Source organism: Podarcis muralis, chromosome 12, assembly GCF_964188315.1.
Source record: "Podarcis muralis chromosome 12, rPodMur119.hap1.1, whole genome shotgun sequence".
Classification (NCBI taxonomy): Eukaryota; Metazoa; Chordata; class Lepidosauria; order Squamata; family Lacertidae; genus Podarcis; species Podarcis muralis.
Window position 1 is genome coordinate 3461375 of NC_135666.1, and position 53232 is coordinate 3514606.

Sequence of the window (53232 nt, forward strand, 5' to 3'; positions counted from 1 at the left end):
GTTGTTCCGAAGCGGGGAGGGGGGGCGGGAAGACCTTCTGAAGGCGGGCAGGGGGCGAAAGTCTTTGTCCCCCCTGCCTGCCTTCCCAGGGGCTTTTAAATCACCCCGGACAACGGAGAAGTCCTCTGCTGTCCCGGGGCGATTTTAAAATGCCTCCCGCCAGCATTTTAAGATCGCCCCGGACAGCGGAGAAGCCCTCCGCTGTCCCGGGGTTTTTTAAAATGCTGGGGGTGGGAAGAAAAGCCCTTGTCCCCCCCCCCAGCCTTCAGAAGAGGTCCGGGGACAGACTGTCCCCGGACCTGGTCTGAAGGCGGTTTCCCTAGGAACGCATTAATTGATTTTCAATGCATTCCTATGGGAAACCGTGCATCGCAAGACGAAAAAACCGCAAGACGAAGAGACTTGCGGAACGAATTAATTTCGTCTTGCGAGGCACCACTGTATTCAAGCTGCAACGTACGTCCAGAATGAACAGACACACTGCAAAGGAGTAGTAGAGAGCAAAATCTACTGCCCCGTGGTGGTTCTTCACTTTCTCTTTTTATTACTGCCGCTTCTGTTTTCAATTCTGCAGCAGCTTCTGAGTGTTAGTGTTGTACCGGAGCAGGAAGAGGCATAGTTCCTGCTGGGCGTGAACTGTGATGCAGTACAGGCAGGGCAGCAAGGCTCATGTGCCTTCCCAATGCTGAGCATCACTTTCAGTGATTGAGAAGCCCAGGAAGCTCTGGGTGGGGTGGGTGGGGTGGTGGCGGCGCAGGCCAATCTGATGCGCCTGCCATTGTGCCTGCACCGTGCTGAACTCTCCTCCCCACCTCTCAGGAACTTGCTGCAATGGCCATAGTTGGGAAGGTAGGTGAGTCATTTTGCCCGCTACCAGATCCTGCCCAGAGGTCTCCCTAACGGTCTTGGCATGCATTCATACAACCCATCGCTATGCATGTTTACTCAGAAATGAGTTCAAGGGAAGTTAGGGCCAAGTAAGCAGGTTTCAGGAGGGACGCAGGTGGCGCTGTGGGTAAAACCTCAGCGCCTAGGACTTGCCGATCGCATGGTCGGCGGTTTGAATCCCCGCGGCGGGGTGTGCTCCCGTCATTCGGTCCCAGCGCCTGCCAACCTAACAGTTCGAAAGCACTCTTAAGTGCAAGTAGATAAATAGGGACCGCTTACCAGCGGGAAGGTAAACGGCGTTCTGTGTGCTGCGCTGGCTCGCCAGATGCAGCTTGTCACGCTGGCCACGTGACCCGGAAGTGTCTGCGAACAGCGCTGGCCCCCGGCCTCTTGAGTGAGATGAGCACACAACCCTAGAGTCTGTCAAGACTGGCCCGTACGTGCAGAGGTACCTTTACCTTTACCTTAAGCAGGTTTCAGAGTTTGGGCAGATTCGTATGGGAGGATACAGTCCTTCAGATAGCCTGGGATGAACAAATTAGAGCTTTAGGTTGTAGACATAGTAATGGTCAACACTCTGCTGCAATTAGAATACCTCTAATGTGAGTGTTTTGTTGTGGATTTGAGTTCCGGATTATATATGTTACAATGACTTATTTAATAATAATAATAAATTTTATTTATATCCCGCCCTCCCCAGCCGAAGCCGGGCTCAGGGCGGCTAACAACAATAAAGCAGTACAAAAGTACAGCATAAACAACACTCTAAAATCATTCATTATAAAATTAATTAAATTTAATTAATTAGTTAAGCAAGACTTATTTAACTAAGAAACATATAAACTCCATTCAGTGCTAATGAACATTCTTCAGTTTTAATTTCATCAGCATTGAGTGAAGTTGGCAGGAATCTTAATTTGAAACAGGTTTTCTTATTTTAAAAAGTTACAACAACCAAACAAACTAAAATACAATCTAAAAATAACAATAATGGGAACAAAACAGTAACCATATTATATTTGCCAGCAAACAGCAGCAATATAGGAACATATTGCTTTGAGGCCTCCACCAGAAATGCCTGCCAGAATATAACTTGTAATAATATACTTAAAAGTGAGGAAAGAAGGGGCCAGATGAAGCACTCTTGGGAGCCACATTCTTATTTTTCTGCCACATTTCAGCATTTTTGAAAAGTTATGCATACTATTACAATCTAAATGAGTGCAGGCAATGTACCATGCTTATAAACTTCGTGCTGAGTATTAGTTGCTGCTTTGTTATGCATAGTTAATAAATGCTAATCGGTAGCATTTAAATTGTTTTCAGAATTTGTAGAAATGCGACTTACCTTGTATCTTAATCTTGTACCTTTCCCTTGCTGTTCCTCTCCATTCTGTCCTCACAACAACACTCCCGAGAAAGGTTAGGCTGAGACACGGTGAAGGGTCCAAGCTCATTCAGTGAGCTTCATAGCTGAGGATAGATTTGAACTCTGCTCTTCAAGGGCCTAGACTACCACACCACCCACTGTGTCACAGGAGCTCTTAGTGCTTGGAAAACCTTTAAATTTTGTAGTGTATTAAAGGCTAAGGCTGCAGTTCTAACCACTTTTTGCAGGGAGTAAGATTCACGGAATTCAACTGAACTTTCCTCCAAGTAACAGTGCTTAAGATCACATTGTAATGTTTTTATTTTTTATGAGCACGAGGTTTGTCTATTGCCCTTCATACAGATATATGCTATTGCAGTGATTCCAAAACTCTTGAGTTCAATTTGGTTAGTATAGAGGGAGCCTGACAAATGTGGTTTCGCGTGAATACAGACAAGCACTTGGCTTGAGTATGTATATGAAAAATTGTATACTATATTCTTTAACTTCTAACCTTGCTTCTTTTCCCCTCCTGGAAATATAAAAGTTGTTTCAGCTTGTCCCTGTAACCTGAGAGATGAGGATAGGGTACCTGCCATTAACCTCATTTGCTAATGTGTTGACATTAGTCTAAAGACTGAGAAAGAAAAGCCTTTGAATGCTGTGGTCAGCAGTTGGCAGCTTCTTGGGTCTGTGTAACACCTTGCCATTTAAAAAGCAGTAGAAGGTTGTCCAGGCACTGGGGCTTTTTGAAAAAGGGGTAAGATGCCCACGAGTAAAGCAAGTATTCAGTGGTAAAATTAATTTATTTTCAGGAATAACTCCCCCCATTCTACTGTGTATTCTATAAAAAGGTTAGCTTGCTTAAAGCTTGAATGTTTGGGTTGGTTTCCAGGCTTTGATATGCCTGTCCTCTTTATGCTGGGATAGTTCAGCCTGTAGCGCCTGAGACTCATTTTCCGGGTCTTGGGTTGGAGCCCTGAATTGGGCAAAAGATTTCTGCATTGCAGGCGGTTGGGTTACATTACCATAGTGGATAAAGTATGAATTCTATGATTCTAATATGTCTTGTTTGATTGGTTAAAATATTGATAAGGCCCCCCTTTGAGCTGCAGAGGTATTTTTCAGATGCATAATAGAAATTCAGGAGGAAATGCTTCTGGGGTAAGGCTCCACCTGCTGAATTCCTGCCTGTTGTGCGCATCTGGGAGGCGCTGGAGCTGCGTGTTTTGTTAAGCTGCAGTTTGAAACCAGGCGCGCCTGGAACTAGAAAACATGCTCGTGGGAATGCAGCCCAGGACGCGTAGTAACAGCATTGACGGCTCCTGCCTTGATTTGCAATTGTGGCGGCTACTGCGCAGGCGCCCGCGGGAAACGCTTGGGTTAAGGCTGGGCGCGCATGGCCCCGGTTGTGCGCATGCGTCTCCTTCGAGCTTCCCTCCCTCCCACCTCCTCCTGCCTCGGAAGAGCGAATATGGGAGGGTCGCGCGTTGGCGCATGAGCAGCAGCGACGCCCAGTGCTCACGTGGTAACAAGATGGCGAGTAGTGGTGGTGGGGGAAAAAGAGGCTGCGGTGCGCAGGCGCAGACGGCGGCGACCGCCCTCTATCGGCTGCGGCGGCCGCCGCGCTCTGTCAGCAACTCGAGGATTTCGCCGAGTGTTTGGCGCGCGCGCGCGCTCGAGAGAGAGAGGAGAGAGGCTTGCTGCGACGGCCCGCTCCTACGCGCATGCGTGCGCCGCGGCTGAGGCGCGGGCTGGGAGGGAAATATCTGGGCCGGGCGCGCGCGCGCCGTCTCGGGCGAGCTCGTATTGTCCCGGCCGGGAGTCCATGGAGAGTCCCGGACCGCCCTGAGGCGCTGAGGAGGAGGCGGCGGCTGCTGCTGTTCCTGAGGCGGAGCGGCCTGCCCCGAGGCGACGGCTCCCTTCATGGCGACGGCGACGGCGGCTGCTGCGACCGGGCCCGCCATGGCGGCGGCGGCGGCGGCTGCGCCTGAGGCGAGCGGCCCGCCGTGGCGGCCGCAGAGTCGCCGGCAGCGCCAGGCGGAAGCGCGGGCCCGGCAGGCCTCTCTGTGGGGCCGGGCGCGGAGCCTGTGCCGCCGCCTGCGGGCGCTGCAGGCCCGGCAGGTGGAGCGGCACGTCCGGCAGCAGCTGGCCGGGCTGGCGCGGAGCGTGGCCGGGCGGACGGGCTCCGAGGCGCCTCCTCCTCCTCCGCCGCCCGCGCTGGGCCCGGAGCTGCGGCAGCTGGCCGCCTCCGCCACCGCCCGCCTCCGCGCCGCCCAGCGCGCCTGCGACTCGGACGCCACCGACAGCGCCAGCGCCTGCTCGGCCTCGTCCGCTTCCTCGGGGTCGTCGTCGTCGTCCTCGGCCTCCTCCTGCTCCTCGGCCTCGGACAGCGAGAGCGCCGAGCCGCCGCCGCCGCCGACGGAGCGCCCCGCCAACGTGGGGTGAGTTGCCCGGGGAGGAGGGAGGGGAGGCGGCCGCCGCCTTGGAGGAAGCAGAAGGCGCCCGCTGCAACTTCCTCCCTCGTTTCCCGAGGGGGCTTCCGCCTCACAGCAACCCCGTGAGGTAGGCCGCCCTCGTTCCCGTTGCCCAGCTGGGGATCCCGAGCTTTGGGGCTGCGCCTGGTTTGTTCCTCGCGCCAGAAGTCTCTGGCCAAGGGCTGAGGCAACTCTTGCGCAACGCCTCCCTCTTTCCCTGCATTTCTGGCCAGTTGTGGCAGATGTCGTGGCCATATGGTGTGTCGATCGCGGGTTGAAGGCGCCATGTGCTTGGGATGCTCCCGCAGTAAGTAGTGGTTTCCACGTGGGCAGAAGGGGTAGGAGTCGAACTCAGGCCACCCCCGGAATGCTTAAAGGCGGCACAGGGCTGTATACCACTTAACATATCAGTCAAGGGTGGGGAAGGCCCTGGTTCAAATTCCCCCTCCGATGTGAAGTTAACCGGGTAACCATGGGTGAGTCATGCCTGAACTAAGACGCAGGGTTGTTGTGTGGATAAAATGGAGCAATGAAATGCCATGCCTTGAGCTACTTGGTGTAAAGGGGTGGGGTAAGAAAAAAGAAAGAAAGAATCTGTTGGCTCAGTGGCAGCTTTGACCTGCATGCAGGTAAGGAACTTAGAGCTGGTCCTTAATTACGATCACTCCTTTTGTGGCTGGGTGTCAGGTTGCTTTGGTGATGCCTGTAGGAGACTTCTTTGTAAAAAAATTTTTTTTTTTGTTATTGTCTGTACTGTGCTTTCCTTCCCAAATGCTGCTTGAGTGACTAACAAGAAAAACAGTTAGAATGCTAGAAACAAAAGCTGGTGGGGGAAAAAAACAACTGAGCAAGATGATAAGATTGAAATAGACAATTATGTGGGCCAAGCAAATGATGCAGTTATTTCCTATGCCAACAGAATCGTTTGTTTTGAGAGACAAGGCAACATTGGCATAGGAAATAGTGCAATAGTCACATGGCACTTGCTGTTGTTTCTTACGGTTGGGAAGCCTTTCCCACATGGTGAAAAGGTCTAAATCATCCTTGCAGCAAGCTTTGAACAGTACTGGTTCTGTTCATGCTTTGGAAACAATGAAACTGAAGGTGAAAGGCTATATACTGCATGTCACTACAGACTAGTTTATAGAACCAGCAGTAATATACATTATCTGAGATTATTACCCAGAATACGCAGCTCCTGCCTTCAGAAAACAAGATTTGGGGGATAGCCTAGGTTACATAGGAAACCTCTGCCTTCACAGTCAGGATGTCTGCAGTAATTTTTCCAAAGTGTAGCAGTGAGCAGGTTAGGTAAAGGTAAAGGAACCCCTGACCGTTAGGTCCAGTCGCGGATGACTCTGGGGTTGCGGATGACTCTGGGGTTGCGGCGCTCATCTCGCTTTACTGGCTGAGGGAGCCGGCATACAGCTTCCAGGTCATGTGGCCAGCATGACTAAGCCACTTCTGGTGAACCAGAGCAGCACACGGAAATGCCGTTTACCTTCTCACTGGAGCGGCATCTATTTATCTACTTGCACTTTGACGTGCTTTCAAACTGCTAGGTTGGCAGAAGAGACTGAGCAATGGGAGCTCACCCCGTCGCGGGGATTCGAACTGCCGACCTTCTGATCAGCATGCCCTAGGCTCTGTGGCTTAGACTATAGCGCCACCCACGTCTCTTAGTGAGCAGGTTAGTTTCTCACAAAAAATAACACCAATCCATGCACATTTTGCACCATATCTCAGGTTTTTTAAAAAGTGAAATATTGGCATTATGGTTCTTAATCTCCTCTTAATTTTCCTCCCCTGCCTCAATGGAAGCCCATGTTTCAGAGAACATTATTTTCTGGGTATTTCAGATAAAATTCCTTTGTTCACATTCTTGAAGGAATTGGAAAACTCTTTGCATGGAACCTTGCCTCAGTTTTTTGAAGTTTTTCAAGAAAGTTGGTCGTTCTTGTTCAGGTGCCTGGGGCCACTAACACTTGTGGCTAATAAATAAACAACAAGCACCATAAAATAAAATAATCACAGCTGCAGTTATCAATCCAGTACAAATTGTGGGCAGGAAAAAGCCAGATTTTCACTTATTGTTTGAAGCTATAGACTCTACCAGGTGGGCCTGCCTTGAGAGGACATTCCACAGTGTTGACTTAGCATCACAACTGGAAAGGCTCTTTCGCATATGAGTGTCTGGGATGCTGATGACCAGAGTTTACAGGATAGCATGTGTGAGAGAAGGTGGTCTTTTTGGTTCTTAGTCCCCAGTGTGTTGAGGATTTAAAAAGTCTTCCCATGGCAGCAGAAGTACGGACTCGCAGTAGCTCAGTGGTAGACCATCTTCTTTGCTCAGTAGGCAATGTTGAACAAGATCGGCCAGTGGTCTGACTCCGTATAAGGCAAGCTTCTGTGTTGCATAAGAACCTAAGAGGCCTGCTGGATCAGACCAAAGCCCCATCTAGCCCAACATCCTGTTCTCAGAGACTTGTGGGAAGCCACCAAGCAGTACATGAACACATAGCACTCTCCCCACTTGTGATTTCCAGCAACTGGTATTCAGAGGCATATAATTTCCGATACCAGAGTAATATACAGCCATAATGGCTGGCAGCCAATGATAGCCTGTGAATTTGTGCAAACCACTTTAAAACCCATCCAAATTGGTGGCAATTGCAACATCATGTGGTAGCGAATTCCGTAGCTTACCTGTTAAAGAGTTTTCTAGTTGCCGTATTTTTTGCACCATAACACTCACTTTTTTCCTCCTAAAAAGTAAGGGGAAATGTCTGTGCGTGTTATGGAGGGAATGCCTACGGGTGGCATGCCTACAGATTTTCCTCCTCTAAAAACTATGTGCGTGTTATGGTCGGGTGTGTGTTATAGAGCGAAAAATACGGTAATTATTGGTTTTATTACAGTGCATTGTGCATTGTGCAGAGATCTTGGTTATGGGTGATTCAGAAATAAAGAATACAAGCAATTTAAATAGATTACCTACTCTCTCTTTTTTTTTTAGTTTATTGTAAATCAAGCAGAATTTGAGTTATTGACTGACCAAGTCCAATGAGCAACTTGCTTGTAGTGTTCTGTATCAGTTGAAGCTTCAGAACATCTTTAAGGCTAGCATCATGAAGAGTGCATTATAATAATTAGGTAACTAGAGTACATAGAAAAGGTGTACCGTATTTTTCGCCCCATAGGGCGCACCTAGTTTTTTTGGGGGGGGCAAACAAAGAAAAAAAATTGATTTCCCCCACTGGCGCGGGGCTGGGGTGGGGGAAGCCTGAGCTTCCCCCGACCCCAGCCCCCAGAACTGGCTGCTATCCGCAGGGATGCAGGTAGCTCTCCACAAGCCGTGGGAGCCCAGTGCGAAGTTGTGCCAGCTCCCACGGCTTGTGCAGAGCTGCGCGAAGCCTGGGGCGTGCTGAGCTCAGTGCGCCCCAGGCTTCGGGATGCAGGCAGCTCTCTGCAAGCCGTGGGAGCCCGGCGGGGGCTCCCAAGGCTTGCAGATAGCTTCCTGAAGCCTGGAATGCGAGAGGGGTTGGTGTGCACCGACCCCTCTCGCTCTCCAGGCTTCAGCGAAAGCCTGCATTCGCCCCATAGGACGCACACACATTTCCCCTTCATTTTTGGAGGGGGAAAAGTGCATCCCATAAGGCGAAAAATACGGTAGTTAGTGAGCCCACTGGAAGATTCCAATCCTTTTCTTGCATGTTCCTTGAATTGAAACAGCGGAAATCCAATAGCACACACCTTACTAAGAGTTCTTTCCTCTTGTCATTGCAGCAGGCACTAAACTGATCAGGCACTAAACAAGTTAATGATAGTTTGCATGATCAATAACCCCTCAAGACAAAGTCAATCAGTATAATGAATAACACTCACTTGGTAGCAGTGATAGTAGTTGATTAGAATCAGGGTCTCCCAGGTATGAATTCTACTTTCTTTCCATTTGTTTATTAAGTTTGCCTAGGGTGGTGAATTTTTGGAACTTAACTGCTCTGTGTTGATGATGATCTGATTGTCCTGAAGTCTTTGCACAGGACAGAGATGGGTTATCAAATGCCACAGCTTCAGAAAGTAACCCTACTTTTTGGCATACTTCAGGGTTTCATGTGTGTAGCTGTAGTGTGGCACATTAATCTGGCAGGTTTCTGTTCCAGAGGAAAGAAAGGGCGTTTGTGGCATCCTCTCTTTGTGAGAACCTTAATCTTCTATACCTGAGCAGTGTGCACATGTGAGAGACTCAAAATCATACAACTAAGCAAAAATAAGTGTCCTTGGAAAAGGTTGATGCTCCAAAAGTGGTCGAAAAACCTTGTGTTTGGCCAAGTGATTTGAGTTTGATGTATCCTGATGGCAAGTGGTATGTGGTAGTGTACACATACTGAGTTTGAACCTGGAATACCTTGGTGGCATTGAGTACATTGTTAACTCAGAATTTAATGTCTCATAAGGCTCCTGTGTTGATTTAAAAACCCCAAGAAACTGGAACAGCCTGTGTGTGTGTGTGTGTGTGTGTGTGTGTGTGTGTGGTGTAACTATTAGCAATTATTAATCTGTTGGTGTTTTGGCTGAAGAAGATAGACAAATTTGAGGAAGTAGTTTCTGCTTTTGCAGCTTTAATTGCACAAAGCACCTTCCTGTTAAACTTCTTATTTGGGATAAGTGGCTTGGACTCATGTATAGAACCATTTGCCACTCAGGGGCACAGTAGCTCAGTATTCTGAATACAAGCCTGACCTTATTAATTTCAGCCTGAAATGGCAAGCTTTATATCTCAGTGGTACAGCACATTTTCTTTGCCACAATAGGTCCCAGATTCAGTCCCCAGCATCTCCAGGGAGGGCTGGGAAAGGTTCGTTTCTGAAAGCCTGAAGAGCCACTGTCAATCACTGTAGACAGTCCTGAGTTACATAGACCAATATGGTGTGACATGGGAGTTTCCTTTGTTCCACTGCACATTGAATGATATTAAGCTGAACTTGACTATTAGTTTCATTTTAGTAGGCTGGAAGTTAGCCTTGAAGCAAATGATGTCTGGATCTGTCTAGTTCTTAATTTATACAGCATCCAGCACAATAGTTGGTGCTTTAAAGGTCTTGAAAAAATAATCTGTATTATGTTCCAGTTTGTTGTGGTTCTCAGAGCTTGCTTCTGTACAGTAAAAGTGTGTTTCTTTGGAGTAATGGCATTAACTCTTCTACAGCAAGTTACATTTCTCGATATCTTTTCAGAGCAGCTAGAGAATATTATTGTTTCAGGTTATATATTCTGCACCCATTCACTGCTTCTAACTTAAAATCATATTCCTTTGTATGTAGCAGGATATGTTCTTAGTGGTTATGTCTGCACGTTGCGTTCATGTTTAGCTATGGTTGAGCATGAATAAGTAGTGTGCTTGTTACCTGCTTCGTTCCTCCCCCACTGCTATCATCTGAATTGGGCTTGTGGTTTGTGGGAAGCAAAGAATGAAGCTCGGATGCCGATCATGGTTTGGAGAGAAACAAACCATGAGCCTCTGTTTGGATAACAGAATAAGCAAACACTTGTGGTTCAGAGATATGAAGATGCAGGAAAAACCTTTCCATCCCCTCCCCCCAGGCCTTCACATCTCTAAGTTGGTTGCTCTTGGGTGTATCCAGGAGTGGAGGAGGTACAAAGTGGGCGCACAAAGAAGGGCCTCAGGATGATTGCAGGGTCCAAGTTGGATTAGGTGCGTAATATTTGCAAACATAAGGTGACTAACATAAGCAAACCATAGCCATTTATCCTGAGGAACAGACCCTTTACCAGCTGCAGTGGTTAGCAGTTGGCTTCCGGTGTCAATTCAAGATGCTGTTTTTGAGCTTTTAAAGTTCTAGAGATCTGAGACCAGAGGAATCACTTAAGAATGACTAATGAGCCTCCCCAGAAACTTACTTTCAAGAGTTGCTCTTCTGCGTCCCCCTATCCCCAGGAATCTGAACCAAGTGGGCACCAGACAGTGGGCTGTTTTATTTTTGGCACCCAGAAGTAAGTTAGGCTGTACTGTTGCTCAGTTTTAGGTGAGAAGTGAAACTTGCATTTCAGCAGACTCTTTCAGGATACAGCTTTTAAGGATGTATCACTGCTTCAAAACTCTTTTTGCTTTTTCTTTATTGGTAAGCCACTTTGATTGAAATTTAGAAAGGTAGAATAGAAATTCCATTATATAAAGTAAGCCACTGTGTGCAGATGTAAAAAGAAATGCAGATAAGTTAACAAGAGAGTTAGATGACAAAGGACAAATGTGTCATAAGCTCAAGGAGCCAAAAATGTAGAAAAGGCAACCCATGTATTACAGTTTCAAATTCAAAATCCTTTATTAGGCATAGCACACCACACATTATCAAACAAACATCATATACAGACTGTATAAAATACAGGCTCAGCGAACACAATTTATCTCAGACCTATTCTTAACTCCAAGAAATAAATCTATGTACATAGATAACATATATTACAGTTAAGATACAGTCCAAATCTTAAGCCGTCAGTCTAGGAAGTTGCAAAGCAGCTAGAATTCCAAATCACATTTCTGGCTTGCTCCATTTAAGGGTGTATTTATTTGCTGTTTACCAATTTAGAAGATGCTGTAATCTGAATTGAGTTTTTATAATAATAATAATAATAATTTATTATTTATACCCCGCCCATCTGGCTGAGTTTCCCCAGCCACTCTGGGCGGCTCCCAATCAGTGTTAAAAACAGTACATGTCCTGGTGGAAGTCTGTTGTATCGCTCGGAGTGAGTCATTACAGAAAGTGAAAAGGTTTGTTTGTCTTAACCTGTATTTAGTGTTACAGTTCACAGAAGACTGTTTTCTAGGGACATTTCTGGCAACTGGAAGCCTGCACAGGAAAAAAATGCATTGGGTTACAAAACAGAATAATGATTTGTGTATTGCCAGTCCCATTTTTAATTTGAGTTTAATTTTTTTCTTTTAGATCTCATTCTGGATATACTTGCTTTGTTTCATAATTTCCCTTGACTAATTTTAAGCTAAGATAGGAAGTAAAATTATGTTCAGGACAAGTTAGCAAGAGGCTGACAATACTGGAGAATGCTGTTCACTTCCAGCCATAATTACTGCTAGTCAGGTGAGTGAAATGCTGCATGATAGATAGGCTCTGATAAATGATCCCAGTCTACAGACAAATGGATGGGAAGAAAGAAGGAAAAAAGGAAATGCTGGTACCAGTTCTTAAAATTACAGTTCAACCACCCAGGATGGAAACCATTAAGGGAATCTGAACGAGGTGGCAGATGTGGGACAAGCAGAGCCAAATGGCATCTAGACACCCAGCAGAGCTAATGGAATAGCTGATGAAACTACATGGAATGCTTTCATATTTAGTAACTAGAGAGTTGAGGTTGTTGAGCAGAAGGGAAGTATACTCTGTCCTTCGCCAGAAGATGAAATGACCATTGAGAAGATCTCCACAGTCAGCCTGGTCCCATTCATTGGTCAGAGAACAAGCAACTCCAGAGAGCTGCTTCAATATTTGGGGTGGGCAGATAAATTATGTTTTGAAATAGAAGTGTGGTGAGTAAGAAGCTGGGGTGGGTGCCTTCCTCTGCTTGCTTTGGGTGGTAATATCTAGTAAGTGACCTTCAGTTGATTGAATGCATCCTTCAGCATTTTGAAGATCTTTGATGGAAGTTATGGTAGCCTTCTCTTTGCTTTCTACTGTTTACTAGCCTGGTCTGCACTCTGAAGAGAGACAGGGAGAAGAGGGACTTCTTTTATGAGCAAAAAGCAGATTACTTAAAAATGAAAGTTTGCTGCTGCTTTCTTTTTTAATATACCAGAGAAGTGGCCTCCCCCACAGATACCAGAGTTAGTGACCTTAGGCATTTGTTGCTTGGGGTTGGGTGGGAGGTTTGTGTGCAAAACTGCCTAAATTCAGCCTGTGCAATGATGATGTTAGGAAAATATATCTTCCTGTGTAAAAGAGACAGGATCCCAGGGTTTACCAGGAACAGATGAACCATTTCTCTCTCCCCCCCCCCCCCGGGATTTCTGTTTTCATTTATGCGGTTCGTTAACTTTAGTTTAATTTTCAGGCACAGTGCATTGGCTTTCATTTGCTCCTCTGAAGGTTCAGAATTCTCCTTATCTACATCTTATCTGGCTGATTAGAAGGTTTCAGTTGTGGATTAATGGTGTGGGAACGATGTCCTAGTTTGAGTTCTTTATATAATGAAATGTGGAAGAGAGTTACAGGTGAAAGGAGATGACCTTTTATTTTGTTGAGTGTGTTTGAAAAGTTTATCCATCTGACTGGAAAACTCTCTTCAGTTTACCAGAATAATAAAGACAGGCACGTAGGAGATCACTTTACTCCAGTAGTTAGGTCATTGGCCCAACGAGCTCAAAATTGTCTGCATTGGGGGTGGGGGCACCAATTCAGTCTGAGGGCTCCATTCTCTCATGGGCAACCTTCCAGAGGCTGTGCACTTGTGGAGAGCAGGGCGAGAGGTTAAAGTGAGTGGAACAATGGGTGTAGCTTTTTCCTTTGCAGAGGTAAGGCAACATTGGAGCCATGCAAAAGTCAAGAGGCTTCTGTGTGCACAGAAAATTGCTTTCTTGGGAAAGCAAGAGGTATTTTCATAATACTCAGGAAGGGTACAGAGCAGAACTAGTGAGGGGTTGTAACCTGAGAGGGTCCCAAGAGACCTGTTTGGAGACCTGTATTTGAGCCTGCGGTTTCCCACTCCTACTCTGACTGGCAGCGGCTGTCCATGTTTTCAGACTGGTTTTTCACATTCCTACTGTAGAGATGCTGCAGAATGAATGAACTAGAGACTGTCTGAATGCAAAACATTACTGAACTATGGTCCTTCCCTAATTGTTGTTGTTGTTTAGTCGTTTAGTTGTGTCCGACTCTGCGTGACCCCCTGGACCAGAGCCCGCCAGGCACTTCTGTCCTCCACTACCTCCTGCAGTTTGGTCAAACTCATGCTGGTAACCTCGAAAATACTATCCAACCATCTCGTCCTCTGTCGTCCCCTTCTCCTTGTGCCCTCCATCTTTCCCAACATCAGGGTCTTTTCCAGCGATTCTTCTCTTCTCCTGAGGTGGCCAAAGTATTGGAGCCTCAGCTTCAGGATCTGTCCTTCCAGTGAGCACTCAGGGCTGATTTCCTTCAGAATGGAGGTTTGATCTTCTTGCAGTCCATGGGGCTCTCAAGAGTCTCCTCCAGCACCAGAATTCAAAAGCATCAATTCTTCGGCGATCAGCCTTCTTTATGGTCTAGCTCTCACTTCCATACATCACTACTGGGAAAACCATGGCTTTAACTATACGGACCTTTGTTGGCAAGGTGATGTCTCTACTTTTTAAGATGCTGTCTAGGTTTGTCATTGCCCTTCCCTAATATATTTGCTTAATTCAGGTATTATACTGTTAAGAATTTTAACATTGTATGGATAAAGTTCTTGTTTGTCCTTCAAGGTTTTCATGGAGCATGCTTTCTAGTACAAAGATTTGGGGAGTGCCGGTAATTTGCCAAATTGTATTGGTTTCCATTACAGTAAACTTACAGTTTGGAAGGTGCTATCCAATGCTCTTCTGGCACAATAAACCAGTTAGTCTCTAAGGTGTTGCTAGACTATTTACCATTCAGATGTGTTCTATTTTGAGATTGAATAATAGTGATTCATATTTTGGAGTAGGACTGGGCAGAAAATAGATTGAGATCTAGTAGATCTTGGGGTGATTTGCAACATTTTAGCAACAGCAGCTGCTGAGAGGCTTAGAAAAATACAAATTAGCCTTCTTTGATAAAGCAAGCATGGAGGAAAAGCAAGCATTAATATTTGTGTGAATCTTTGTCCAAGGCTTCTGAGCCCAGTTCTGACATTTGAAGCAAATTGTTGGGCTTAGTCTGTTCCTTATTTCTGAGTTTACAGAAGCCCCCCTCCCAGGACTTGATGTTCTGGTTTCAGTTGATGAACCACAAAAGTTCTAGACAAAAAAAACAAACAAAAACAAAGTACATCCATCAAGTCTGAAGTTGGCTCGCCCCGACTTCAGGCTTGATGGATTTAGAAAAACATTTTCATACCTGGGAAATCAAAGTTGGCACAAAGAAATACAGTATATAATTTAAATAGCATAGTCCTTGTCGTTTCTACTCACAAGTAAGCACAGCTGAAATCAGTGGGACTTACTTTCTGTTGTGTGTGTAGGATTCCAGTCTAAATGTCAGTGGCGGAGAGGAAAAAGATGAAAGACCACCAGATTGCAGCCATGGGGGACGGGCACAGCAGTAGTATTAAATGTGCCTTGTCTGAGTGCCGGAGTTTCTCTCTTCAGATATCACAGTCCTGTCGCATCTCTGTATCAAATGTAGTTGGGAAAGTGATTATTGTTCCAAATTTCAGCACAAGCTCATTTGATGAGTGTGAAGTGGTTAACTCAGAAATGTCTCCTTGTGCCATTTACAGATGGATGGAATTCTGTGGATACACATTTTCTGATTTACTTGTGCCATTTTTAGCATGTGTTCTTCTGATTATTCCGTCTCAAATTCTGTTCACATTTGCTTATGTGAACATGGTTTGAATCAATAATATTGCATGCAACTTCTTGTACTGTTTGTTCCTACACAGTTATCTAAGACTTTGATAGGTGAAATCATATATATGAATACGATAGTCACCAACGTGGAAGCGAGTCTGCTTCTTTGAGTTAGCCAGGTCTTACTGTTTTAAGTACGGGTGCTGTTGAGGCACATTCTTGCTCACGAAGCTGTAGTTATTGGGGCTGTGTTGACTGCGCTTCTGCTTGGTCACCAGTATTGTAGTATCGTTCTGTGTCTTTTGCAGACCTAGTTGATTTAGCATTCGCAAATAAAATGAAGACCTGGCTTAGCAGTGCTCAGTTCCAGTAACCTAGAGGTCATTCCAGGGCTATGGAAATAAAATGTTAATAGGCTGAAAGAGCCGTCTGCCATATAGGTGTAATGCTAACTCATAAAAGGAGCAGATGCATAGATTAGGTGGCTTTAGGACACCCACAAAATGTGCATGTTGTACTTATTCTAATTCTCTCTTCTGTTGATGGTTCTGTTTTACGAGCTGTGCTGAAGATTATGGTGAAGTTTTTGATAAATTGTATTCCAAGATGCTAGGTCATTTACAGCATAATGAGGGGAGGAAATGCAGTATGTACAAAACAATTGCATTGCCCCTGCTCCGCAAAATATTTTCTCCAGCCAGGTTGACATGAGAGATGTGCTCCCTCCATACCTTTTTCAATGGACAGTCAAAATAGTTACCAACCATGAATTTCTTAACAGCAGTAATACATAATTATGTTAAATTCACATGTCATCTTCAAGAAGACTTGAAATGCAGTCCCTCTCATTAAAAGGTAAAGGGACCCCTGACAGTTAAGTCCAGTCGCGGTGCTCATTTCGCTTTACTGGCTGAAGGAGCCGGCATTTGTCCACAGACAGTGGCCAACATAACTAAGCCGCTTCTGGAAACGCCATTTACCTTCTCGCTGGAGCGGTACCTATTTATCTACTTGCACTTTGACGTGCTTTCGAACTGCTAGGTTGGCAGGAGCAGGGACCGAGCAACGGGTCGCGGGGATCGAAAAGAAGCTTGCTATTGTTCCAGAAGTCTGGGATCCTCAGGCAGAAGGTGCCCAGCCCTAAGTGAAAATTATTCTCATGTGGGGTTCTGCCAGCTGCTGGGATAGGGCTGCACATCTTGCCCCTGCTTTTTCTATCTGACAACCCAGTTATGCAGTTAAATCTGGACTACCATTTAATATATGCATTCTTGACTTTTTGCAATTCTTTACAATATTTGACCCATGATAAAGGCATAGCGAGACAGCTATCAATGTGGCATTTTAACACAGCAAAGTGTTGTTCTAATAGCAATTGCATATCTGAAAAGAACTCGCACTTTTATAATTAACACCTACATAGGATAAAACAGTTACTCATCTTAAAGAAGAATAGTGAGGATGCAGATGGTGTGATATTCTTATGTTTTATTTGACACCATTAGTGTACACAGCATTTCAGAGGAGCAAAAATAATAATTATCTGAGTAGTTTTGCAGCTTGCTTGATAGATAGCCAGAAACGCATGTATTCTGTGGCCCCAAGAAAATAATGCTCACACCCTTCCATAGATGGTTGGCATGGTTATAGTTACTTTCGTGTGGTATAGTCATTGGTTCAGGGCCATTGAATATAGTAACATGCAGGAGAGGAGCTATGATATAACTTGATCTCCCAATGAAGGAAGCTTGGAAACAACCACATTTTAAAATTCTTGGATGTTTAATTTTTTTAGGTCACTTCTTGACCGAAGCAAGCTATGGACTGATTCTCAACCATCTATCTCTCTCTCTCTCACTCTCTCTCTCTCTCTCTCTCTCTCTCTCTCTCTCTCGCTCTCTCGCTCTCTCTCTCTCCCCTCCCCAGTTTGGTATGTGTTATTTTGATTTAAAAGTCTGTAGTCTAGTGAACAATTTTGGCTAAGTAATGTTGCTTTTTTACTTGTTCGCAATTCCAAAGAAGGCTTGAAAAGCCTGGGTCTAGCTTTTTATTCCTTGTTGCTACGTTAAGTTGGAGGTGGATCTAAGTGCTTTGTAGCTAGATACCCCATATTCTGCCTTTACTGTTCAAAGAAAAAAACATCTAGGTGCCTTTTAGAATTTACTCATTATAGGAGCAAGCTGACAGAAATATTTGGGTCGCTTCTGCATGCTAGATCAGAAAGAGCCTCCATCTGGTTCAACATTCTGCCTCCAACAGTGGCAAACTAGATGCATGCAGGCAGTGGCACAAAGGCAGTAATTCTCTGTTATGTCACCAGCGTTTGCCATTCATTAACATAACAGCATCTGAAAATGGAGGTTCTGTTTAGCTTTAATAGTAGCCCTAAATAGACCCTTAAGAAAAAGAGTCCTGCTGGATCAGAGGTTATTTCCCACAGTGGCTAACTTGAGGTTTAGGAAATTCACAGAAGGCAGATCTAAGATGGTGAGCGTGACCACATTCTATAGTAATGAACACCATAGTTTTGTTACGGAAATGACATGTGGGGAGCACATCTTTAAAGTTATTTCAATGTTACAAATATTATGCCTGAATGTATCCTTTCGACTTGACAGCTGAGGGAAGATACCTAGCTTTATAAATTTGTAGAAAATCCATACTTTAACCGACTTTCCTCATTCCAACGCCATTTTAACCATTAAAGAAAGGTGAATTTGGGCTCCACCTCCCTCCATGAACCGAGAAGCAGAAAGTCACGTAGGCAGCAGGGCATCCCACCATAATTTCACAAGCCCACCTAGGGAGTGACCAAAGGGGACACAATAGATGTCCACAGAAGCAGTTTAGCAAGTCAGGTGTTCTGAAAGCCCATCTCCAGACAAGTCCTGAGGGCAAGGATATGTAAAGAGTTTATTGTTCTTTTGGTGATGGGTACTTAAGAGGTGTTGGGAAAGGTGTCTGATGTTGTTGTTGTTTAGTCATGTCTGACTCTTCGTGACCCCATGGACCAGAGCACGCCAGGCACTTCTGTCTTCCACTGCCTTCCACAATTTGGTCGAAGGTGTCTGATAAAGTAACCTAATGTTGAACTTCTGTAACCCTTGTATACTCCTCCCATTTGTGACATGCTAGTGATGTAGTGATGATGTATCAATGATGCCTCTCGAAGTGTAGTCTGGGAAAAAGAGGGAAGTTTTAAAAGAGGATGTCACCACATGCTGTGAGTTCTTACTTCTGTGGGGACCTGTTGTGCAACAATAAAAATCACGGTCTACTGACTGCTGTTTTGCTCCAAATTACTTGGCTGGAACTTCCTTCTTTTACTGACCACATAGACCCGCTGGGGACTTGCACCCCTATGAGCTGGGCTGTTGAGTAGTCTCTCACCCCGGAATTTTCCCCCTTAACAGCTTTAACAGTCTTAATAGCTAGAATTTGGCACCAGTGATTTCATAGGTTGTTGTACTAACAACATGCAAATGCTTGTTTTTCAGACGGCGCCTAGCCGAGCGCCAGTGGGCAATGGAAAGAGCGGCCATTATATGTCGATGGACATGGCTGCAGGCTCAGGTTTCTGACTTGGAATATCGGATAAGGCAGCAGACTGATGTTTACAAGCAGCTCCGTGCCAATAAGGTAGGCCAGCTTTCTTCTTTTGAGAAGTATCCCTTTCTAACCTCTTATTCAGGAACTATACCAAGGTTTGGATCACAGTCTATTTTGGGAGTTCAGGAGCAGGTTGACTATGATGCAGTTAATGCACACTGTAAGGTAAGGCCATCACTGTGGTATAATTAGAGCTGCAAGTGGCAGCTTAGCTTTGTGGCTAGCCATTATTATTTTTTAGTCTGTTGTGAGGTCCAATTCCACCTCAGTTCCTCCTGCAACTGTATGATTTTAAAGCAATCAGAATTATGTTAATAACATGTCAGCTGCAACTGGGCACATGGACTTACTTCTACACTGGTGTTGAAGAAGTGGACAACACAGGACATTTAGAAAGCTGCCTGAGCCCCAGTGAAACAAACAGTGGTGGTTATCTGGGTCAGTCAGCTTCTGTCTGGGACCTGATTAAGGGCATTTACTGGCTGCAGCTCTGTTTGCGCTAACAGGCAAAGCTACAGGAAGTTTATCTAAAAGCAGATATCCTGCATGCCCCCTACTGCTACCAAACACTTTTGCTTATGGAAGATTTAGGGAGGCAGGAAGGGAAAGATCTTGAGTGAATAAAAATCTGTCAACTGTGCAATCCTTCATGTGCATGGCTTAGCAAAATATTAGGGGCACTGCAGCCAAACACCTTTGCAAGTCCCAGTCCCATTTTTGCTATTTTTGATAAATAATAAACAAATATATAGTAATTCAGTAGTAGTAGTAGTAATAGTAACAATAATAATTTATACGCCACTGGGTTTCCTCAAAAAATAGTAAAAGAACAATACAACATCACACCAAAAACTTCCCTGAACAGGGCTGCCTTTCAGATGTCTTAAAAATCACACATATGTATAATATCCTTTTTTATTCTTTAGGGCCCTGTTGTCTTGGGTGATCTCCAGCATGAGGATGTGATGAGACAACAGAGTCGTCTTGGTTCTGCAGCTGTGGTGAACTCCAGGAAAAATAAAATACTGCCGCCACCCTCCTCCCACCTGAAGGTGCCTACTGGGGACAGGCAGTGTGACTTGTCTCCCTGTATCCCTTCCTACCTCCTGCAGAATGCAGAGAAACAGGTCAGTGTATAAACTGTGGCAGTAGACTCCTTTTGTGCAAAGATATTGCTTAACAATGTGTGTTCCAGTCTTTAAAATCTGTATTGCCTTGGTCTGAGGCTCGAAATAACTCATGCGCTTGATTGATGGGTGTCTAGAAATGTAATGCGGTTTTTAAAAAAACAAATCCTGTAGATGTGCAGGGTGAGTATAAGTGACTAAATTGGTGCTGGTTTCTAATGAAAGCAGGATTTGGATTTCCGCCCCACACCAGCATTGAAGAAATGGCTAAAAAGTCTTGGTGGATACTGTATTCACAAACAACTTCTCTTCATTCATCTGGCCTTCCTTTTACCAGATATTATGCCCCAGATAAAACAGAAATGGAATCTTAAGTTGTATTTGTGATATAGTCCCCTGGGAGTGTTCTTGAAAGGGCTTACATGGGTGAGGCTCCTGGGAAATTTTGCTCTTGACCTTGGAGGAGGTAGATTTAAATTTGTGTTCTTGGTGGAGGGGCTGCATAGAGTGGGGGGTCTGCTTCTCTTGCTAAATACAATAAAAAGGATATAATTATAAAAGAGTTCTGGACAAACAGTGATAGATTCATCTTAAGAGGCTTTTCCCCAATGGCATCTTTTAAACAGATTTTATATCTTTACAAAGTGTGTAAAGCCTGCTGCTTTTGTAATAATATGGTGACTACTTTTTAAAAGTAGTGAAACGAAGGCTGAGAAACTTGTCCCAGGACAACTCATAAATAGGAGACTGAACTGGGGTTTGAACTAAGAAGTAACAGTTCTTCCAATAACTTACACTGTTTTTTCCATACTATTAGCTTTCTGGGGAATGGTAGGTATTCTCTTATACCTCCTGAGCACATGATATCCAGAGTGTACCTCATTTCTTCTCAGACATCTTTTGATAGACACTGATTTTCACCATGTACTCTGATTTTCACCATGTGCTCATTTTTCATTTGGATTTCTCAGCTGCAGTGCCTGATGGCTTTAGGGATCCTGATAATTCTGTTTCTCTAATTGCCTTTATTGCTCTTGCCCTGCAAACTTCCAGTTCTTTCTCATTCATCCTGCCATATCTTGCACAGAGACCTAGAATTCTTTATGCTTGATGGCTTTTCTCAAAACAAAAAATGTATTTCTCCTTTCAAGTTATCTTGTTACTGATTATCCGTCAGGGGTTGAGAAAGGTAGCTTTATTTGTCATTTCAGGTGGTAGGTCTAATATGATATATAATGAATTCCTGTTCACAAGTTAAGATAATTGATCCTGGTATCTGAGCAATTGGGAGTAAAATGCTTGATTTGCACAGCCCTCTGTAAACCTAGTTGTCTGTAGTGAGATCTTCTTCTGAGCACATACTGCTAGGTGAAATAGTGAAAGTTCTTCCATAGTTTTGTGGAAGCTGTTCGCATGACTGAAACATGCCTTCATGCATTGGCAGTGGCTGTCATGGTGGTTTGCTTCTGGAAGAACAAGTCTTGTCAAGAAATGGGTGGGAATACTCCAAGAAGAAATAAAGAGGGCTTCTGCTCCATTTCTCATGGAAAAAGTGGTTCAGGAGTAGTGCTGAGACTTTATGTTGAATTGAGGCTCATGCAGATGATTCCTTGAAGTGATCCAAATTCCTGGCTGGCTGTTACGGCTAAATCTGGGTGCAGGGCTATTCTGCCACCCAGCTCGTCGGACTAAGTAAGTCCGCGGGTCCCTGCGGAAGAAAATGAGCTCAGCCGGACAGGAGCAAACTGCAGAAGATCCAAGTTTATTGCGCAACAGGTTCAAGGCGAGATTGAACAGTGAAAAAGGGGTGACATGAACTTTTGAAACTCCCTCCATGTCCCAGAATACAGTGCAAAATACATCCCAGTTACATCATGAATACATTAAGGAAAGGTTGGGTTACACAGATTACATCATGCATACATTAAGGAGAGGTTGGGTTACACCGGATTAACATATGGAGGAGGGAGGGGGGAATATGCAGAGAGCTGGAGATATGGAGGAGGGAGGGGGGAATATGCAGAGCTGGAGATATGCGCAGATAAGCGCTTCCTGAGAAGACAATGGTCCATGTATGCATAGTCTGTCACCTGGCATTGCCCGGAGGAAAGGTTTGGCAGAGTGATTTTGACAGGATTAGGGTCTTGACACCTTGAGGCATTATGGAGGACAGGGGAGGGGTGATGGAGTCCTAGAGAAATTGAGCAAATATTTGTAGTGAAGAAGACATGCCCCCCCCCTTTCCGTAACACTGGCTGTTAACAAATTCTCCCAGTGATGAGGAATCTCCATGGATTTCCCAGAGTGGATCTTCTAATCTTAATTTCACTGATATGTCGATAAGTGTATTCTAAAGAGCCATTCTTTGGGGCCTGTTTGAACTTAACATGCTGTTCCCACAGGGCAGAGTGAGGGTTTTTATTGTTCAGGCTTTGTATACAGTATGCTTTTACAGTATGCAAGGACGCGGGTGGCGCTGTGGGTAAATCCTCAGCGCCTAGTGCTTGCCGATCGCATGGTCGGCGGTTCGAATCCCCGCGGCGGGGTGAGCTCCCGTCTGCGGTCCCAGCTCCTGCCCACCTAGCAGTTCGAAAGCACCCCTAAAAGTGCAAGTAGATAAATAGGTACCGCTCCAGCGGGAAGGTAAACGGTGTTTCCGTGTGCTGCGCTGGCTCGCCAGTTGCAGCTTCGTCACGCTGGCCACGTGACTCGGAAGTGTCTCTGGACAGCGCTGGCTCCCGGCCTCTAGAGCGAGATGAGCACGCAACCCTAGAGTCGGACACGGCTGGCCCGTACGGGCAGGGGTACCTTTACCTTTACCTTTTATGCTTTTACTACTCTGTGTTGTGCGTTTGGGCTTTGGTTTTAAGGAGGAGTCTCCTCTCCTGATGGGGTGGGAGGGTAGACTGAAGGATGTGTGTCAACCTTGGGAAACAGATGCTGGAAATCCTGTCCTGGCTGATTTGCTGGTATTTGAACTGTCACCAGGCACACTCTTTCCCTTTTCTCTTCCTCCCTCCTTCCCTCTCTCCCTCCCATTTGCTCCTGAATTCATGTTTTTCTCTGCAAAATTTTAGACCAATCCTGTGCATGCCTACTTAGAAGTAAGTTCCGTTATTTCAGCTTAGCTTACTTGCAAATATGGCTGCCTAAAATGTAAAAACAGATAAACAACACTCAGGATGCCAAATTCAGGGGAGCAGCAAGTGCCTGGAGGCACAGAAACACATGGCCCTGATTACAGCTTTCCTGTAAGTATTCACTGAGGTTTTTGTGTTTCCTGTTAAGTGACTGTTAGTTAATCTTCCCTACAGCAAGACCTCTTTTCTTAAATGCTAAAATGGATAACTAAGCTTCCTGTTAATGAGTAGCTTAGCTGCCTTCTTAAGTGAAGGTAGCAAATCTGAAGTTGGGACTACCTGATGTTGAAAGTGACCTGATTTTAAATATTCTTTGAGATAAATTTTCTGACGGCTTTTGGCATGACATTTATGGCAGGTGTGTGGGTTTTGTTGTGTGTTTCAGAGTCTCATTCTCAAAGAGCTTACAAAGTAGTATGTTGGAAATTACCAAATATGTTAAGCACCATCATGATGAGAGCTGAAATCTTGACAAGTTTCTTAAAATGTTAGGTGCCATTCCTGCATCGTAGGATTGTAGCTGTAGAGGATAATTGGATTACTTCCCTCTTTACTGGCATTTTTTGTTGAGATCTAATCATTAATGAGAGGAAGGAAATGCTCAGGTTTTATTTTTAGTTTGTGGATGAAATTTAAAGGCAGCTTTTATTGTTTAAATTGGAGCCTGAGGGTGTATTCATGGATCTTTCAAATGCAGACATATGGAAAGAGGCACAAATGGGTCTGGATTAACCCTACTGAGATGGCAAACTACTTTGCACTTTGTTAAATTGCTGCTTTTGCTATGTTTTGTTTTTCCACTTCCTGCTTCCAGAGCACAAAACAAATGAGTCTTCTGATTCATTCTGTCACAAGACTTACTTGAGTTTGAGATTTCATTTTTCTCTTGCAGAATTCTCGCCTTGCGCAGTCTTTAAGAAACCTTGTGTGTCAAAGTCCCTCCTGTACACCCATCAATGGGTCTCCAGAGCCCCCCAAAGCCTGCACATCACCCCATCAAGTCAACGGAATAAGTAACTGGTTAGTCCTACTTTTCTTTCAGGTTGATCAGTGTGATGTTCTGGAATTTGTCTTGCTGAGTAAACATTGTGTTCTACACTGGCTCTGATTAAAAGAGAGAAAATTAATTTGGTGCTTTTGAGGAAAAAAAGAATTCTATATGGATTACCATAATTTTAAATGTCCTTGGACCAAAATAGAATACATCGTTTAGTGAAGCTTGTTGTAAAATGCATTCAGGTCGCTTGTCTGTGGCTCCATATATGCTGGTGTGGGAAGCAAAGGCTTTCTGTGTCTCTTCCTTCTGTACAATTTCAATTTTGAATGTAGTCACAGGAGAACCTTTGGCTGGGGAAAGATGCCTCAGTCAGTGGTCAACAAATCCTCTTGCATAGCTGTTTTCAGGTTCCATATACAGTAATACCTCCGCGAACATCCGCCCTGTCGACTGTGTTAAAATCCATTTTGGTGAACATCTGCAGCAAAGCCAGAAGTACCGGAACAGGTTATTTCTGGGTTTGCCACTCGCGCATGCGCAGAAGCGCAAACCGCTCCGCGTGTGCGCGCAGAGTGGCGCTTTGTCGAGCGTCCCTTTCATGGAGCATCCAGGGCTCCGGAATGGATCCCGGGCTCAAAAGAAGGTACCAGTGTAGAGCCGTCAAATGTCGCCTTTGGGCACCATACCAGCTTCTTAAGAAAAGTGACTCTTTCTTCAGAACAGTTCATTATTGGTCAAGTTTACTCCTGCGTTTCCATTTTTATTCATCACAATAGAACAAGATTGAAATTACACTTTTTTACCACAATATAGTAAATGCAAGCTATTAGCATCTACAGAAGCCAGCATATGGAGGTCAGTCCTTAGGAATTTTAATTCTTGCTGTTCTGTCATGGCAGAGAACGGCATTAAATTGATTGTAGGAAGAATAGGTGTTTATTTTCAGGCCTTAGTCTGAGTCTCCTGTATTACCTCACATGACCAGTTCCCTGGCCTGTATCTACACTTTTTCTTTATAAAATAGGTAAAGGTAAAGGGACCCCTAACCATTAGGTCCAGTCGTGGCCAACTCTGGGGTTGCGGCGCCCATCTCGCTTTATTGGCCGAGGGAGCTGGCGTACAGCTTCCGGGTCATGTGGCCAGCATGACTAAGCCGCTTCTGGCGAACCAGAGCAGCACACGGAAACACCGTTTACCTTCCCGCCATAGTGGTACCTATTTATCTACTTGAACTTTGACGTGCTTTCGAACTGCTAGGTTGGCAGGAGCAGGGACTGAGCAACGGGAGCTCACCCCGTCGCAGGGATTCGAACTGTTGACCTTCCAATCGGCAAGCCCTAGGCTCAGTGGTTTAGACCACAGCGCCACCTGCATCCCTCTTTATAAAATACCTGCAAGTTATTCCTCTGAGAGTCCTCTGGGTGCAATGCCTATGGTTCACATGCAAAGAGTAGTAGTGACTCCTTGCAAGAGAACGTCTTGCTGTCCTTAATTGGGTTGAATCTAACCAAGTCATTACACAAGCAGATATACCGGTACTTCCATTCATGCAACCAATCTCCCCCTCCACACTGCCCCCAAATATGCTCTAAAGTAGGACCGGGCAATATATCAATAGATTGTTTTATACAGCTATCGAGAGCAAATCAGGATAACCATTTTTTTAAAAAATTACCTGGCAATATATCGTGAATTGGGTGTGTGCTTGTGTGGGATAGTCAAATAGCACGATACTGCAAAAACTGGGAAGCTGATTGTTGTAAACAAAAATCTGCCCTTTTCCCTTATGGGGTATCCAAGAGCCCATATAGAGTTCTTACATAGGTTCCCTATTGGTAGGAGAAAATAACAGAGAGGCCAACCAGAGAATATTGAGAAGGAAAGCAGCTAGTAAGCCTGATCCTTCTTGATCTGTTGCAACAGGGTGCTCCCCTCACACTCAGGAAAGGAGGAGGACCCAGAACAAAGGTGTGCCCGCACTTATATAGACATTTTAAATTGCCCGCCCTGGAGTTCAAGACCACCCCCAGAAACATCATGCATACATCACAGAAGGGGTGTAGCTTAAGACCACCCCCAAGACACATCATACCTACATCACAGAAAGGGCAGTCTACAGCAGAAATCTGAGTGCGTTGTTTATCTCCTGTCTGGCAGGTTACCTGTTGATGGTTACTTGATTGGATACCCTGGGGAGCCTAGCCAGGTCACAGGCTCACCCTATTCAAACACAGACATACCCTTAAGGCAGGATTTGTGAAGGAAAAGACAATGAGGAGGCTTTTCCATTTTGCTTTGACCTTGCAGAGAAAACATTTGGTCAGTTTGGGAATCAAAAATGGTTTCAGGTCGGTCTTCCTGTGCTAATCTATGTACGTGCCTGGTTGGTACACTTATGAACGTTTATTATACATCTAAGACCTTAAAATTCTTATCACGCGATGCTTCTTCCTGTCCTGTGCAGCTGTTGCAATTGCTAAGTGCCTTAGCTGCTCTTCTGTGCCTCCTGTAGCGGCAGTGGCAGGTTGATGCAAAAACCGCTCTTTGAGAAATCGTGTGTGCACTGCAGGGTAACTCTCTGCCGCAGCTCTCTGTCTGCCTTGCCTGCCTCCTCAGCAGCAGGCAAAAACCATCCTTGGAGATATCTGTGTGTGCAGCCTAACTCTGCCCAAGGGCTCTGTCTCCTGAGCAGGTGGAGGTGAACAGCCTGCAAGCGGGAACTTCCCTCCCTCAGAGACGCCAGGCTCTTGCTGAAAGGCAGCCACCTGGCTGATAGGTGGCTTAGGGAGAAGCATGGCTTCTGGAATCTGGAGCCCCTTTTCTCCTCCTGTTCTCAGTAAAAATATAAACTGGGGTAATGGGAAAAAGGAAAAGAAAGCATAAGAGTGGCTTCCCTCTTTCCCCTGCTGTGCTTGTTTATTGTAGTTAGGTGTGTGATTGTCTGTACCTCACTCTCTCCCCACTGCTGTGTTTGTGTGCATGTGGGTTTTGTCTTTGTGAAGAAGCAGAACACTTTTTTTTTTAATTAACCCAGCCTCTTTCTGCTGGCAGGCGCCAGGACTTACTCTAAAGTAGCTCCCCACCACCATCCTCTCTCTGCTTCCCCTGTCCTAAGCAAGCTTCCTCCTTTCCCCTGCTGGGCTTGTTGATTGTGGGTGTGCGACTGTCTGTCTGTCTGTCTGTCTCTCTCTCTCTCTCTCTCTCTCTCTCTCTCTCTCTCTCTCTCTCTCTGTGTGTGTGTGTGTGTGTGTGTGTGTGTGTCTCCCTCCCCATTCCAGTGTTTGTGTGCTGTGCATTTTGTTTTTAAATTAACCCAGCCTCTCTTTGCTGGCAGGCGGCAGCTCCTCTTCTAGAGTACAGTGGTACCTCAGGTTACATACGCTTCAGGTTACATACGCTTCAGGTTGCATATGCTTCAGATTACAGACTCTGCTAACCCAGAAATAGTACCTCGGGTTTAGAACTTTGCTTCAGGATGAGAACAGAAATTGTGCAGCTATGGCGCAGCGGCAGCAGCAGGAGGCCCCATTAGCTAAAGTGGTGCTTCAGGTTAAGAACAGTTCAGGTTAAGAACGGACCTCCCGAACGAATTAAGTACCACTGTAGTTTCCTTCCCTTCCACCATCTCCCTTGTCCCAAGAAAACTGCAAAGAAACATACGCCATTGAAACTGTGGCCACTTCCCTCTTTTTCCCATCTGCGTGTGCTTCTTATTGGGTGTGGTTGTGCACGCGCAAATGTCTGTGTGCCTCCCTCATTATGCTCCTCCAGACCCTCTCACTACCCTAGAACTCTTATCAATTCTCCTCTTGCCCCATTGATTTCTCACACATTTGTTATTATTAATGACAAATTAATATATTAACATTAATATATTCTCCAGGAATCTTTAATCTTATAGTTCAAGCATTCTATTGAGTAAATTTTCATATAATTACATGCATCAAATTTTCCTTTCAAAAATATATATGTTTGTTTATTAATTTTAATTTCTGTAAATTTTTATCCATTCTTTCTGGTTTGGCCTGGTTTATAAAAGAAATGCAAATTCCCCTGGCACTAAAAATATAAATTTCGTTTAGGAATTTTTTGTTCAATAAAAATTTATCGATTCCATTCTTTCTATTTTGACCTGGTTTATAAATGAAAATTAAACAGTCTAATAACTGGTGTTGTGGGATGCGCACCTTCAACTAAAACTCAGTAGTGAAATATATTTGAATATCTAAAAATGTGACAGTGATTGTGAATAGGCTTTTTTCTTGTGTAGTAATGTAATCAATTTTTTTAGGAAACGTTCTTACAAATACTGTACAGTGGTACCTTGGTTCCCAAATGGCTTGGCTCCCGAACAAATCGGCTTCCAGATGTCGCAAACCCGGAACAAAGTGTTCCGGTTTGTGAACGTTTTTTGGCAGCTGAACATCTGTCTCGGCTGTTGGCATTGTTTCCAAGGCCAATCAGAAGCCGTGTCTTGGTTTGAGAATGTTTTGCAAGCTGAACGGACTTGGGGAACGGATTGAGTTCAGCAACCAAGGTACCACTGTAATAGACTAAGACCTGGTGAATTACAATAACAACTTTGTAAATTATAGAGTTTTTGTTTTCTTCCCCTTCCCCCTTTACTTTGCCTTCTACGTGGGTGCTGTTTCTCTTTTATTTATGTCTCACCATGTCTAGTGCACATAAAATTATTTTTCTAACTTTCAAAAACAATTTTTTAAGGAAACATTCTCTCACCTTACCTTTGATATCTATGCTACTGAATTACTTCTACAGCTTCAATTCTAGAGAAAATGTGCTAATTGAAACATTATCAGTACAATAGTACTATAACATAACAGTTTTAACAATACAATCGTACCTTGGGTTTCAAACAGCTTAGTTCACGAACAACTTGGAACTCGAACGTCACAGACCCAGAAGTAGGTGTTCTGGTTTGCGAACTTTGCTTTGGAAGCTGAACATCCGGTGTGACTTCCGCGGATTCCAATTAGCTGCAGGATGCTCCTGTAGCCAATTGGAAGCCACGCCTTGGTTTCCGAACATTTCGGAAGTCGGAACGGACTTCTGGATTGCATTCTGTTTGAAAACCAAGGTACGGCTCTATGTTAAATAAAGGTAAGTAAAAATTTATCAGTTTTAGAGTTAGACCCCTAAGCAGTAGCAGTTGCCAGGGCATTACCACATTCACCTCTACATAGTTCCAGCCTTATTTCAAACATCATGATATATTGAAATATCATGCTGTTCAGCGGGTGGTAATGTGGAAAAATTCCATTGTGCTTCTGGCAGACGCTTGTGCAATGGCTTAGTTGGATCCAACCCATTGTTCCCCGGTGCCCAGAGTGGTGGCTTTGTGTTTGCACTGGACCTCGTTCAGACTTGCAATTAAAACTTGTTGCATGCTTGAAATCTGAAGAATCACTTCAACTCTCTTTCCGTATTTTTGTTACGGTTCATCTCACCTTGGGCATCATTTTATGCTTTCTTGTTGATTTTGGAACTTTCAAAATTTCGTAGAAAGGATTCTTGCTTAGTTCTCTCCATCCCTCCCTGCCCCACTCTAGTATTGCTGAATATTTGAGGCTGATCTGAAGTCAAGGAATTACAGTGGTACCTTGGTTTGCATATGTCTTGGTTTGCATATGTTTTGGATTACAAACACGTCAAACCCGGAAGTGCGTGTCCCGGTTTTTTGGGGGGGATTACAACCCCCCCCTTTTTGTTTTTGTTTTGTTTTTTTATTTTGATTATGAACTAATTTTTTTGGGAGGCCCCATTGGCAAAAGCATGTCTTGGGTTACAACCTGTTTTGGTTTACAAATGGACCTCCGGAATGTATTATGGTTGTAAACCAAGGTACCACTGTACAGAGCAATGGTCTTAGGTTCATGTTGTGGCAATGTATACTGGAAACTTTATTGAATGCAAAAATCGCACCCTTCCTACTTTGCTCGCATCACATTTAGAATGCTCTGAAGTGATGGGGACTGTTAATGTAATGTGATAAAAGAAGTTCCTGTGCTCCGTAATGGTATCCTACTTGCGTGGCTCCCCTTGGGACATCTGGCTGGTCTTTCTGGGTAACAGGACAAGATAAGCCTTTGGTCTGATTCAGCAAGGCTGAATAAACTAATGTTTGGGGGTTATCTTGCTTTCACTAATCATAAGTATAACTCAAGTTTGTCCAGGTTCAGATGTCAAAACAAGATGTAAACAAACGTTTCCAAGCTCCTCATGGTTGTGTTGGGGGTAGCGCACAGGTCCAAGGTTTGCTGCAGCTCATCCTACTGCTAACCCCTGAAAATGAAGCCATTTGCTGCATTCAGCTACTTGGAATGCACCCTAGTGAGCCTGACTCACGCCCCTCTCTATGCATGAGGGGAAGAGATTTAAAGCTCCTATTCTGAACAAGCTGCAATTTCCTGTCATATTAAAGTGTTTGCCTAGCATCCATTTTAATGCCATTTTGGCGCCAGACAAAAGCATTCTTCTTCTTTCAGCTTTTTAATTACTTTTAAAGTTTCAAATCGAATTTAAAATGATGTCATCTGTTCTAGCTCATTTTCAAACTCTTATGGTGATTGTGTTTTGCTTATACAGGTGGGTTTTTAAATTTGGTATAATTGAGCCAGGGTTGAAGTTGCTTTTGTTGCTGTTTGGTTTGTTCATTTAGTAATAATTGGTATCTGGATGTCTTTCACTGCTTTTAATCTGTTTTATTATATGTTGCCTAGAGGCTTTGGCATGCGGTGACTGATAAATATATCTTCCATGTGCAGGAAACCATGGCTTGTAAAAACTGAAATGAATAAGCCATTATGTCCAACCAAGATGTGAGCCTGATGTGAGATCCTTGTTCGTTTATAGAGGGCTTTATCCAACAGTGTTCCTGCACAAGCAAAGTAGACTTTCACTCATGCAGCAGGACTGCATCTTGACGCTCCCCACCCCTGCAGTTGCCCCCTCCCCGAGCTTCAAAAGCTGCTCCAGAGATTTGGGGGATCCTCTGCAGTAGATGTAGGGGACGCGGGTGGCGCTGTGGGTAAAACCTCAGCGCCTAGGACTTGCCGATCACATGGTCGGCGGTTCGAATCCCCGCAGCGGGGTGCGCTCCCGTCGCTCGGTCCCAGCGCCTGCCAACCTAGCAGTTCGAAAGCACCCTCGGGTGCAAGTAGATAAATAGGGACCGCTTACTAGCGGGAAGGTAAACGGCGTTCTGTGTGCTGCGCTGGCTTGCCAGATGCAGCTTGTCACGCTGGCCACGTGACCCGGAAGTGTCTGCGGACAGCGCTGGCCCCCCGGCCTATAGAGTGAGATGGGCGCACAACCCTAGAGTCTGTCAAGACTGGCCCGTACGGGCAGGGGTACCTTTACCTTTACCTTACTGCAGTAGATGTGGAGAATGCACAGGGAGTAGCAGGGGAGAGGAGGCAGAAGCCTAATTGCACAAGACTGTGTAAGTTTTCTGCCTGTGGTTTGTACAAACTACTTTCTGAACTATATTCAGAAACCTTTAAATATCCTCTTCTTGCGTGCAAAGGAGGGGCGAGGGGAATGCGTGAGCCTGAGGCATGTCACAGCGCTTTACAATGAGCCATAGTTGCCAAAGATTTAGAGTGACTTGCTGAAGAGATTACAAATCTTTACATGTTGGCTGTTGCTTGGGCATTGTGATCAGTATCTTTTAATGTCTGTTGGCAGCAGATAACTCATGAAATGAATGGAATGCCAAGTGGCCGGGCTCCAGATTCTTGGCATGCTCCATCCCATTCAGTTGGACCCATGCCTCTGTTCCTACTTGCTATCCCATGGACACTGATCCAGCAGGGCTCTTCTTGGTTCCTTAGGTGCTGTGCGAGGGGCTTCTGGTTGATGCTATGAACATGGAGTAGCAAATGCTTAGAGGATGCTTCACTGCAGCACCTGACACAAGCCGCCTTAGTTGGTTGGGTGCACTTTGGTAATGTTCTGGACACAACTTGGGAAGCCTAGCTATCTCAGCAAATGTCTAGAAAAGCCTTTCCCAACCCCCAGTTGTTATTGCACTGTAGACAAACCTGAGTCCAAGCTAGTATGGGCCAGTAGTCAGGAATGATGGCAACAATTGTCAAACGAAGATATGGAGAATGCCAGGTTGGGGAAGGTTGGTTGAATAAGGCGTTTCAAAAAACCTCCACAATAAACAGCATCTTGAAACAGCCATCACTAGCGTCAGCGTGTGCCTTTACCATGTTTGACTAAAACGGCAAGGTGTGAAACCTCCGAATCTTCATTTTTGTACCACAGTGTTTCGGTAAGCAAAAGCCTACTTTGTCTGGCTTTGTTTAGAGTACCGTCTGTTTGCTGGCAGAAAAGATCAGAACACCTGGGCATATAAAATGCATCAACATTGCTTCCTCCTGAATGTTGGCTGTATGTGTTGTAACAGTTCTCCCTGTCTCTGCTGCCCCCTCCAGTTCTGTGGCTCCCTGTCCAAGGTGGGACAATGATTCCCTCCCAGGAGAAGGATTGCTTCTGTTTTGATGGGACCACTTTGCCTTAAATCGTTAAGCACATTGCTGCCTTACGTTGGACCCTGTATGGCAGGCTATAAAACAAAATAAACACAACTGTGTTTTGCCTGTCTTCTTAAGGTTTTGATTTTGAAGATGTTTAATGTTGATGAAAAAGGTTTAATCCCTGCTTGGGTTGCTCTCTTTGCCAGACTATTTCTTTGTGGCATTCAAGGGTGTGGGTGCGTGTCGTGTCAGCAAAACAATGTCCATAGCCCTTAATGGTGCCTCTTTTTTTGGTTTAGATCAGGCATGTCCAACAAGTAGATTGTGATTTATTGGTAGATCATTGGATGTCTCTGGGTAGATCACTGGATCCCCCCAAAGCAGCTGAACAACATTGCATTTTTCCCCTGCACCCCAAAGAAATGGGGCTTTCCTCTCCCCCCAAAAAAAGCTCAACAACTTTGACCTGAACCTGCCAGTTTTTAAATCTGTGAGTAGATCGCAGTCTCTTGGGAGTTGGCCACCCCTGGTTTAGATTATAAAAACATAATTGCTCACAAATATTTGGTAAAGATTAATCCTTTAATTACAAGAGGAAGGAGAGTGTTTTTCTTTCCCTCTCACTCTGTCTGCCTGGAGCTCTCGCTTTCCCTGCTCTGCTCCCACTGCTGCATTGTGTTAAATGGGCGGGCCAAGAGTAGTTGGAAATGGGCTGGGTGTATGTCAATACCCTGGAACCGGGTTTGTTGGGTCTCCCACGTCCCAGGGTTGGAATGCATAGTTGTCTGTGGCTGCTATGTAGAAGGGAAACAGTTGTTTTTAAAACATGAAAGGAGTTTGGGTTTTCCCCTTTCCCTTTTCTCCCTGCCCCCTCCCTCACAGTTGCAGAAGCCAACATGGTGAAGTTTGAGACCCACCCCCCACAAACTGGACATTTGGTAGCGTAGGACTCTGGGCTGTGTATATGCGTTCAGTCACCCAAACCTCTTCCCCAGGACTTGCAAACTTCACAGTGGTATGAAAAGCCTCTTGGGCCTCTTGTCCTAAATGACAGTGGATTCAGGTTGTTTGTAGAAGAGGAATGTGTTTAACTGTACCGAAGCATGTTGGGTTTTGCTTATTCCTCTTAATATCTCTTAAGGCAATAGTATGGATGGGTGGAATATTTCCCAGAAAACTCTTGAGAAACACAAAGCTCATATTTTGCAACCTGTTTGCTTTTCTTAAAATGCATTGGATTGGATCTAAATGTGTCTTTCTGCTAGCCAAGTGCTTCTTTAGCTCACAGAAGAGCATGAGAGAAATGACCCTAAACCCAGAGAGGTTCCTCCATTTGCACAACCTCTTACTTAAGACTTTGCAGAAACCATTTTTTGAGACTTTCCTTAAGGCCCACTAGAGTCTATTCACCCTGTTTTTGTTATTTGCTGTTGCTCTGTAATTCAACTTCCTGATACACTGTAGTTCTGCACTGTGAAAAATGGCCTCTGTTGCTGGCCTGTGAGTTCACAGAGCAGAGCTAATCCATTTTCCCTTCCACTCATGGTTCTGTGGATCCACACTATTGGATTGCAGCCAAAGATTGCCTGAGCAAAAGGCTGCTCACTCAGCAAATTTGTTCCACTCCCCTTTATATCCTTTTGAAGCATCATTCCTGAACAGTGTGGGCTGTTTCGTTCTCCTACTTTACAATTATACACTTACCATCTTCAGGCAGGTCTCTTGGCACTGCAGAGGCAGTTCAAGAGAAGAGTGATGGGACTCAAGTTTTACAAGCCACTTTCTGGATCCATCCTATTGTTTCATAACATTACTAAATAATGTAAATTGGTGTAACACTGGTCAGATTGAGCTGTTTCAGATGACTATTCCTAGGAAGCATGCACACATATCTAAATTTTTATGCTGGATTTTGGGAGTGTGCTAAAATTAATGTTAACAGTTTTAAGAGCCTTCAACCCACCCCCTTTAAAACTTCAAAAATTAGGGAAGTGTCTACTATTATCATGCCTTAAAATGTTTAGTTATTCCAGTAAAAATCATTTCCAGAGCTTTAAATTTTTAAAAATATAACCTTGAAAACACACTCATTCTTTTTGAGTATCCTGCCTTGCTTCCATCATGGAACCAAAGGCAGTGTACATGTTCCCAGGGTGTCTCCCATTCAAACAGTGACCAGATCCACGCCTGTTTAGCTTCAGCAAGGTGGCCTCAAAACCATACCATGCAACCAGGAACATTTTGCTGACGCCCCCCCCCCCCCCAAATCAGTTTTCTGGCTCTTGGAATTTTTTTTGAGAGATTTCTATAGCTTGTTAAATTAACGTGCTGTACTTGTATAGTTTCGTTTACTGCATGCATGTCAAACAAGTCATGCTAAATCAGATTCCATTTGATAAAGGGTTTTGAGAAGTTTCCTGGAAAGCCTACATCACTCTTTGAAGGGCAAGGTTGTTTACAATTGTCCTGCTAGCCCTCTGAAGTTCTATGCTGTCACTTTGGTTTTTTGGTAATTGTAAAGCATAGCTGGTGCAAATAGCCAGCATGGTTAACCCTATTTCCTAGCTCATGCTGACTCTGAGTGGAACAGTATAATCCATGTTAGTATTTTATTTTTTTTAAGCCTTGCCAGAAGTGAAACTATATACGTTCTGCTTTTCTTTACTTGCCAACAGTCTGTTTACAACCCCGCCCCCGCCCCCCAAAACAACACAGTTGTATGTTTATGTATACTTGCAACTCATGATAATACTGTACACATCTGATGAAGTGGACTAAAGACTGTGAAAGCTGATGCTGTAAAAATGTTACTCTTTAAGCGTTTGGAAACCTCTCATACTATTTGCGTGGGGGGGGGGGAGAAATAATGACATTTGGATTTGAGAATTGAAGTTAATGGTTTAGGGAATAATGTTTATATATAGCTTTTACCTTTTCTCTTTTTTTCTTTCTCTCACATTCTCTCTTTAAATTCCTATTCTATTCCTTTTTATTTTTCTTTCTCTTCTCTTTACCTCTTTTAGTTTGGACAAAAAAGATATTTGGCAATAATTTTAGTAGTTTTCGTTATAAACTCTAATAAAATTCCTTTTTAGAAAAGTAAATGTTACTCTTTAAGGTGCTACAAGGCTCTGTGTTGCTTTCGGTAGGTCAAATGTGACCATTGAGGACTAAAACTACAAAAATACACGTAATAGGATAATCTGCCCAAGTCCAGTATTGAATCTTCTGGCTCCCCCTTTCAGAAGAATTTTCAGTGTGTGAATCTCTTCCTTTTGACTGCAGTTTCAACACATGCTCCACCAGCAATTCCCAAGATGATGTGGATGCCAACAGGATTCTCAAGAAACCGAAGCAACTCAACAACAGCCTGCCTGCTACACTGTCTTCCCTTGACAACAGCTGTGTTGCTGCTAGAATCCGTCCAATTTGCAGATACAGGAAGCGCAGGCTGGTGAGAGTCAGTGCAGTCTCGCACCTTAGCAGAAAGGTAGGTGCGATGTTTCACCTCTGCAGCTGTTGTTGAAGAAGGTTCTGATAATGTTTGTCTCAATGCCATCCTTTAAGGAGAGACAGGCAGGACACAATTTTGTCTGGTGGCAGCAATCAAATTGTGGTAGCCTTGTTACCTTGGGAGTTCTGGACTGTAGGAATTCCAGACAGAATTGCTTGAGATGTCTGATCTAAAATATGGCATTCCCTCCTAAGAACCTGCCTGGCTTTTGAGATCTTATGGGGGAGGCTCTTCTCTTGGTCCCGCCACCCTCACAAGCACGCTTTGTGGGGATGCAGGAAAGGGTCTTTTCGGTGGCTGCTCCCCAACTCTGGAACTTCCTGCCTGGAGAAGCTAAATTGGCTGCCTCCTTGTTGTCCCTCTGCCAGCAAGTGAAAACCTACTTGTTCCAACAGGCTTTTGGGGATTGACTGCTTTTAATGAAAGGGCCGGTGCTGTGCTGTTTTTATTGTGATTATCTGTATGTTTACTATATGTATGTAGTTTTAGTTCTATTTATGTTTAATTGTTTTTAAATTATTGTTTTTGTGCTACATTTTAAACGATTCTTGTGTTTATCTGTAAGCTGTCTTGAGTCCCGTCAGGGGAAAAGGCTGGGTATAAATACGTAATAATAATTCTGATGGGCTAGTACTACTGCTACTACTACTTTAATAGTAGTAGTAGAGGCAATGTTAGTTAGATGAGCGCCTGAAAGATTCTGGCACTATTATTCCACCATGACTCATGTAAAGTATGCTAACAAGAGAAAATTGGCTCTTTTTTTTTAAAAAAAGGGGGTAGCATCTCCACTGGGATAGCTCACCTAGTTACTTAAGGCAGTTGATTTCAGTAGTCTGGCTATCATCCTAAGCTTTGTCACTGAGCAGGGATTTGAACCTGGAGCCCCCAGTTGTAGTCATTCTAGTATTGCTAAATGCTCTGCTAAAAAACGGGTTCAGCAGTATGAAGAGAGCCATGGGAACAGGTAATATATCACACATTTATTTATTTTTAGCTCACTGTTTGTATTCAGTCATGACAGCAAGTAGAAATGGAATGTTTACAAAGGGAAGAGCCAGGATTCTGAACAGGAAGAGATTGGAAAGGAAGTGACAGTTGTACTCTTAGGCCCCACCCATACTTCTGAGTTTTGGCACTTCTTGCTTGCCTTTGTTCTCTGGAGCATTCCTGTACCCACTGGAAGAAGCAGCGTTTTCCACAGAGCTTGTTGTGCTTCTGCTTTTTGATGTGTTAGGCCTTTGGGTTACTTGGTTTGCAGTCATCTTTAACCTGTGCCTGTAAAAGAGAGTGGTCAATTTTACCATTCCAGATAAATAACTGTTTTGTTGATCTCCTTTGTGTTCCAGCCACAGAAACCTCTCAGTATGAAGTGTAACTGTGAACGACCCAATTCCTGCATCTTGTGTGACTGTAAGGCCTCTGTCCAGACCATAGACCCAGAGACAATGTCTTTAGAGGAGCGGGTAGCTCTGCTGGACTCAGGCTTCCATCCCATTCTGTCATTTTCCCACGGTGAGTAAAATGATAAACAGCCTCTTCATGTGGAATGAAGAGCCTGCCTGTTTAGGAGGCTTTTCTTCATTCTACTAGCATGAGCTGAGTCTTTGCCATCATATCTCAGTGGAGGTATTGGCACTGCTGTCTTCTGCCACATTTGTAGAGGCTGAATTTCTATAATGTAGAACAGAGTTTCCTTTTATTTTGCTTGATATTTCCATGGAGGACAGCTTCTCTAAAGAATTAACATACTGCCTTCTACATGATTTAAGAGAATCATGTACAAAGATTACTAGAAAGCAAAAGTTGGGAAATCTGCTAAAGCAATAAAAGCAGTGTGCTGCCCTTATTTTGCAAGTAACAAATGTGGTGTTTTTGCAAGATGACCAGTGGCACTGAGTTTATTTCAGCGATGCTTTAGTCACATTTCTTTGTATAAATTCTGGTGTGTTATATTATGATTCTCTCATTGGTAAAAGTATCACTCAAACATTTCCGTCTATCATTCGTTTCAAACATGGGTGGCTAACTTGTGGCCCTTCAAATTTTGTTACTGTTTGTTAAGTATTCATTAATTTATATAATGTCCAGATGCTAATGGACCATTGGACATGGGGGCTGGGGCTGATGGGAGTTTGAATCCCAACAGCATCTAGAGGCCACAGGTTAGCCACCCCTGTTTTAAAGTGAGCCAGACCTTGCTGATGAAAGCCAAATCTTTGAAGGTCCACACTTAACCTTGCTGACCGTAGTTTACTGAGTGTGCTGTGACATGTGACAAGCCTTAGTCATCTACTTTTTGTTAATATTGAAATGGATTGTGTTTATGTAGGGCTGGGCGATACCTGGTTTTCAACATTGCGATATATCACCAGCTAAACATTGTGATATACTGATATATCACAATGTCTGAAATAAAGGTGAAGCTATGTAGAGGGAAGGGGACGCGGGTGGCGCTGTGGGTTAAACCACAGAGCCCCAGGGCTTGCTGATCAGAAGGCTGGCGGTTCGAATCTCCGCAACGGGGTGAGCTCCCGTTGCTCGGTCCCTGCTCCTGCCAACCTAGCAGTTCGAAAGCACGTCAAAGTTTAAGTAGATAAATAGGTACCACTTCGGCAGGAAGGTAAACGGCATTTCCGTGTGCTGTTCTGGTTCGCCAGAAGTGGCTTAGTCATGCTGTATGCCGGCTCCCTCGGCCAATAAAGCGAGATGAGTGCTGCAACGTCAGAGTTGGCCACGACTGGACCTAGTGGTCAGGGGTCCCTTTACCTTTTTTATGTAGAGGGATTGGCTGGCTTCACAGTTTTTCCAATGTTGTGATTTTTGCAAAGCACATGCACAGAGAGAGAAAATTCACGAATTATGAAACAAATACCACAATATAGCCTTGAATCCAGTTTTGGACAATACATCAATATATTGCCCAGCCCTGTCAGTATGGTTTGGGAGTCCAATATAATTCAGGAAAGCCATATAAGTTAAAATACTAAATGGACGGTATTGAGCTTGGCACCAGTTGCAAGTACAAAGACAATAAATCATGCCTTCACTGAGATCTTTCCCTTTTTAAGTAAGATAATATAGTTGCACACAAAGCATCAGGGTACAAAATACCCCACAATGTAAAGTACATAAAGCTACAAGAACAGTATGTGAAATCTAACCAATCTCATCTTTAAAAAAAAACTTGAAGCAAAATATTGAACCATTAATATGCATGTACTATAATTATCGGAAGTATTCAATGCAATTATCACAATTTGTGAATTATTTGTTACAATCACAGGATATAAATTTGAATACCGAATAATAACAAGTGTGGGTTAACTTGTTTTCTTCTGCTAATAGGCAACCCTCTTCATTTACACTTTGAAGCCTTGCTGAGAGAGGACCACAGGTTGAGTCATAAACTCAAGACTCTCAAGATACCCCAGTGGGGTTTGAAAGACCTTACCAACAACATTTGTTCATCATCTCTCTCTGCATCTGGTAAATTATATGCAATATAAGAGAAGCATTATTTTAGCTCTTGGCCTGAGTTCCCATTAAAGGTGCCACATTCTGTCTGAGGAAAAAAATCATGTTCTGTATGGGCAAAATCAAACCAAAGGATCGTCAGGTCCATTTGTTTCCAAGAGTGGCCACTGACAGGAGCCAGAAAGAGGTGGATATAGCATGCTGTTTGTCCCCAGTATCTGAAACCAGGGGTCTATTGACTCTGTCCAGGGGAGTTCTGCTTATATCTTATCAGTAGCCATTGGTCATGATAACAGTCCTCCATGAACTTGCCCGATGCTTTTTAAAAGCATCTGAGTGGTCAGCTTATCATGTATCAGAATTTCCTAAGTTCATTATTCATTATCTAAATGGAGTTTTTCCTTTCCCCTCGCCTAAAACGATTGTGTTAATTTTATTGGATGAATACAAGTTTGCTTGTTTTTTGCAAGAGAGGCAAAAGAAAATTCACCGTCCACTCTCTCCATGCTGCTCATCATAGTGCATCAATGTTAACAGTAGGGTTGTTGGTGGTTTGGGTAGGACATCAAGAAAACGGGGGCACCGGGAGTAGTATTTTAGGGTAACATATATATTGATACGGGGACGCGGGTGGCGCTGTGGGTTAAACCACAGAGCCTAGGACTTGTCGATCAGAAGGTTGGTGGTTCGAATCCCCGCGACGGGGTGAGCTCCCGTTGCTTGGTCCCTACTCCTGCCAATCTAGCAGTTCGAAAGCACATCAAAGTGCAAGTAGATAAATAGGCACCACTCCGGCGGGAAGGTAAATGGCGTTTCCGTGCGCTGCTCTGGTTCGCCAGAAGCGGCTTAGTCATGCTGGCCACATGACCCGGAAAACCAGAAAAACTGTACACCAGCTCCCTCGGCCAATAAAGTGAGATGAGCGCTGCAACCCCAGAGTCTGTCACGACTGGACCTAATGGTCAGGGGTCCCTTCACCTTTACCTATATATTGATACACTTGCAGTTCACTCCCACTTGATGTTGCTCCTCCAGCTACATTTAAAAAAACAATAACAGGTAAACTATTTCCAGAAAGTACAGCAGAAAAAATGAACTCCCATCTACCTTGTGGTTAAGCAGAAGTTGCGGAGTTAGTATATCCTCTTAATTTCATGTTTTCATTACCAGGTCCTCTGCTGAAAGGATCGGCCAGTCGCAGCTTCTTTGTTCCTAGCCCTCAGACCTACAAACCTAGTTCTTTACATCATGTGCCATCTCTGTGCTTTGAAAATACACCTGCCCCCCACTCCAACCAAGTCCCTGGCAATTCCATGACTGCTAGCAGCTCGACGTTGGTGAGTTGGAACATATAGTCCCTCTGGCAAACAGAACTGCAAAGAGGAAGTACAGAATTAGTGTTGCTGGGTGACTTCCCTTTAAACTTAAGCCTCTTTCATCTTTTCCCTGAGCAAGGCGTGTTTGGGAGTGCAAAACGTTTTTTAAATGATGCGCTGTTCTCTTAACCTTGAATTGTCTCCCAACTCATTTGCTATGCTGTTTCAAGCATATCTCCTGGTGGCTTTTTTCGTTTTCTTTTAGGAATATTATTGGTTAGATATGCAGACTACTGCACTAAAAAACCCAAAAACCAGGCTGTGTTTTTTCAAAAGAAAAAGGAAGCCTTGAAGGTTGAATAAAATGTACCAAGGCAAAAGACTATCCACTTATTCCCTTTTCATTTTTGCTTTGGGCGGAATATTCCTGTGTCCTTCAGCTGCTTGTCTTGGGTGTTTTTCTATATACTACTTCACCCTTTTTCATCCTGAGGTTGTTTGCGCTCTTTGTATTTTAAAAAGCCTTAAGCTGTATTTCTGATGGCTTCTGTGTTTATCAATAAACAGCCTGACTCTTGCCCTGTTGGAAGGACCTGAGTAACCATATCTCAGGCTAATTGTGTTGTATCCCATGGTGGCCTAAATGCCTTTGGAGTTTTGCCTGGAAAACTTCACCCCCTAGCCCAGGCCTCCTCAACCTTGGCTCTCCAGATGTTTTGAGACTACAATTCCCATCATCCCTGACCACTTGTCCTGCTAGCTAGGGATCATGGGAGTTGTATTGTAGGCCAAACACATCTGGAAGGCCGAGGTTGAGGAAGCCTGGCCTAGCCCCACCCTGTCAAGATACTTTCCCCATCCCATTCTGTGCTCTGTAGCACATTCAATGTTAGGTGGCTGCTCATTATTCATGTGTCCATTTTTTAAGCTCTTTCCATTGGCATGCTCAAGGCAGCTAAGAACAACCGCTGCACAGAGCAGTTGCAGCAGATCAATGCAAAAATGTGGCACACCTAAGAGTCCTTTTATTCAGGCAAGATTGATTCTGCATGGAGCATTGGGCCAATAATAAGAGATGCTGTTGTAGGCATACCAGTGCTGACCTAGAGCTCAGATTTGTTGCAGCTGCTTAGGTCACACCAGCACAGTCTCACACCACACAGGTAATGTACTGGTGCAGAGAGATATTGAAACAGCTGCTAGACTCTATATTTATTTGCCTGTGCGGACATTTAGACGTCATTGGTTAACCAGCTGTGTACTTGATGTGTTGGGAGGAAATGCGAATGACAGTACTATGTTTTTGTATTCTTTTCTGATGATCCTTGTTTGGTTTCAGCAGCCTGCCAAGAAGAAGAAGGTGGAATGTTCCTATGACATCAACAATATAGTGATCCCCATGTCAATGGCTGCAGCTACACGGGTGGAGAAGCTACAGTATAAAGAGATTTTGACACCAAGGTGGGTTCACCTGGAGGCTCTTCAGATTTAAGCAGCAGCTGGAGCATGTTGATTTAGACATAAGAGCATTGTTTTTCATAATTCATGCCAAGTAGCGTTTTGCTAGTCAAGGACAGGGCTGAGTTAACAACAATTCCTCCTGAAGTTGTCACATCAACACACTCCTTTCTAAAGTGCCCTGAGGCACGGTGGCAGTTTCCTAACTGTACCTCCTGGTGAAGCGTTAGTTGTATTTCCAGGTGTGGAGGAACTTAAAATACCATGAACTGGCCAAACACCCAGTGGCTGAATTGTGTATTACAGCAGGACCTGGGTGCTTTGGAATCCTAACTCCCATTATCTGTAGCCAGTTGGCAGGGATAATGGGAACTGGAGTCCAGAAAAATCCAGCCTTTCTCAACCTGTGGGTCCCCAGATGTTGTTGAACTACAACTCCCATCACCCCTAGCTAGCAAGGCCAGAGCTCAGGGATGATGGGAGTAGTAGTCCAGCAACATCTGGGGACCCACAAATTAAGAACCACTGATCTAGAGCTTCACAGGTTTCTGACCCTAAAGCACATCTTCATCCACTGCCAACTCTTGTTTCCTTTTAAAGAAGAAGAAGAAGGGTTTGGATTTGATATCCCGCTTTATCACTTCCCTTAAGGAGTCTCAAAGCGGCTAACATTCTCCTTTCCCTTCCTCCCCCACAACAAACACTCTGTGAGGTGAGTGAGGCTGAGAGACTTCAGAGAAGTGTGACTGGCCCAAGGTCACCCAGCAGCTGCATGTGGAGGAGCGGAGACGCGAACCCGGTTTCCCAGATTACAAGACTACCACTCTTAACCACTACACCACACTGGCTCTAAAGTTATTTTGCAGCTGTGGAGCAGTTTTCTAGCCCTCATGGCTCTTGAGGAATATTGGGTGCAAGCAGTGTATGTTTGATTCTACATGATAGAGGCTCTTAAACACACACACACCCACACCCACACCCACACCCACACCCACACACACACCCTTTTCCTGCCATATAGCACACAAGGCAGTTTCCCCAATAATTATATGACCATTTGTATGTATAAATCCATTTGTGCTACACAGTCAATAGCAGTGGTAAGGTTGAGGGTGATTGAGTTCTGTACTGTACAGTCGTACCTTGATTCTCGAACGCCTTGCTACTCTTAACTTTCGGCTCCTGAACGCCAAAAACCCAGAAGTCCGCTTGAGTGCAGGAAGCTCCTGCATCCAATTGGAAGCCGCACCTTGGTTTTCAAATGGTTTCAGGAGTTGAACAGACTCCCAGAACGGATGAAATTTGAGAACCAAGGTTCCACTGTACATCAATGTATGTTTTAAGAGTGGAATTGAAGAATCCCTGTAGCCATGATTAAGGGATGGGTTTATTTCCTGGTGCCGGAGGATGGTGTGTGCATTTACTCAGCTTCTGTGCATCCCACCTTGTCGTCATCCCCCGCCCTATTTCAGCAGTAGATATTTAGCAGGTCAACTTGCTTATGAGAAAGGTGAAACCTGCATAGTTTTTAGGACTTGCACAAGTGAGCACTAGAGCTAACTAGGCATAGCCTGTTTTGACACCTCCTTTGGCGATTTTTTGGAGAAGGTATTTGACTTCAGAATGTGGCATTGCCTCAGTGTCTACAGTTGAGGAAGAAGCAGCACCATAGCAAGCCAAGTCCTGGAGTACACTTTTGGTTGATGCAGTTGTTTGCAGTATGTGCAGAACGTCCCCTAATCCTGAGTCATTTTCTTCCTGCAGCTGGAGAATGGTGGATCTCAAAGAGCTCAAGACCTCAGGAGAAGTAGATTCAGAGGTGAGGAGAAACAGATCTGGTCATTATCTCATGCCTCAAGCAGTGCATCTGTCTAACTAGGCTTGCACGGACCAGGGCTTCTCTTGCCTTGTATTGACTGTGTAGAGCTTCACTTTACATAGAATTGACTCCCTTGAGTGACAGACCACCATTCTTACCTTGCTTATCCTGCCAGCAGTCAGTACATTCATTTTGTGTCTTGAACCAATCCGTCATCAAAGCAAACACATACTCCTTTTGGTTTGTTCTCATTCAAGACTGCAAGACTGAATAACACTGCCATGGAGGAGCGTAAAACCTATTTTGTGTGAGAAAATCTCCATTCTTGTGTATCCAAAAGGTTGTATACACATATTGCATAAATTTAGTTATTAAGGTGCAGAATTGGTTCCGTTTTTGGACAAAATTAATGTGCTTTATTTGGTAGCCACGTTTACCAAAACAGTCCTATCTACTTGTGTACACCTGTGATGTTCTAGCAACTGTGGAAAGGGGGAAACTGTACTTTTATTAAACTTTTGCACTGCTGGGCCTGTACAGATTATGTGGTTATTTTTCCTGTGTCTCTTGGGGTGGGTGGGTGGACAGTATCTATTTAGAAACAGCTTTGACTCTCTTGAATGTGTCAAAAATAACTTTCTTTTGTCCTAGCTGGAAGATATTTCTGATGAGACATATCTGAACCATCACCAAAAATATGAAGAGCTGGAAAGGGCCCGTTGGGATTCCTGGGCAGGAAGCATTTCCCACAGGCGAGGGAACAGGTATCCCAACATTTGCTGCTAGCTGTGTATTGTGGAGTAGTTCTCTTCCCAAGTCAGATTATATTCAAAACTTTGTTTCCTGCATAACTTGTGAGCAAAGCATTAATGAAGAAGTCAGTACAGTGGTTGAGTGGATTAGGAGTTTTGCATTGAGCCTTAGTAGACAAAATTTAAGTTTCTCCTTAGCTAGGAAATAATTTGATAGCTTTGGGTCAGTTCACACCCCCACACATATCCCGCCTAACTGTTGACAGGTTTGAAATAACGAATGAATAAGCTTTTGTTAAGAATGCTCCAAAAGTATGCAAGCGGGCTTGGAAGCAGCTGTGGAATTTCCCTTATAATAGAGATTTATCATATTTTGAGCCTCTGTGTTTTCAGAAATTAATGGAGTAAGAGCAGGTAGGAAGAGAATTGGCTTCCACGAAGATTTGGAAACATTGTAACAGCATAACAGGATGAGTGAAATCACACACACACACACACACACACACACACACACACACACCCTCTGTCTGTAGGAAGACTTACCATTGGATCTCGTTTTAATTTCAGAGCCTTAGTATCCTGTGCTGCTGCAAACACTGAGGACTAGAATTATTGCAATATGTGGCAGCTAAGATCTCTGTATTAAGTCACATTCCCTTGCTTAAATCAGGCAGAACCTCTCTAGTAGTTTAGCCTCATTGTCAAATCCATGAGTAGAATTATTGCCAGAGTGCATGCTGTAAATATGGCAGTGAAAAGTCAACTGGACTCTCCCTCCCACCCCGCCTGCTCCGGTTGTTTTTAAAGAGTATGGGTGAAGAGTTCATTTTGAAATTCTGCATGATACCTTGGCTATAGGCCTCTCTGCTTCTGAGCTTGCACTTCTGTGAGTTTTACAGTTCTCACATGTAACAGTTGTCCTCACAGTGTGGCTTCACATTGGCAGTGTGATTGTTTTTTTTTGTGGCGTGTTTTTCTTTTAGGAGCTCTAACAGAGCAGATGGCCGATGGATTCCTCAGCCGGGCTCTCCAGATGCCACGTCACATAATCTTAACCATCTCCAGTATGCAAATTCTCCCATGGGGTCTCTCAGCCCAGAACTTTCCAACGTTCTGCAGCCCCTCCTCATAAAGGGCAGGGGAAGAAACAGTCTGTCCTTTAGTGAAGACACAAGTTTCTCCTTCTCAGAAATGGACGAAGATATTCAGGTGAGGACCTGTGTTTCTACTTGGAGAGCTCACATACAGCCTGTTTACTTGGCAAACCATACATATTTGAAGCTTTTCCCTCATCTGCATTGCCCACCATGGTCACTCATTCAGAGTATAAAATGATGTCACCATCTTGGATTTGCCATGAAAGACAAGAGAATACAATTGAAGAATTGCTCGCAAGCATTTCTGGGGCTGAAGGGGATGCAAATAAACCTTCTATATTTGGACTTTGAATGTATCATTGCAGTGGATTGTTTGCATTTGTGTACTGTGGGTTAGTGGGGGGGGGGGGAACAGAAGTTAAACCTTGTAACCTTACTTCCAAAAAGGTGTCACAATAATTGGGTTGTTATGCCAAGCCATCGTTTTTACCTCTGAACCTATATTGGTTCATAAACTATGGTTTGTAAAGACAGCCAAACAAGGGTATTGAAACTAGCTTGCAAACTACGTTGTCTTTGATCTTACCACAGTTAAGGAGGCACAGCTAAGACAGTTGAGGCACCTACTGTGTCTATCTGTGCCCCACTGAAATAGGAGCAAGCCAATGAAGCTGAATGTTAAGCAGATGAAGAATGACAGCTGACATGCATCTCTAAAGCACAGTTTGCTTAAATGTTTATTCTATAGCGTGCCCTTCTAATTGTGACTTAAAACAGCTTCTCATTCTATGGAAGGCATCATATTTATCAAGATAAAGAAAGTGGCATATGTAAACTAGACCTATCAATAAGGGTTGAGAGGATGATTACTGTTGATTTTGTTGTTCCTTCAAGAGAAAAGCTGCTCCTCTGGTTTTTAATCTCATCCAAGCAAGATGGAAGCATGCATAATCTCTCTCTTTCTCGCGCCTCCTCCTCAAATGACAATAATATATTCCGTTCCGTTAACGCTGCTACTCTTTCTCTCTGTCGTAGAACGTCCAGCCGTGGGAGCCCCGCACATTCCCCCTTTCCGACACAGAGTATAAGGCGCTTCAGGACCCGCCGTGCGAAGCTCCTGGCAAGCAGACGAGTACCATTCAGCAGTGGAACTCTAGGAGCAATCAGGGCTTGAGGACTAACAATATAAATTCCAGCGCTTCTAATCCTAGGGAGCCGTTTGCATCCGGTTGGCAGGTGCAACCAGGCGTCGGCAAGCCGCAAGACGAGTTTGCAGGCCAGCCCTGCGTCCCGCCAGTGCTCATCAACAACAGATGAGCGTTTGGGCCCCATGATAACCCGTGGAAGAGTTGCACCCATACTCTATAGATTGGTATCACAGAGCTTGGCTGACGAGTTGGCCTAGCAAGGCAGTGGCGGCAGAGAGCACTGCTGTGCCTGGAGCAGAGGTCCAGCTGTGAACTTGGAGCTCCTGCTCCCCTAGATCAGTAAGGGCTGGACAGGCAGCAGCAGAGGCAAGGTGCTGGGCCTCCCTAGTGTGGTAAGAGGGGGGGAGGCATCCAGAAAAGCCCAGTTGCAGGTTGTTTCTGGGCAGAAGAACTCTTGCGCCTCGCTGGCAAGGTTAGGCGCTGGTGCCACAAGTGCAGCAGCCCAAGGTGTAACCCAAAAAGGGAGCAGCAAAGAGGATGGAAGACACAGCAAAAGAAGGGGGGAGGCTGAGCTGTTTCAATTTGGATGTCTGTTACTCAGGCAACACTTCTTTGAAAGGGTGCCAGTCAGTTGAACATGTAGTCCTCATGAGGTTTTTATGCCACTTTTGGGGGCAGGAGTAAAGTATCGATTGTGGAAACTCACTCGCACAGATCACAGGCTTTGTCCCGGTGCCGCAGATGGCAGCAAGGGATATAACCAAGGGGTAGTTGGTGTGTGTGTGTGTGTGTGTGTGTGTGAGCGCTGAATAAATGCCTGTAGGGGAGGACAGATGCTTCCCCTACAAATTTTTCATAATGGTTTTTAATTTTTAAATGTAGTTCTGAAATCACTGATTCTCTAACATGCAAATCATGTTTTCTTGGCCTTGCAGAAATGCTATTGTTGCTAATAATAAACAATAAATCATGATAAAGCTTGGTTGTTGTTGTTTTTTACATTTCCTTCAGAGAAACTGTAAATCTTGTTCATTGTATGGGATGTTCTAATTTATCTCCCAGCACATCAAATAAAACGTGACAGGTTGGATGTTTTGGGTGGCTGTTTTGTTGTTGTTGTCCTCCTGATTAAGGATCTGGTCATATAAAAAAAATGGGATTGAACTTCATAATATTTTAATCACCCAGGTAGTTTGATTTACCTTTTGAGATCCGTTCTCTGGTGGAATAGGTGTGTGTCTTTAAACAAAGCTGGCGAGGATTCAGTTTCGCCTCCAGTAGAAAGGGATTTCCATTCTACTCAATAACCTACAATCCATTTTCTTGAATTCCATGGCGTTTCTCTTGTGACACTTCATCAGGATTAGCTCAGTGAACTTCCTACTGGAAGGTTTGCCTAGAGGAGGCAGCATTCAAGGAGGGAGTGCGGTGTGGTTGTCAAAGTTAGCGCAACTTCAAGGAGTTTGGTAATGTCTCCCTTCTCTTAAGGTTTTTTTTTTACAAAATCCAAATCCACCCAGTCATACTTGTACCACCCCCCCCCACCCCCCAGAGCTTGGATCTATCGACGCTAGCACCAGCACTGTCTAGTAGGCACACACTTTGTGTCGTTCTGTATGTAGACTCCCTTCTGTCATTCTGGCATTTTCATATTTGTGCTCTGTTTATAACTTGAGTCATGATAGGCTCATGTGCCAGGAATGACTTCACAGCATGTTGTGCAAAAATCCTGCGAAAACAGGAGAGAAAATAAAGCTAGTGGCTCTTCCAAACACAGCAGCGAAGTCTTTTCCTCTGCATAAACTCGCATTTGTTTTTTGGGTCATCTTGCCTTGGGTTGAGTACAGCTGAGAAAAGTCAATGAGCATAAATGTTTCATGCAAACGTTTTCAAGAGTTCTGGTGAGAACCTCTCCAGGTCTTGTGAAAAGCAAACAATGAGAATAACAAAGAAAAGGTAGCCTAGCAGGTAGAACTTCCTCTTGTCGTAGCTGTGGAGTTGCATAATTTACTGGAAAAAGCAGGTGTGGAACACCCCCCATGTAAACACCATTTCATAGAAGTACAGTGGTGCCCCGCAAGACGAATGCCTCGCAAGACAGAAAACCCGCTAGACGAAAGGGTTTTCCGTTTTTGAGTTGCTTCGCAAGACGATTTTCCCTATGGGCTTGCTTCGCAAGACAAAACGTCTTGCTAGTCTTGCGTCGTCGTCCCCCGCTTCCCCCCCTTTTTCTAAGCCGCTAAGCTAATAGCCTTTTAGCAGCTTAGCCGCTAATCCTTTAATAGCCGCTAATCCGCTTAGCCGCTAATAGGGTTGCTTCGCAAGACGAAAAAACCGCTAGACGAAGAGAATCGCGGAACGGATTCTTTTCGTCTTGCGAGGCACCACTGTAAATATTTTAAAACTCATACCGGGTGAGACCCACACATTGGTGTGGAAAGGACACAGATGATACAGGCATTATTACATTTATTTATATTCTGCTTTCCCCCCCAGACCTAAGGACTCAAGGCGGCTTGCAGAGAAAAATATAAAAACACAGATAAACTAGAAAATCTAAAAACAGAAACAGAGTATCAATAGAAAGTTAAGGTGAATTTTAATCTTTTGTATGTTTTAAAATATTACAATTTTTAATTGATTTTTATTGTTTTATCTTCTTTTAAACCACTTTGAGGATTTCTTTTTACAGGCAAGACATAATTGTATATAATAAACAGTAATTAAAGACCAATAGAATTAAAGTCACACGTACATAAATTATATAAAAAATACAGATACTAACAATAAAAACCTCACAGCACTAGCGCTTTTCCTTTAAACCAGCCACTTCCTAAAGGCCTGATGGAATGAAAAGGTCTTTGCATGCCAGAGGGAGCCAGTCTAGGAAGGGACTTGCAGGCCCTCTTCCCATGTCACCTGCTTGTGATAGTGGTTGGACTGAGAGAAGCCTCACTCACCAATGATCGCTGGGCCCCAGGCTGGTTTGTATGGGAGAATACGGTCTTTGACATAGCCCAGGCCTAAGCCATGTAGGGTTTTTATATAACCAGCACTGTGAGTTGTGCTCTGAAACAGTCTGCTAGCCAGTCTGCTCCCTAAAACCAGCCCCATTCCAGAGTCCGGCTGCAGCTCTTTGAGCCAGTTGGAAGTTTCTGAGCACTTTCCAAAGGCAGCCTTGAACAGAGCCTGTCTTACCCAGCCCTGCTGCAGTTTTAATCTTCCTCGCAGCTCTTGCGTATTTAAAAGCATTTCACCCCGCTCTGCAGCCAAAAGAAAGCCCCTGTCAGGTGTGCGTGCAGGAGCCAGGCACTGTGACCAATAGGACTTTGCAGGACTGGGGCCTTCCTAAGTTTGTTCTGAAGAGGCAAGGAACGGCCACACAGGTGAGGCCGCTTGGCAGCTCACAGCACCTGGTGGCAAGAGCCGGGAAGGGATATAAAGTCAGCATTACCCTTCGGCTCTTTGCCACAGCAACATGTTCCCTGCTTTGCTGCGTTTGACTCCTTGCTTCTTGATCCTTGGACCCCTGACTTCGTGACTTCTTGCTCCTTGATCCTTGGACCCCTGACTTCGTGACTTCTTGCTCCTTGATCCTCAGACCCTTGACTTCGTGACTTCTTGCTCCTTGATCCTCAGACCCTCGACTTCCATGATTTCTTACTCCTTGATCCTCAGACCCTTGATTTCGTGACTTCTTGCTCCTTGATCCTCAGACTCTTGACTTCGTGACTCCTTGCTTCCTGACCCTCAGACCCTTGGCTTCTTGACTCCCGGCTCTCTGACCCTTGGACTCTTGGCTTTCTGATTCCTGGACTCCAGTTCCTGCTCCCACCCTGCCATCTTGCACCCCCCCCAGCCGGGACTTCGATCGCCCATGTACCGGACTGTGACAGCCCCCAAATCAAATACCAGAGATTTCCTTCATCCAGGGGGTGGGACGTAAGAACCTGCTGGATCGGGTCAGTAACTCTCTTGTGCAGCATCCTGTTCTCACAGTGGCTAAACAGAAGCTTGTGAGAAACCTGCAAGCAGAACTTCAGCATGAGAACACACTCCCCACACTCTGGTTTCCAGCAACCAGGATTTGAAAACATTAGTGCCTCCACATGGAAGCAGAAGTGAACTCAAGACACCTTCCAGAGTTCTTGCAGTGAACTGGAATGGAAATGCTAGAGGGTGAGCCCAAAGCTGCAGGTTTTTCAGTGGAAGAAGCCCTGCAACTCCATCTCCCTCTTACACGCTGATGGAATGGCTGCTGTTTCCTTTTCTGTTCATCAGCCCACATTTCTTGTTTCAGCCCTGCCTCCTTAGCACGCCCAGGTTAGTCCGTGGTGCAGAGGCAACTGCAAGAACTTGGAAGTCACCCTTAACTACTAAGGCGGTAGTTTTCCTGTGTTTTCCCTTTTCAAAGCTAATTCCTGGTGGTCTCTTATTAATCAAGTAGTGATAACGTCTCCCCTATAACACTTAAGTTCTGTACACAAGCAGAATCAGCTCAGAAGGGAGTCTGGCAGATGAGGTCTTCAATAGAATTGTTCTGTCTTAAAGATTCAGCCAGGTATCCATGTTGGTCTGATGCAGTCGAAATAAATAAAAAAATTGTCCAGTAGCACCTGAGAGACCAACTACGTTTGTTCTGGGTATAAGCTTTTGTGGTATCTGAAGAAGTGTGCATGCACACGAAAGCTTATACCCAGAACAAGCTTGGTCTCTAAGGTGCTACTGGACAATTTATTATTTTTATTTTATTTTGTCTTAAAAGTTAGGAGCATAACAGCTGTGTATCCAGCTTCGTCTCCACTGACTGACAGCAACTCTGGCATTTCTGAGGTGGGTGCTATTTCCCAGCCCTGTGCTTGGGATTGAACCTGGGACTTTATCCACACAAAGCAGTACCACTGAGCTGTGGCTCAGCTTCAAGAGCTTCTAACATTCCGCTCTAGCCTTCTCACTGCCATAGGAAACTCCTTTTTAGGAGTCGACCTTTGAACCACCCAGTTCTGTGTTGTCTGTGACTGCCAGCAGCTCTCCAGGGGACATTCCCAGCCCTGTCAGAAAATGCTATTAATGATTGAATTGGGTCCTTTACCACTGAGATACTCCCCTATTATTTTGTAACTTTCGAGCATTTGTACCTGGCTGTCAGCCAAAAGGGCTAATCAATGAAAATGCAGACATTCTCTGCCCACGAGCTTATGATCTAAGAAAACATCACATAAAGGACAAGGAACAAGGAAGGCGGGGGATGACGACCTTCCAGGCACCAATTTCTTTTCTTTTTTTAATATAATCTTTATTAGTTTTCCAGACTTCATACTTCAAATACATATTATATTATACATTTATAGTTTGCTCCTATGAGCTGACTTCCCTCCTTCCTTCTTGACTTCATCTTGCTTCTAATTGTTTCATTGTCTTTATCCATTCTATATATTGTTGTTCTGCTTATGCATTTGTCCAAAGATTGTCTGTAAATAAATAAGCCCTTCTATAAATACAATTCCTGTTGTCTACCTATATATTATTTGCAGCTACCATTGGTTACTTTAATTACATTGTACTTATTATTCCAATGAAAGTATTTATCTTACACATTATGAGGTTTATTTCGATTCTGCTGGTTTCTCTATTTCACACAAATCTTTCCTACGCACAACATAATTTTCTTCCATTCTTTTTGAAATGTTTCATCGCCCTGTTGTCGGATTTTCCCAGGCCCCATTTCTCGCGAGTTGTTCCTGTATTGACCAGCTGGCAGCTCAAGGGCAGGAGGCGCCTGATGGAGCTGGGCTTTTGGCAAAGCTGATGGAGCCAGCCTTCTGCAGCCTGCCTCTCCTGCTGTTGTTCTTGCTCCTTCTGCATAATGCAAAATTGCACGCTCAATTAACTGCATATTCAACTAGGCGCAACAGATCCGAATAATTGGTGGGCATCCCTGGCGCCAAACCCTGCTGCAGGCTCGGGCTGCTTCTTTTCCAGGGTTGGGGGATC

At 44.4% G+C, this 53232-nt stretch overlaps 1 protein-coding gene across 2 annotated transcripts; it reads left to right on the forward strand.

The window, feature by feature from the left end:
• The first annotated feature begins 3969 nt into the window (after window positions 1-3969).
• Window positions 3970-48215, forward strand: LOC114607116 (KAT8 regulatory NSL complex subunit 1-like). Of its 2 annotated transcripts, none has more exons than XM_028749964.2 (13): window positions 3970-4701; window positions 18778-18919; window positions 19816-20016; window positions 24049-24176; window positions 35943-36147; window positions 37521-37686; window positions 39520-39660; window positions 40819-40985; window positions 42304-42425; window positions 44187-44241; window positions 44893-45005; window positions 45977-46202; window positions 47126-48215. In XM_028749964.2, the coding sequence occupies exons 1-13, from the start codon at window positions 4184-4186 to the stop codon at window positions 47405-47407; spliced, it is 2466 nt and encodes an 821-aa protein (XP_028605797.2). In that variant the 5' UTR covers window positions 3970-4183; the 3' UTR covers window positions 47408-48215. The 2 variants fall into 2 exon arrangements, with proteins under 2 accessions (XP_028605797.2, XP_028605798.2); XM_028749965.2 differs by having other exon boundaries at window positions 3973-4701; window positions 42307-42425.
• The last annotated feature ends 5017 nt before the right edge of the window (window positions 48216-53232 follow it).

Excerpts from the sequence above, each read along its gene's own strand:
- LOC114607116 (XM_028749964.2), top strand. The coding sequence starts at position 4,184 with ATGGCGACGGCGACGGCGGCTGCTGCGACCGGGCCCGCCATGGCGGCG. Across the intron at positions 24,177-35,942 it reads GTCAACGGAATAAGTAACTG|TTTCAACACATGCTCCACCA; the intron begins GTTAGTCCTACT and ends TTTTGACTGCAG. Across the intron at positions 40,986-42,303 it reads CTGCTAGCAGCTCGACGTTG|CAGCCTGCCAAGAAGAAGAA; the intron begins GTGAGTTGGAAC and ends GTTTGGTTTCAG.